The 70,760-nt window shown below is 42.5% G+C and overlaps 6 protein-coding genes across 11 annotated transcripts in view; 2 read left to right on the forward strand and 4 right to left on the reverse strand.

Annotated features, from left to right (window-relative positions):
• Positions 1-9,443: 9,443 nt before the first annotated feature.
• Positions 9,444-28,188, forward strand: LOC105191476 (uncharacterized). Its single transcript, XM_011154903.2, has 7 exons — positions 9,444-9,788; positions 9,899-10,667; positions 21,524-21,781; positions 22,516-22,652; positions 23,624-24,068; positions 26,366-26,546; positions 27,153-28,188. Exons 2-7 carry the CDS (start codon positions 10,635-10,637, stop codon positions 27,392-27,394), a joined length of 1,296 nt encoding a protein of 431 aa, XP_011153205.1. The 5' UTR covers positions 9,444-9,788; positions 9,899-10,634; the 3' UTR covers positions 27,395-28,188.
• A 1,251-nt stretch (positions 28,189-29,439) lies between these two features.
• Positions 29,440-38,267, reverse strand: Pect (phosphoethanolamine cytidylyltransferase). Of its 4 annotated transcripts, none has more exons than XM_025308227.1 (6): positions 38,041-38,267; positions 35,444-35,581; positions 33,787-33,966; positions 33,127-33,553; positions 32,628-32,848; positions 29,440-31,694 (listed from the first exon to the last, which is right to left on the reverse strand). In XM_025308227.1, exons 1-6 carry the CDS (start codon positions 38,085-38,087, stop codon positions 31,688-31,690), a joined length of 1,020 nt encoding a protein of 339 aa, XP_025164012.1. In that variant the 5' UTR covers positions 38,088-38,267; the 3' UTR covers positions 29,440-31,687. The 4 variants fall into 4 exon arrangements, with proteins under 4 accessions (XP_025164012.1, XP_011153206.1, XP_025164011.1 ...); XM_011154904.3 differs by having other exon boundaries at positions 29,440-31,681; positions 38,041-38,265; XM_025308226.1 differs by lacking the exon at positions 38,041-38,267 and adding an exon at positions 37,060-37,366 and having other exon boundaries at positions 31,516-31,681.
• A 1,940-nt stretch (positions 38,268-40,207) lies between these two features.
• On the reverse strand, positions 40,208-49,425 carry LOC105191478 (ATP-dependent RNA helicase dbp2). Of its 2 annotated transcripts, XM_011154905.3 has the most exons (7): positions 49,297-49,424; positions 49,047-49,224; positions 44,686-45,905; positions 44,281-44,340; positions 42,079-42,309; positions 41,632-41,802; positions 40,208-41,236 (listed from the first exon to the last, which is right to left on the reverse strand). In XM_011154905.3, coding segments are annotated over exons 2-7 (1,836 nt in total). In that variant the 5' UTR covers positions 49,049-49,224; positions 49,297-49,424; the 3' UTR covers positions 40,208-41,084. The 2 variants fall into 2 exon arrangements, 1 of the variants encoding a protein (XP_011153207.1); XR_003114445.1 differs by lacking the exons at positions 40,208-41,236; positions 41,632-41,802 and adding an exon at positions 42,754-43,616 and having other exon boundaries at positions 42,124-42,309; positions 49,297-49,425.
• A 3,956-nt stretch (positions 49,426-53,381) lies between these two features.
• On the reverse strand, positions 53,382-59,435 carry LOC105191480 (ATP-dependent RNA helicase dbp2). Its single transcript, XM_011154906.3, has 7 exons — positions 59,262-59,435; positions 58,296-58,556; positions 57,306-57,543; positions 56,744-57,024; positions 56,130-56,623; positions 54,420-54,662; positions 53,382-54,326 (listed from the first exon to the last, which is right to left on the reverse strand). Coding segments are annotated over exons 1-7 (1,851 nt in total). The 5' UTR covers positions 59,264-59,435; the 3' UTR covers positions 53,382-53,994.
• Positions 59,436-60,914: 1,479 nt separating this feature from the next.
• On the forward strand, positions 60,915-64,329 carry LOC105191497 (UDP-sugar transporter UST74c). The gene is made up of 6 exons (XM_025308224.1): positions 60,915-61,082; positions 61,166-61,326; positions 61,409-62,737; positions 63,300-63,683; positions 63,777-64,000; positions 64,096-64,329. The coding sequence occupies exons 3-6, from the start codon at positions 61,763-61,765 to the stop codon at positions 64,244-64,246; spliced, it is 1,734 nt and encodes a 577-aa protein (XP_025164009.1). The 5' UTR covers positions 60,915-61,082; positions 61,166-61,326; positions 61,409-61,762; the 3' UTR covers positions 64,247-64,329.
• Positions 64,330-64,758: 429 nt separating this feature from the next.
• The window catches only part of LOC105191481 (uncharacterized), an 8,063-nt gene continuing 2,061 nt past the window's right edge, over positions 64,759-70,760 (reverse strand). The window contains exons 6-14 of one of the 2 annotated variants that reach the window (XM_025308216.1): positions 70,482-70,710; positions 69,672-70,367; positions 68,485-68,633; positions 68,228-68,386; positions 67,837-67,946; positions 67,567-67,734; positions 67,401-67,493; positions 67,183-67,324; positions 64,759-66,301 (exon numbers count right to left, since the gene is read on the reverse strand). In XM_025308216.1, coding sequence (XP_025164001.1) covers positions 66,002-66,301; positions 67,183-67,324; positions 67,401-67,493; positions 67,567-67,734; positions 67,837-67,946; positions 68,228-68,386; positions 68,485-68,633; positions 69,672-70,367; positions 70,482-70,710 — 2,046 coding nt within the window. In that variant the 3' untranslated portion in view covers positions 64,759-66,001. Of the gene's footprint in view, positions 66,302-67,182; positions 67,325-67,400; positions 67,494-67,566; positions 67,735-67,836; positions 67,947-68,227; positions 68,387-68,484; positions 68,634-69,671; positions 70,374-70,481; positions 70,711-70,760 lie in introns of both variants that reach the window. The other variant, XM_011154907.3, reaches the window with a different exon arrangement.

Consider the following 70,760-nt stretch of genomic DNA (forward strand, 5'->3'; position numbering starts at 1 on the left):
GACCAAGCCAAACGTCGTCATGATATCCAGAAGGACCGAAATTTCATTTTGTTTTCAAGTATCATTTTATATTTGAGACGTATATTTTTGTTTCATCATGATCCGTAGAAATCTCTAACGTGACAGTGAACGCAGCAAACACTTTTCTCTGTCTCATAATTTCTGGTTATTATGAGCCAAATTCACTTCCAAGAGCCAGAAATTCTGGTTTCCTTCAGCCGGAACGCGTTGAATGAAGGTGACGATGGACAAATTAAAAGTCGTCATGACGCCCAAGAGGAACAAAATTTCATTTTATTTTCGAGTGTCGTTTTATATTTAAAACTTATCTTTTTGTTTTAACACGATCCGTAAAAATCTCAAGCGTGACAGTAAACGAAGCAAGCACTTTTCTCTGTCTCATAATTTCTGGTTATTATGAGCCAAATTCCACTTCTAAGAGCCAGAAATTCTGGTTTCCTTCAGCCGGAACGCGTTGAATGAAGGTGACGATGGACGAACTACATGTCGTCATGACGCCCAGGAGGAACAAAATTCCGTTTTATTTTCAAGTGTCATTTTATATTTAAGACGTATCTTTTTATTTCAACATGATCCGATAAAGAGAGAGAGAGAGAGAAATCTCTAACGTGACAGTGAACGAAGCAAACACTTTCCTTTGTCTCACAATTTCTGATTATTGGGGAGTTTTTGCAATATACCGTCTCTCAGGTACGGTAAACGTAAATCGTGAATGCTATTGGTCGCGTATATTGTAACGTTATTTCCGAGCGAATAACGCTCACGATTTACGCTTACCGCGTCTGAGAGACGGTACATTGCAAAAACTCCCTATTATGAGCCAAACTGACTTCTAAGAGCCAGAAACTCTGGTTTCCTTCAGCCGAAACGCGCGTTCGCGCGTATGTCGCACTGTATCAAGTTAATTCGAGCGATCTTTTTCCCTCCGTGCACGGAGAGCCAAACGATAAACTTCGGATTTTCATAACCGCTAATAGCTAATAACTTCGCCCTTCGCCAGGTGCTCCATTTCGTGCTCTCCTGCCCGTCGATTCAAGCTTCTCGCAACGTGAATCTCGCGAATATTCCATTAACGAGCACCGCCACGACGGGTAAAAAGTCTATTGAATCTCACAGGTCGAGTTTGCCACGGCTCGATTGACAAACTTGGACGACTCGTGGCCGCGACTGCCGCCACTAACGAAAATCGAAAGATTCCGCGGTTGTCTTTTTTCACCCCCGAGTAACGGGGCGATCTCTCTTGGCGCGCAAAGAAATCCACCCCGTAGCACACGGTGATCGAATCGATCCTACCCGCCATCAAGTATCGCCCCCGACGGAAGTCTCCCCGGGAAAGAGCTTTGTCGCATCCACCGGAAATCGGCGGCCGACCTGGCGAAGCGTGAAATGCCGACTTTTATCGTCGCCCTTCGATTCGCTCAACGGCTGAGCGAGCCGTAGTAATACACAATAATGATATAATAGCGGCGGGGCCGCTACCGGCAACAAAGCGCAACGCGAGAGCGCGGATTTCGCGGGCGATCCCGTATTGTGGCAGTTCCGTAAATCATACGTTGTTCAACGCGTCGCACTCGAGCCGCGCAGCGCTCGGTGCTCGGCCGCGAGCTCTGTAATAAGTCGTTCAATGCCACCTCCTCGTCTATGATCTTTCTGCCAATTCTGCCCGCAATTAGCGCTCGCTGCATCTCAAACGCTGCCCCGTCGACGCGGGAGAAAAGGCCCGCGGAAGAACAGTTAGCGGTAACGCACCGTGCCGTATAGCCGTATAGCCGAGCGCGCGCGTGTGTGCGTGTGTTTTGCGAGCTGGCGAGAAGCAACAGAGAGTTTGAAGCACGAAGGATTTTTCCCCGACTACGGGCCACCGGCGAATTACGACTACCGAGCGGAGCTCTCACCTCGACGAAGAGACGCGGCAGCCGCCGATCCTCCGCGTCGACTTTGCGACGCACGGCGAAACGAAATCAAACGGCCGCGCGATAACCGGCGGCGCGGAGCGCAAAGCGGCCGATTAATTGCGGATCGCGCGATTATGATCGTGCAATTTCACTACGCGCTCCGGCCGGGGCCGATTATTGATACAGACGTTACATTAATCGCCGCGCTTTAGGATTGATGCACTGGTATTAATAATTGCATTTATACGGTTAGAGCGGGAGGAGGAGGAGGAGGAGGAGGAAGCGCAGAAGGGGCGACGAAGAGAGGCGACGGGAGGCGGAGAGGAAAGGCAGCCGCGACGCGGCGGACTCGGCGCACCGCGAATTAACGAAGACCTGCAATTAACACGTGTTACACGCAGAGACAGATAATTATTAAGCGCCGAGAGGTCCGCGCGCGCGCGTATGCGCGTGCAACGCGTTATCTCAATTAACGATGATACCAATAATAATGGCGAGCAAGGACGGCGGCCAGGCAGAAGAGACAGGAGAATTATCGGGCGAGCGCGCGCGCGCGCTCGGTGACGCGCGACGCGAAGAGAAAATCCGCGTAATGACGGGCAAAGATTCAGCCACGGGAGCGCGCATAATCTCCCGATGCGCTGATTAGCATAGCACTGTGTTTTTCTTACGCTCATTTACTATGCGTCATTATTGCGCAATGCTTACGGCCGGCCGGCCTTCCTTCGTAATTTTGCACGCACTCGTGTGCAATTGTGCAGTCTAGGATGCAAATTTCTTTCGCGGAGCAAATTATATCGCACTCGGGTGATTATACGCATGCACTGGGTGTCTCCGGCGAACGGTGAGAGCGCCCCGCGACGTGCGTACGCGCCGCGCCGGCTTTTATTCAGCGACGCGTGCATAAAAGGATCGCGGCTGGACGCGCACGCGCGCTGTGATATCTCCGCGTTACGTCATTAATTACGTCGTTGATTCGAGTGATCGAGGCGCGAGAGGCAGCCGGAAGAGCGAACGCTCATGAGCGAAAGGCTCCTCTCGAGAGAAAGAGAGAGAGAGAGAGAGAGAGAGAGGGGGGGGGAGAACTCCGTTTCCTACGAGATTTCCTCTGCGAGCCCTTCGGGGACAATTGCAGCTGCATTGATAATTAATGCAATCTTGCGAGGACTTTCGGAGACGTTGCGCTCACGTCAGAGAAGTATTTTTAATTATTCATGTCGTGACTTCGCGACAAGGACGAGCACACCGCCATTAGTTTCAGTCTGCGATTCTCCGTATTATACGCCACCGGGCGAAATCTCCACTTCTTGCGAAATATAAATGTGAGAATCCCTCCTCGTGCGCGTCGTAGTCGACGGGCGATCGGTGCAGAAACGCGCTCTTTCCTGCGGATTCAATTGTTGTTATGAGAATTGGCAACTTGCGATTGTTATCGTTTGGATTTCTGTTCCTCTCATTCTCCTTCTTCTTCTTCTTCTTCTCTCTGTTTAATCTCGAATATAAGGCGATAATCGGCACCTTCTCTCTCTCTCTCTCTCTCTCTCTCTCTCTCTCTCTCTCTCTCTCTCTCTTTCTCTCGGGGAAAAACGGGAGAATACAATGAGCTTCCGGCAACGCGCGCGCACGCACCCAACGCTCGAGAACAAAGTGTCCGAGAGTACATCGATACATTGTCGATAATACGAGCCCGAATTAATCCGCTCGCGTGCGGACGCGATTATCGGGCGATCGCGCTCGTCCTGTTTAATTTCTTTTCGCGGACGTGGCCGAGCGTGGCGAGCAAAATAGCGCGTGCGGCGTATCGCGATCGCTGTAACAGGCGGCGCGAAGGAAATTGCCGCGTCCGAGGGGCTAGCTTAATTGATAATAACGCGAGCAACGCCGAAGCTATCGGGATAATTAATGACACGCTGGCTAACCGCAGTACCGGCCGAAGCGCCGCGCTTTCGTTAGATCGCCTCCGACGTCGCTTCGACTAATGAAGGAGGCCGAGAGGAAAGAGAGAGAGGGAGTGAGGGGGAGGGGAGAAAGGCCAAGGCGAGGTGATCGCAAATTCGTGTAGATGAATGTCTCCGTCGAACACCTCCTCTTCGCGCGTCGTTTAAATTGTTGTCGAATTACGGCGACCGCACGGGGGAATAATATTAATTGTGTGTAGCCGCGCGAGGAGAAAAGTCGAATGGACAAAAATCGCGGGACGCGGATTTATCGCGTTGTAATTAACATTTATTATTTGCCAGACGCATTATTTCCCGTTGATTACGCGGTAAGGTACAAATTGTTTACTTACCCGAATAAACACACGGTGTAGAGAAACGCGCGAGCGCGGGAGGCGGGGAAGTGAAGTCAATAAATATATTTATTTACGCTGCAAACTGAGGTATCCAAAGCGGTCGCGTTGTCTGTGCACAGAATCGCCACCACTGCACGCTTTTACGCTGATTAATCCAACAGTTGATAGGCACGTACGAGATTCCGATATTCGATTGTCGCTATCGATTGTCGCGTGGGTGGAAAGCGATATCAGTAAATTAAATGCTTTTTGCGCGCGAAGCGCGGAAAGTTTATTTTTCTTTTTAATAAATAAATAATCGGTCAATTAAAAAAATTAAAGCGAGCGGATAGGAGGATACCGCCGTGCTCCACGAACCCAACGAAATTCGCTTATGAGAAGTAACTGTTTCTCATGCGAATATTACATTTTAAATGTAAAACAAATTATTTTCGCGCACGACGGGTGTGCTTACTTTCGCGGCTGTGAAAGGTGATATTTCCGTAAATGCAAAATATTTTCGCCTCGATATTTTCGTCTTCTTATTTGACGGGCGAGTAAACAAGATCCATTACCGGATTATTTCCGCGTGTGTTTATAATAAACGCTTCGCGCGTTTCGCGCAAGCGGTATGCACACCTTTGGGAATCCGCGATTTGCAGTATTCGCCTATCTATCTGTGTATTTACGCATGTAAACTACATTATACGTATAACATTTATACCCATCACTTGGTTTCTCTCTGCGGCAAATCGTCGCGCGATTCATTCGCGCTGGGAGGATCCGCCGCGCGAACAGGCGCGAGATTCGACGGGCAAGCGTTCGCGAAAGTTCTCATTTCGAGACTCGCAGCCTTCGCGCACAAAATGACATGTGCACGCCGTCGCTCGACCAATGAGCATGTAGGAAAAAGTTCTGTTATGCTCCGCAAATCAATATGGCAACTTCTCCGCAAGATAGGTACTCATTGGGGTCGAGGCGTGCTTACGCTATGCACACGCAGCTGTAAGTCTCCGCTCGTTTTCGAACAACTTCCGAACTCGCGCGGTAAGTTGCAGCGAAACAAGCGGGTCTCCCTTTGCTCCAACTTATCGCGCTGGTGTGCATTAGCTCAGAAGTTCTTCGAGAACGAACAGACACCATCTCGCATCGTGATGGCGCCGCGTAAAGAGCAGCCAATGCGGTCCGATTCGCACTAAAATATCAGCGGAAAATACTCACATAGGAGGTCGCCATCGGGAAAACTTCGGCTAATGGCGATGGTCGCGATGTCTCGCGTTTCGCGGCTTAGCGTCGTCAGCAGAAGCCACCTTAAGTTAAGGAAGATTCATCGGCGGCACGCGCGCGCGCGCTCGCTCGCTCTCTCTCTCTCCTCTCTCTCTCTCTCTCTCTCTCTCTCTCGTCGGATTCGCCGGAGCGAACGAATCTTACCGTAATCCAACAGGCCGTGGAAAAAGTGCTCGAGCTCGCAAATGCAGTCGAGGTCAGCGGCGCGCGAGCGAGGCCGTTTTTGCGACGGCGCCGCGCCGCCTCCGACATCTTTTCCGCGATGCGCCTTCTTGCAGTTCCGCGCCGCGGCCGCCGCGCGCGCGGCTTCCGATCGCCTTTCGCTCGCTCGCAAGTTCACGATTAACGATGTAATCGCTAGCGCCTCGCCGCCGGTTACGCAGGCGTGATGTAACAGTGCGTGCAACGCGCGCCGCAACGAACGTCACGGGCCATAACGAGCGATGACGAGCGGCGGATCGCGAGCGACGATGAAGCGCGTGGACGATAACGATAATCGCGACGGTAAACATTTTTCTGTGCTTTCCAGCGTCGGCCGCTGAAAACGGGAGAGACTGGGCGCTTTAGCGCGAAAACCGACGAATTTTGCACACCAGTTGAGCCGGTCGCTCTTTAGGGTCTCCATGTACCATGAAGGGTTTGGAGTATCTTTACAAAGGACACTTGTGGATATTTTATTTTTGCTCCACAGTACTCCCCGCGTCGGCTTTTTTTTCCTCTTTCAACGCATGGCAGAGGGTTTCATTCATGTTACAGCTCACGGTCACGATGGAATTTAAATCCGCAACTAGAGCAGCAAGTTTCTGATCCAGAGATAAAGCGCGTGTATTATAAGAAAGAAAAAAATCTTCAACTTAATATCATAATTCAGTATAATTATTATAATCGTCTGATATTCGACTCGATGTGATAAGAAGACGACGCGCACGCGCGCGCGAATCGTATCCTTGTAAAAGGAAATATTCAAGGAATAGCTCTGTACATGCATCTTTCATTATATTTATATTACAGAATTATACATTCGGCTGCCCGTATATTTCGGCGCGTACATTCAGCGAAAATAAATGGAAGGAATTCGCTTTGCCAAAAAATTCGACTCCCCTTTTCGCTGAAATATGCTTCCCTACCGACACTGGGAGCGCGCTCGCTGCTCGGCGTATCTCTCTTTGAAACGCACAAGTGACGCGCAATGTGTATCAGTATGCAACGGGGATGAGGAATTTATTTCGGCGATAGTAAAGGCGCGCTCGCGCCGGCGTAGCCGCTCGCGAGAGAGTTAAACGACGACGGGGCAGGCATGCGCAGCGAAAAATAACGGGAGGGCAATTTCTTCGTTGCCGAGGAGCGTGCAATGCCACTATTACTACTGCTACGTGCGTTTCGAGACCGCGTGACACTGGCATCGAGCTCTATCAGTCACTCAGTCAATGACAAGTACAGTAAAGTCCGTGCGAATGTTGGACGCGCGCGCGCGCCGTCATTCTCACTTTTTTTTTACAGGAGCACATGACGCCGATAAGCACTTAATCCGCACCGTTCCGCGGCGCGGTATATATCGCAACTCGGACAGGGAAAACATCACAGCCTCGTGGAGGAGTCGGCGATTTTTGCAGACGACCAAGTCGCGCGGTTCGATTAAGCTTCTAGAGTGAAGACCGCTCTTTATCAGCGAGATTCGCCTCGTGGGAAATTCCGTCCGTAGCGCAAATTTTATTCACCACGCAACGATCAAGCAAAGAGCTGTGATGCGAGAAGAGAAGAGAGAAGACGACCTTTTTATCACAACATTCTTCAAAGAGATGTTGAACTCGTGAGATTGTTTCCTCCGACGAGAGCGCATCCAGTCGTTGCTCCAGAAATTTATTCGCGAGGGAAGCCAACAACCGGTTAAGCAATTCGCCTATTATGCGTGTCAGAATCGCGTAATATTTCGCGACTCGCTGACTTCGCTGGACTTCCTGGACCGAAGTGCATCCGTAATCGGACGCGACCGAAATTATACGAATTCTTCTGCAGCTACAAATCGGCTTCGTTGCTCGATTTTAACCAGCCATCCTCGTGGTTTCTCTTTGGCGAGAGAGAGAGAGAGAGAAAGAGAGGGAGAAAGGGGACAGATTTATTTGAAAAATCACAAATTCTCTCCGTACTCGCCGAAGAAGTCCTCGTTAGAACTTCATCCGCTCGTTCTCATACACCGCGCGCAAACGCAAGAAGATGTATCATCATCGCCGAGACGACAAGAAACGAGTCAACGCGGACATTATTAGCGGCAATACTCCATTCGCGCGGCAAAGTCTCAATTACGCAAAACCGCGCATCGAACACGATCTGTCTAATTTCTTAAGGGGGGAATCCTGTCTGTAGGCCAAAAAATAGACTACTTTTACGAATTTTTTTTCGGAAACTAAGCGGACGATTGATTTCAAACTTGATAAAAATAATAATATATATTTAACTCATAAGAATGAATTTTTATAGTGTTATATGAATAATGAAAATGTAGCAGATACACAAAAAATAACGCGACGTTTTTAGGCGCGCGCCGTTTCACAGCTCCCATGAGATCTCAAGATACGGTGGACTGGAATAATAATACTAGATGCGCAACTAAGTTTCCGGATTTTTTTGATCAATGAGAAATGGAAAATTTCAAGAGAAATACAAAAAATGGTTTATTCAAAGTATCGTTCCTCGCTAGCTACGCATTTTTGCCATCTCTCTGGCAACACATGAATACCGCGACGATAAAACGACGCGTCTTTGGACCGAAAGCATTCGTCCAACCAATTTTGCACTTCTTCGAAATTGGCCAAGTGTTGCCCAGCCAAGCCATGCGCCATCGACCAGAACAAGTGATAATCGGAAGGGACCAGGTCTGGCGAATACGGCGGGTGCGGTAGCAGATCCCATTTCAGCGTTTTGATGCAAGGCCGTTTTTCGAGCAATGCATGGTTCAAATTGATCAGTTGTTGTCGGTAGCGATGCCCATTGACAGTTTCGCCCGGCTTCTTTTCAGCAGCTCATTGTACACGATTCCTTTCTGGATTCCCACCAAACGCAGAGCATTGTCTTCTTTCCGAAGCGATTCGGCCGTGCCGTCGATATTGATGCTTCGCCAGGTGAAAGCCACGATTTTTTGCGTTTGGGATTCTCGAAATATATCCACTTCTCATCGCCAGTAACAGTTCGATGCAGGAAACTCTTTCTTTCATGCCGCAAAAGCAAAATTTCGGAAGTGGCTCTTCGATTTTCCATCTGTCTCTCAGTCAACCCATTTTCCTTCCTTTTGAGTTTTCCCATGGCATGTAAACGTTTGGAAATACCTTGGCGAGTCATGTTTAATGCCTCCGCAAGTTGATCTTGTGTTTGCGTATCATCTTCATCCAATAACGCTTGCAGATCGGCTTGTCCTCCGGCTTGTTTTTGGTCTTCCGGAGCTCTCCTTGTCCTCAGTGTCGAAATCGCCACTTCTTTTAGCGTTTAAACCAATCTTCACAGGTAGTTTTCGATGGTGCGTGCATTCGCCGTAGGCCTCCTCAAGCAAACGGACGTGCTTCAGCTGCACTTTTTTTCAAGTTAAAGCAGAAAAGCAAAGCTTCCCGCAAATGCTGTTTATTTGCCACAAAACTCGGCATCTTCGTTGTTAGAAAAAATATTTTTGCGTTGCGATATGCGTTGGTATTACGCTGGTTATTGTTAACAGATGTCCAAGATATAAAAAAAACACAACTTCAGACATGTATGTCGACTACATGTGTCGTTAGCGCCATCCATGTGTGAAACCCGGAAACTTAGTTGCGCACCTAGTATAATTAACCTACAAGCTCGCCGCTATCGTCTGAACTGAAGGAAAATAAAAAACGAACTACTTTTTCAATAATTTTAAGGCGTTTAAAAATTATATTTGAAAAATCGACAGTTTTACGTTAAAAATAAATATGAAAAATTAATATTTTTTTATTTCGCTAGTTCACACGATAGAGAGACATGTTTCGAATATGTAACTACATGCTGAAGTCGATCGGTTTATTGTTTTGGTCTCAAATTGTGGGAGCCAGTTAAAGCAAAGTCATCTCGAAAAAAACACGTTTAAAGTTTCATGTACTATTCAATCATATCTCTCTAATACTCACGTAAGTTTCAGCCTAATCGGCAATTTCAAGCCCATATAATGAATTCTTCTCGACTTCATGAAACTCTTTTTTACATTCCTAGGTTTCGTAGGATTGTTTCTACAGTGCAGTTGTATAACGAAACTTTGAAAGACCCAGTGAGCGCTCTGATTTGGACTTGTGCGCCGCTTCGAATAATAGGTTGTAACTTTCGTAATTTTCTAAATTTTTCGATACGGATTTTAGAACGGATTCTTACAACATGTATTTTCAGAAAATGTAATAAAAAATTAATTTTTTTTACCCTACAGACAGGATTCCCCTCTTAATTGCGTGTGCCAACCGCAAAACTGGAAGAACGAGACTCGGACCAAAGCTTCAGACCAAAGAGAAACACGAAGCTACGCTACAAGACGCCCAAAGCGACAAGCGTCATGGAAAGTCCGAAACGAAATCGCCCCCGCGAGGACGATCGCAGTGTTTCCTCGCGCGCGCGGAGAGGGCACGTCGGAAGACCGTCGGAGGAGTGCCGTATCCTCGGCGAACTGGGGCGATGTGTGGTCATCGTCGGGTCACACGGGTCCTCAGGACGTGGTCCAAGAGGACAGGATCCGCATCCGCGGCGCTCGCGCTTCGAGGCCGTCGCTGGGCGAGCGCGAGCGGGACGAACCGAGGAGGATGGTTGTTAGCGGAGGCAGCGAGCATGCATTAACAGTACTCCGGACGGGCCGGTGGTTCTCTGGTTCCCTGCTTTCTGCGACGTCCCCTTCTCAGCGGAGAAGGCACCGATGTGCCCGGCACACACCGGGGAGAAGGAGTCCTTCGCGTGGCCCGGCTCGATGCACGCGCCTCAGTCCGTCGGGGACCTTCGTCAAAATTGCATCCCTCCCGTCTCTGGCGCGTCCTCCAGTTCGGGAGAGTGTCTCGAGTGTTTGCTAAACGCGTCTCGGGTTAACGAGAGGAGAGAGCGACGGCGGAAGAGACTGGCAGAGGCAGAGAGAAAGGAGCGCGAGAGCGAGCGAGAGAAAGAGAGCGCTTAGCGAGATCATGTGGAGGGTCCTGATCGCGGGATTTTGCACGGTGAGTCTTTCATTCGGCAGGGGGTTCAAGCGCGGCCATGAGTCGCGCCGACGACGACGTCGCGCCCGATTCGCGATGGGCGAGGGGTATAACCGAGGATAACCGATTTTCCCCCCCGACGTCGCGACTCGAAGCCCGTCTCGAGCGATTTATAATCCGAGACGAAATTCCGGGCGGAGTTCTATTCGCGAGGGGAAGCGTCTGAAAGATCGGGATCGCGTTTCACGCGTTAAGGGGACGCGTGGAGAGTCAGATTGCTAAAAAAAACCGCTTGTTTTTGATAATATTTCGTGACGAACTGAATTAATGTGCAAGAATGAAAATTTTAGGTATATTTATATAACATATGAAGAGTAGAAAAATTTAGTTTATTAACAAATATTTATATATATAGCTGAAATATACTCTCCTTTCTTCTCAAGTTGTTTGTGCAGTAATATCTCGGCTCTCGGTGGTCCGATCAGAGCGAATTTTAGCTAGAAATCTTCAGGAGGCTTATCATTAACCACTACAAAAAAAAATCGAACAAAATTAACAAAATAGCAGCTATTATTAGAAAAAAATTTTAATTTTCCAATTCTTTTACAATGAAAAAAAAATTAATATCTCGAAATGAGATATTTTGACGGAGTTGTCCATGGTTCATCTGAGAGCCAAATGAACAAATATTATTGCTTTAAAATTTCAAATCGATACGAAGCTCAGTTTCGAAGAAATCGCTGCAAAAAATTGAACAATAAAATTTCGAGAAAAACGCGTTTAAAATTTAAGTGGACGTATATTTACATGAGTACTTGTTAATAAACAAAATTCTTCTACTCTTCACCTGTTGTACAAATATATCTAAAATTTTCATTCTTAGACATTTATTCAGTTCGTCACAAAATATTATCAAAAGCACGATTTTTCAGCAATCTGACCCTCCAGTCCCCTTAATCTACGGACCGTCTCTCGAATATTTTCCGGCACAGCTGCAAAATCGCACATGGAATATCATAGGGAATTCCAGCCTACGAGTCGCCCAAACTCGACTCGCAGGCGGCCGGCTGATTATCTGTCTGTCTCTCTCTCTCTCTCTCTCTCTCTCACAGCGGATGCTACGAAAGAGAGAGAGAGAGAGAGAGAGAGAGACTCATTCAAGGAAACGCATTGGTCCGCTGAAAATCCCGAGCGCGGCTCAAAGTCAGAGGTTTCCGACACACCTATATCGCTTTAATTGACGTGAAGGGCGCGACGACGGGCGACTCTGCCGGAATAAATCAGACCAATCGTGGATGATGGACGACCATTGAAGCTCCGTGTCGTCCACTCTTGGTGACTAATATTTGTCACGTGGCGTCAGGACTTTGTCTGATATTGTGTGCTGACAGTTTGTCATGCGATTGTAATGGATCCGCGCGATGGTTAGACGTTAGTTTTACCGCATCGTCGCTCGGATTGTCGCCTATTTCACCGCGTTAATACCCTCATTAGCGGAAAACGCAAGAGGGAAAGGCATACGGAAAGAGAAAGAGAGAGAGAGAGAGAGAGAGAGAGAGAGGGAAGGAGGAAGAAAAAGAGGAAAAACGCGTCGATCGCGCGAACTCGAGATCGCGCGCGCATTTACATCCGCGAAAGAGTTGTAAGAAATCGTCGCGATAAATCACGTCGCTTCTGCGACGATTACAAATTCATCCGCCGCGAGCGTTCGCCGAGCGAACGTTTCGAGTCGGCTATCGCCGAGCCGAAGGGAGGGAAATTGCGAATTTCAATAAAATCTGACACCGTCGCGAGCTGCCTTAACGAAATAAAAAGACATTGTTGCCACCGCAGGGCTCGCTATCGGTTTCTCGCCCTTGAACGTCACTTTGATACCGCGACATTTAATTACACTCATACTAAGCGACTGGCGACTTATCTTCTCTATTTATTCGCGCGTCCGTCGAGAGCCGGTCTCGTCGTTTTTCTCACACTGGGCGCCCGCCGCGAAATACCTGCCGATAATGACAACGTCAATTAATTTCCGGCAAGAGAGCCGCGAGAGAGCGCCGAGGAGATATCCCGCGGCGAGACAGAGAGTGTCGATCGGTTCTCATTTTAACTGGGCCGCGCGCTGACCTCTGTCGCGATGCTCTTATTGCGTAGAAGGAAAAAGAAAAGAAAGGGGAGGGAAAAAAGGAGAAGCCATAAGCACGATGTATTTTTATATTACATCCTTAAATCATGTCGAGGCGTGACCGCGTCGAAAATAATGTCCGTCTTCGTGGAGAAGCCCCTCGCGAGCGACTCGCTCGAATTTTCCAGGATCGCTTTCCGCGGTCGCGCGCAAAGAACAGAGAGAGGGAGAGAGAGAGAGAGAGAGAGAGAGAGAGAGAGAGAGAGAGAGAGAGAGCGCAACACACGTTGCGGCGGCGTAAGCGCGCCCCGTCGTGGCCTAAGGGTAATTTAAAATGCACACTATTATTAATACGTGACATTCGAGGCGACGAAACGCGATAACGGGCAATTTAAAGCGAGCCGCACGAGCGGGCCATTGATACGTTTGAAATATTAATGGCTCTTCCAAACGACGAAATAATTGAATTGTGTCGGACATATCTCCCCGCGGCCGTACGCCGTCGACTAATTTCGTCGTGAAACGCGATACATTGAAATATACTCTGACACTTGCGAGCGCGAAAGTATCAAACGAGAAGGGAGGCAACAGGACGAGAGAGAAAGAGAGAGAGAGAGAGAGAGAGAGGAGGGGGGAGAGGGCAGGAAAACGAAGATTATGTATGTACATCGTGATAGAGAGTCGCGATTACTTTGAATAAATAATCGACGTGTCGCTGCCTCGGTCGCGAGTCGCGCGAAATAACGTGACGTGTATAATACGCAACAATGGAGCGAGTCCGAAATTTCCAGACGCGCAATTTCGCCCCGAAATATGCTTCGGCGATGGAGGCGATTCTTATTAACGCGCCGTCGCGCGCAAGCGGGCGCGACCTCCCTCGCCCCGTTCCAGCTCCGTTCCAGCTCGCGCAGCTTGGCCGGAATCCCGTTGAAACACGCTCAATTTAAAGTTTAAATGAGAATTAAAATTAATCCGTTTACAGATGATTGAAGTTCTAATTATGCGTATGCAAACCGAGCGCGCGGCGGTCGGTTTCGGCGACGCGAAGGCGCCTCGCGCGTGCCGCCATTTTAAGCGGCGCTCGTGCGGCGGTGGGGAGCGTTTGTTAGCGCGAAAAATACACTTGGCACGAACGACAGGACGCGCGTGGCCGAATAATGAATAACGGGCCCGCTCGAATTCAATTGAGCGCACAATTCGAAGCGACAATTGCAATGTATGGCGCCGAACGCCTCATCTCGGATTATCTCCGTTTGTACTCTTCGCGCTCTCCGCGCAGGCCGCGTTATTATATTTCTCGAATGCCCGACCGCCCTCCTCCCCCGTCCCCCCCCCGTCCAACGGTCGTCGTTACCCGGGCTCGTCGAGTCTCGGCAAAATTCCTCAGCGTACCGAGCGTACACGGTGCGTTGCGCGCTTTACGGCCATCAATTAAACGTCCTTTTATGTCGTCGGCAAATTCCAAGGCAGCCTCGGCGCGGTTGATTCGGCGTCGAATAGGACGCGTGTCGCCGAGGATTTAACTGTACCGAATTGTGTCAGACCGGGCGAGACTGGATGTACCGCGGATAAGCGGAGTCGCGGCATTGAAAAAAGAAGACGCGATTTATGAAGTCATAAAGAGAGGAGGTTTGCGGTTCTTTCGAATGGGACCGAAGAAAAAAAGACCGCCAATCGCGGCGGCCTCGTCTCGCGTGGCAGATTTCGAGTCGTGCCCGCCTGTCCTTTCCCGTTACGCGCGTCCGCCGGTGAAAAACGAAATCCCGATCGCATATAAACCGAACGGCTTATTAGCCGCGCCTCCCTATCTCCGCGCGATAAATTACACGGTTTGCTCCAGGAGCCGCGACCTTAATTTCAACGGCGCTGCTGCTGCCCCGCTTTTCGACCGAATAAACGAGCCAGTGAACGAGGATGCTTCGTAGCGCGAGCATGGAGACTTTTTTCTTAACAACTTGTAGGCACTCGGAGACGTTCGATATCGAGTGATTTTTTTCCCACGGACGAGCGTTGATGGCATCAGCCCGAGTAGCTGTAAAATTCGAGCCCGCGTCGAGCGATATTTTTTTTTTTTCACAAGATATAGCTGTACTCGCAGGCGGTGCGAATTAATTAATGAAATTCGCACGAGTCGATTAACAAAATTTTCCCACAACAAGAGAACGACTCGCTGGAACACACACACACACACACACACACACTCACTCGATCTGTCTGCATTGTTGTGTCACATTCCAAGTCGCGGAATGTCTCGCAGCTTCTCCCGGGGGAGACGCGCGTGCGTATCCGGAAAAAAGTGTCAACACGAATCCGAGCCTCTCGTGTGTGTGTGTGTGTGTGTGTGTGTGTTTTCATTTATTGAGATTAATCTCCCGGCTCGATTCGAGCGAAACGTCTTTTTCCCCGGCCGCTCGTCGAGTCCTCGCACCATCCACGCGCCGGGATACGCGTAATCGCTCGACCGTCGCCGTTGCTCCGACGAGCCGTCATTTCTGCCGATCCGAGGCGGGCGGGTTTATCGGAAAAACATTAGTGAGAGAGTCGCTGAAAGTCGCACGACGAAAAACGTCGTACGCGCATAATCGCGTCTCGCCCGTCCTCCAAACGCCTGGATCTACCCGAAGCCGCGCGCGCGCGAGTCGTTCGCTTACGATGCCATTAAAAATATTAACTTCAGCCGGTGCCGCGTGCGATTCATCGTCGTCTCGTCGTCGAACTACTCCCCGAACGAAGTCGTCGATACAATGCTCGACAATTGTCAATCGCTGCCTCGTGCAATTCTACTCTCGCGCGCGGAACTCGCGCCGGAGATGCTCGCGATAATAAATCCACCGTCGGCTCGTTATCCAATTTGCAGAGATAATTGTTGCAGCAACGAAAGTGGCATAAAAGGAATCGCACACGTGCGCGTGTAGAACGAGTTTATCTCTCTCTCTCTCTCTCTCTCTCTCTCTCTCTCTCTCTCTCTCTCTCTCGTATTGGCGGTCTTCATTCTCAACATTTTCCCGAAATAATTATCATCTTCCGCTGCGCGCGCTCGTCTTCTTCGCGAGGAATCTTCTATTCATTCCCGACCAAGTATTGTACACGCCAACTACGAGATACAAAAAGGACGTGATTCTTCCTGAAGTCCAACTCTTCGCGCTAACCACGTGTCTCTCTTCGTTCGCCGCGTATTCTCCTCCTCCTCCCATTCGCTTCGAAGAAAAGCCCTTCCCTTCGAAGACAAAAATTGCACACCACCGCGTCGCCAGCCCGATGCGGCTGCTCCTGCGTAATTTGCGCGTGGCTTCTCGACTTTGATGAATTTTGTAGCAGACGCCCGCAACCGCGTCAAACGAAAAGGCGCGAAAGAGCGCGCACATTCAGCCCTTGAGTCTTCCTCGGTCGCATTGGCACCCCCGGAAGAGCGGCCACATGGCGGGGCCCCGAATGTCGATCGCGTCTCGCATGCGCTAAAAGCCGATGGCGACTCGAAGGCGACGCGAGGTACGGCTTTACACCTCGCAGAGGGAACTTTCCAGGACACGACAAAAGCGGGTCTTTATACGCGACGACGACACTCGCGTCCGCGGGAGGACTCATCGAGCGACCTGCTTCTGCGTCTGCGATCTCGGCTCCGAGACTCGTCAGTCTCGGAGCGATCCTGAGACTCGGCGGGACTCCTTCGATGCGATGTGCGAGAGCAATTCGCGCCTCAATGGAGCCGCGAATCAACGAATCTAACGGTGCACGCGCGCGAACGTGCCGATCTGCGATCTCGGCTCGAGCCGTCTACGCGTCTACGAATTTAACGATCTGCCCTACCTGCCTACGGGACCATGAATTTACGAACCGGTCGCTCTATGAACCTCGCGACCTGGCTCTATCGTCGAGCCCGAAACCTGTTCTCCACGTTAATGAGATGCGGCGGTAGCGCCGCTCGAACCGGAGATGTTTTTCGGTCCCGACGTGACACTTCACGTCGCATTATTTCGAATTTCCGTCTTCTAAGTGTATACGACGCTTTTCAAGCTACAAAACTCGTCTCGCGGTGCCGGTGGAAACCTAGCGATCGCTCGGGCGAGATGAAAAATCTACCGAAGGGAAATTTTTACACGATCTCAATTAGCAAGCCTTCGCTTGTACTACTCATACTTGATAATAATTCTCTCTCTCTCTCTCTCTCTCTCTCTCTCTCTCTCTCTCTCTCTCTCTCTCTCTGAGAACATATTCAAAGACAATTTCCTTGGAATAATTTTATATCCGAGAATATATTCTAAAAACAACTCGAGAATAATCCACGAGTTTCAATCTTCACGCGAGACTTGGAGAAGACTCGCAGAGAAGAAGCTCCCCCAGGGAGCGCTAGCGTCGCGAGATAAAGAGACCACGACTCGCTAATTTTCTTCTCATATTTTTTAATCAACAACGCGCACGCGCTCGCTCGCTCGCTCGCTCGCTCGCTCGCGTCGACGTGGTGGGCTCTCGTTGCCATCTCGCCCGGCGATCTTTTTACTCGGGCTGCGTCGGCAAGCGATCGCGGCGTGAAGGCAACACACCTGCCGCGGCAGTTACATATACGCATCCACTCGCGCGATCGGGCCTGATAGCCGCGATACCGCGCGATCGGGAGCGCAGCTATCTCGAAAAGCGAGAAAAAGGAAGAAACACACGGCCTACCCGGCGTGACCCACGGCGGTGAGCACGAGCGCGAACACGCGCTCGCTGCAAGCGTACGCTCGCTCGCGCGATATATAACGTGTATGGTACACATAAGGAATATCTTACGCGGCCAGCAGAGCGTTTCCTTACACCGTTATCCGTATCGAAGTGGGTTCTCGTTCTGGTCGCATGTTGGTCACCCTGTTCTTTACCAATGGCAACATAATGGCATTGTAAACGCCAGCGCCGAGGTCGTCCGCGAGTCACAGCGAGTAACTCGCAGGAGCACCAACACGCGCGTGCGCGCGTATGACGGTTCTTTCAAGCCGATAATTAATGCGAGTATCGCCGATGAAAAGCGGGCGCCTCGCGAATCATAACGTAAATTAATTGCAATCTTAATCGCTTTTATTGTAGCGCGCGAGCGGGCGAACGCGCCTACCTCGAGGGCCCGCGGCCGTATAAGGTACAATAAAGCGTACAATATATTCCATTCCATTCCATTCCGCGCGCGCGCCCATGTAAAGCAAATGACCGCGCGAGAGGGAAGCTCGCGTGACACGGCGCACAAAGTACTAATTAAGGGACGATTAAAGGGAAAACGATCGTATTCGCGTGCTCACGGTGCGCCGCACGTGCGGACGCGCCAAAGTCGCTACGAAATCATTTCGTGGCGCTCCCCCTTCCCCCTTCTCTCTCTCTCTCTCTCTCTCTCTCTCTCTCTCTCTCTCTGCATCGCGCGCGTAAATAAATATGACCCGCGACGATGAAATCAATAATCGGCTCTGTTTTGCGTGAGCGGGCTCGCTGCCCGATCGTGCGCGTGTTGGGCAGAACGAGAGACCGAACGCGACGCGATTACGTGCCGAGACGTCCTCCAAGTTTTGAAAGGACTAAGGCCCCTTGCACAATGCCAGGCAACAAGCGATAAGAATACAAATAGACCAATCACAATCGACTTTTACAAGAATAATTTATTGCGATCGGTCTATTTTTATTCTTATTGCCTGTTGCCTGGCATTGTGCAAGGGGCTTAAGGCTCGATCCACACTATCGATCCGCTCACGCTCAGATCGCGCTCCGGTCACGCTGCGATCAAATATTTTTCCACTGTTTATAACGTACGTAATCATATTATCGGTAACGCTCGAGTTTCGGCCAAATCTCGCTCCAATAACGATCCTTCGAAAGAATATTTTGCCGGAGCGTGATCGAAGTTGTCATACCGGAGTCATACCGATAATGTAAACAGACTTTCGATCAATCCACCGTCAGTTTTCGCAGACTCGCAGACTCGCAGTCTCGTGACTCTCAAGCAGTATCAAATAATAATAATAAGAATAAGAAAATATGAATAAAGAAAAACTGTGGTCATTTGAAAAATGTACGTATATATGTATATCGTGTTATAATTAAAAATTAATTATGAACATGTATAGAAAAATATGATAAAATATTAATATTATTAAAGTTTCTTACAAAAGATAAACCAACAAGAGCTGACGCCGATGTTCAAGGGAAATTAATGTTTAACCTAATAAACACAATTTTTTCTCAGATGTTTCAATCCTATTATTTGAATTTTCTTCGGTGAATTCGCTTCATACAAAATTTTCTTTAATTAACAATATGTTATAATTGTGCAAATAAAACCTTAAACTCCGTTCCTTATGTTGCTTTCAAGCATTTAAATAAAATTAAAATCAAATTAAATGAAAATTAGGAAAGAATCCAATAATAGAATTGTAGATTTTTAGGCAGAAACTACACTGATCGTCTGGGATAGAACCGAGAGGAGCGGATCAATGAGTGATTCAATAGTGTGAACATTTTAGGCATACGATCGGACCGTGAACGAACCGATAGTGTAGATCGAGCCTAAAGCGATAGTCGCCCTGCGACTAAACTTATAGGGTAAACGCTAAGGCCGGCTGCTTATTCACGTCTTGCACGCTAATCTCGATCCGCGACTCTCGCAACGCTCGCGTCGACCTCGATTCGTCGTCGAGGAGACGCGTCCGAGGAGATCGAAATCGTTCCGAGCAATTTACGCAATTTCCGGGGAAGCAGGGCAAACGGGCGCGTTTGTCATTTCGGAAGAAACGTAGAAAGTAAATCTGATCGGGTAGGTGCGGGGGGAGGAAGAGGAGGAGATTGGAAATAATGCGCGATCCGCTATGGCGCGCCGCGAGAGCGCGACTGAACGGTGGCAAATTACCGTGAAAGAAAAAAAAAGACTCTGGCTGCATAACAGTTACGGAACAATACGGTTGTTAGGTTTTAGTCACTATTTACGCGAGTTCACGGCGATGCGCGCAAGTCGAATCGAGTCGCGCGAGAGTCCCGCGGTATGTTCGTGCGTGTCGCTCGGTGCTGTGGCATGTAGAGTAACATTGTTTTAGCAGCGGCGACACGTAAAGAAGCACATCGCGGGAGCGATAGGTATTGACGTTCTTCGGAGCGCACCGCGGTGCGTGCTTCAATATTGCGTTCGGATGAAGGGAGAAAAAGAGGAGACATGTATCGCGAAAATCGCAAAAGCCTTCGCTCGTAGGCATGCATGTTGTTCCATGAAACGGCAAAGCACGTAATGCGCACATGCTGCGCTTTAATCGGATGAAATATTTTCGTTTAGAAACGCGAAATTAAACGGCCAGGAAATGCGTGGACTAATGGGTATCATTTTTTGGTTCTTTGAAGCACAGATTTTTTGCCTCTACAGGAAACACACGAACGGTCTGAGGGGATTATAGGAGGGAAGCGCTCTTCGTGCCTCTCTTTCTTTCTCTCTTTCTGTTTATCGATTATTTCTCGTCCTCTATACGAGGCAGCATAGATCGGTAAACTCGTGTACAACGTCCTGGTCGGATAGCTAAATAGTCACAGTTACGTAAATAATCGTAGAGACTAAAAAGTAAACACGGTAAGTTACTATCGCATGTAAGTTGCCGGGATACAAAGAAGATGAAAGGAAATATTGCTCGTTCTTCTCTTTACCGATCGTCCCTACACGATGTAACGTTTAATTAATTAACCCATAAACACCGTTCTGGTCGGATAGTCAAACGGTCATAATCACAGCATATAAAATGTCACAGAGATCAAATAAATAGAAAATAAATTGCTGCTCCAAATTACTACACGAGGGCTGCAAAGCTATTAATAAAACTCAAAATAGAGTCATATATGAAGAAAATAATTTGGTTATGGAATAAATTCAAAAAAACAATTTTCTGGTGAAATATGAACGATTCATAAATGTCAGTTGAAGTTATCAGAATTCAGTCTAGATCGTCAAAATTCCTGATAACTTAAGCAGAATTCTGATACTTTCAATCGAGATTTCTACATGAAAAAAAATGTTTGATTGAACAAACCAATTTTCTAGTGAAATATGAACAATACAAAAATTCCAGTTGAAGTTATCAGAATTCAGATCATCAAGATTCCTGGTTAACTCAAGCAGAATTCTGATATTTTCAATCGAAATTTTTACATGAAGAAAAATGTTTAGTTGAATAAACCAATTTTTTTCATGAAGTACGAACAATTTAGGGATTTCGGTTGAAGTTATCCAGAGTCCAAGATCATCAAAATTCCTAATTGACTTAAGCTGAATTCTGGTACTTTCGATCGAAATTTCTACACGGAGAAAAATATTTAGTTAAGTAAACCAATTTTCTAGCGAAATATAAACGATACAGAAATTCCGGTTAAAGTTATCAGAATTCAGTTTAGATCGTTAAAATTCCTGACTTAACTTAAGCAGAATTCTGATACTTTGAATCTGAAATTTCTGAATCGTTCATACTCACACACATACACACACAGAAAATCGGTTTGTCCAACTAAACATTTCTCTGCGTGTATAGAACGGCGATCGAAGACCGAGGACGCGATGTGCGCCTCGGTGTTGCTCAGAAGACGATCCGTGCAGGACGATCGTATTACGATCGTAATCGATAAACCGAAGGGACAGAAACGCTCGACGCGAAAGGTGGGTGGCAGAGAGGCGTTAATCGCTCGGCGCTGTGCGCACCCTGAAATCTTTCCTCGCCGCCACCGGCCTTTCGCATCAGCTCGCCGGGCTCGACATTAACATCGGCCGTCGTTTCAGGTTGCCGCCGCCGTTGCCCAGGATTACGAGGTCTCGGACATTCAGTGCAGCGGCGCAGGATCGGCGGCCGATCTGCTGACAGCGAAGATCAAAAGGCCGGTCGGCTTCAGAGGCGCGCCGCTCTTCGCCGACGACAGATCGGCGAATCCGCTCGCCGACATTCACTGCCAGATCAGGCCGGACCCGAGCGATCCGCAGGAGGATAACTACTTCCTGAAGGTGACTGACTTCTCCCGATGCGGCATCCTCAAGAGAAATGTGAGTCACCGCTCTCGCGAGTCCCGCGAGTTACGCGGAACCGATTTTTCCCTCTTTTCCTCTTTCTCTCTTTTTTCTTTTCCTTCCACGACGAAGGGGGAAGGGGGGACCCCCCGATGCCGATGATGCATTCGCTCGGGTCGCCGGGAGTGGGACTACTCTCCCGCGGGTCTGTGACGCTGCACAAACAGACCCTGACGGGACCATCAACCGCGGTAGAGCGGCAGCCAACTTGGTTCGCTATCAGATCGCTCGCGGTCGATCGCTCGTCGATAAGCGACTATTAATTCGCGATTCAATCCCTCTCCGAGGAGGCCAGGCGGCGATAAAACGCTTCCGCGCGCGCAATAGTATATCGTCCGATACCGCGCAGCGCCACGATATTTCGACAAAAAGAAATATTAATCGCCAACGTTCGCCGGACGTTCGTTGCTATGAGCTACGCGATAAGTCGTATCTGCTTAATCGCATCGTACCTCTCGAATCCCGTTTCTGCGCCGCGAGGAAAGAAGCAGCGGCCGTCCTCGCGAGCATCACGCATCATCGGGCGTCCCCGTCCCCGGGAGAGAAGAAGAAAGGAGAAAGAAGGAAGAAAGTGGTGAGGAGGGGGGGGGGGGGCATTTCCCGCGCCGAAAATGCCGAAATTGCGCGTTCGACGGCGGGCGTGTGCAACGACGACGCACGGCTCGCGCGGGCGCGCAATAGCGATAAATCACGATTAATCGTGCCACCAGGGATTCATCCACCTGCGGGTGTGGTTCCCGGCCTTCCCCGGCGTGGTGATGCTGGCCGACCAGGAGCTGATCCTGATGTGCCGGCCGCCCGAGCCGACGCTGCTGAGGCACAAGGCTGCCGGCTTCGCCGGCACTTTGTAAGTCATCACGCCCATTCCGTGCACGATATCTCGGCGAATCTCGAGTAATAAACGAGCATTATTTCCGTCATGCCGCGTACGCGTTCGCCGGAGCGCGCTCCTGCGCGAGCCGCGCCGAGCGAACGGTTATCCGCACCACATACGCGCTTATGTTCTACCTCGTAACAGCGACAGTAAAACACGGCGCGCGCCGCGGCCCCGAAGTTGGAGGGTCCTGGTACGTAAAACGATAACTTCTCTTGGCTCTTTGCTGTCTCGGACCCGCCGAGTTTGGCGAAGCTGAGAGCCTCGTCGCTGTAACGGACGCTCCTCTGACTCTGGCGATGTGCTTTCTCGCGTTTGCTGACGGCTGAGGGATTTTTCACTCGCTTTGCGTCCTCGTCCTCGAGGGAGTACCTGCAAAAATTGCTAAATCGAGATACTTGTGAAATAAAATTCGTGGAATTACGTGGAAGGACATTGATTGTATGTAGACATGCAGTTATCAGAATATCGGAGGAAGGATAAAGAGTTTTTTTATTAAATCTACCGGGTAGGGTAGGGTGAAATCTCGATGAAAAGTTTCGGCGAGGAAATCAAGACGCAAATTTCCTCTCGTCCGAGTCGAGGGGATCCTCGGGGAGTTACCCGCAACCTCCTGAAGTTCATGAACTCCAGACGTAGTTATCGAGATATTGGGGAGATTATTCAAGTAAAGTTCTGGAAATGTTGGCTGAAGGCTTTTTAATACAAAAATGAACACTCAATCTGCTCCCTAGCCGGACCCGCTGGCCTCGCAGATTCTTCGGAAGCCCGTGCGGGCGCTAGTTTAAGAATTTTTGCCTCTCGGGCGGGGGGGGGAGGGGAGACGTAAGCGCGAGCCCCCGTAAACTCACTCTCTCGCTCTTCTGCAAGCAGCTAACTCCGGAGACAAGTGCCAGGCGCTGAAGCGATGACGCGCCGTCTGCTTAAAGGGTTAATCGTTTCAGTCCGCACGGCGCCCGGGTGTCCGGCGTGGTGGAGGAGACGCCGGGCCGGCTCGAGTACGAGGTGGCTCTTTATCGCGAGGCCACCGGCAACGTGTCTGATAGCTCGCAGACGGTCGATCAGGCGGTACCAATCGGCACGAAGCTGCAGCTGCGCGCCCGCATCAGCCCGGACAGCGCTTGGGGCTACATCAAGCTGCTGGAGGTGACGGTCAGCCCTGACCCGGACCAGCCCCATGCTTCCGGCAGCGTCGTACTCGTAAAGGACGGCTGCAGGAACCGCGACTTTGCGTCCATCATCCCGCATCAGCCGGCGAGGTACCGCGAGCGCAAGAACGAAGTCTTCCTCGACTTCGAGGCCTTCCTGCTCAGCTCGATGAGGGAGCGCTCCACCCTCTGGATCCACTCGCAGATTAAGGCTTGCATGGAGCCGCAGGACTGTCAACCGGTAAGGCGACGAAGATCATCCAAGGTAGTGCGGCGTACGACGAGCGCCGGCGGTCAAGACAGGATATCCCAGTTCGTTCTTCTGTGTCTTAGAAAAACTGACTCGTCGCGCGAGATAGATGGCGGAATTATTTATTCTCGTCTTTAACACTGTAAATTTACCATTACGAGACCCCCCCTTTCTCTCTCTCTCTCTCTCTCTCTCTCTCTCTCTCTCTCTCTCTCTCGCCTCTCTCGGCTTGTGTCGCGCTTAGGCCGGCAACAGGTTTCAATCCGGTACTCGACGCCACTCGTGGCCGCTTTTTCCGTCAATTTTAGGTCGCTCTGCTCGCGCACCACAATCGCAGTCATACCTCGTGCACCTCCACGCCGTCGATTCCGGAGAGTTCATCCTCGCGACAGCACGAACTTTTGAAGCGCCGAGCGTTCTTTCGTTTATTAGTCGTGACGAATGAGCTACTCGCCGCGCGGAGTGAAGTTTCAAACTGTTATCGCGCGGTGTAGCACGCTTTTAAGCGCCATTCGTCGGAGAATTTTACTGTGTGCTACATTTCCAAACGCTGTCTCCCCCCCTCTCTCTCTCTCTCTCTTTCTCTCTCGCATCTCGCGGTACACGCTTCTGTGTTCAGCGCGTGTCATGCGGTCGAAAGTCATTCCGGCGGATTCGTACATTCGTGCATGAACATTCGATGACATCACAGACACACTATATGGCGTCAGTTGCAACTAGCGAGTCGCTGGAATTCACGCTGGAAAGAAAACGCGATAGTTTCGGGATATGGCGCGCGCGACCCACGGAGCATGCAAAATCCATTATCAGTAGCGGACATACCATGGGCACTCAACGTCAAAGATAATATATAATCGAGATATCTGTGCACGCGGATCTACCGGTGTTTGGCCTCACACATAAAGACAGGGAGGGAGAGAGAGAGAGAGAGAGAGAGAGAGAGAGAGAGAGAGAGAGAGAGAGAGAGAAAGGAAAGAGGTCCCCGTCTCTATCTGGATTCACCTGGGATTTCGAATATTTTTAAAACCTAAAATAAGTAAAAGAAACCGAAAGAAATCTAGGGTAATTATGCAGTATAGGGGATGCACCTTCAATGACTTTGACCTTGACATATGTTGTCAAGGTTATCACTCTGAGCAATATGCAAAAGGTTTCAGGTGGCGCTCGTTGTTTGTTAAAAAGTTATTATCAAAAGAAGTTTCATTAATCGAGCGTAATTCTTCGATACTATGTATTTAGGTAAGGTAAACTTTACACATATGTGAGCGGAGAAGAGGCTTAATTGCATAATTACCAAAAGTTATTACCATATCCAAAAATTCCTTTCATATATTCTAAAATTTTTCATTTAAGCAGCATAGCATACGATCATGTTGACAAGAGTTATAAGGAAATATACATATTTTCCATATATTTTGTCGTATAAATTTATTGTATGATTATAATTATTGAAAATACAAAACAACTTTCATGAATATGATCTTTCGCCTAAATTAACAAGTCTACGATATATTAAAATAACAGACTCTGAGAAGATTAGCAAAAACTCCTACGCAAGGTTTGGCACAAATAAATTACTTAAATGCAAACCTTGCTAATCATTTCGGAATCTACAATTTTAGTATACGATAAGATAGACTTATCAATTTAGAAAGGCGAAAGATTTAAGTGCCAAAATTTATGTATATAAAAACAAACGTATTGATAATTCGTTTTGATGGTTCCGAGTACTATTCAAAAAGTTTAAATTAGCGATCATTGTTTATTACAAACAACGGTGAATACAAATTACGTTCATTTTGCTGAACTTCTTTTTTGTTGATGAACTTTTTAACAAACAACCCCTTAGGAAAAATTACTTTAAGATGTTCAAATTAACTTAAAGTTACTTATAGTTACCTAAAGTTACTTACAGTTAACTATAAATTACTTACAGTTAACTATAGGTAATTTTAAGTTAATTTGAAAATTTAAAGTAATTTTTCCTAAGGGACGAGCGTCGCCTAAAATTTTTTGCACATTATTCAGGGTGATGGCCTTGACAACATATATCAAGGTCAAAGTCATTGAAGGTGCAACCCCCTGCATAATTATCCAGTCTAGAAAACTGGAAGAATCTAAAATAAGTAATCTAAAATCAAATCTCTCTAGAGAGAGAGAGAGAGAGAGAGAGAGAGAGAGAGAGAGAGAGAGAGAGAGAGAGAGAGAGAGAGCAAGCAAGCGGAGCTCCACTGCAGTCCGTCTTGTACTTGTACTTAGCGCTTCAGCTCTCTTATCTTTCTCCACAGGATTTCTGTCTCGATCTGTTCGAGCCGTCGGGTCACGGGAAGAAGAGGAAAAGAGCGGTCGAGATGGAAGCGTCGGGCGAGTTCCTCCCGAAAGTCGAGCGCTTGATCAAGAGGTACAACGATTCCACGCCATACACGAAGTTCAAGGAGAACATCGAGTACACGGTGATGATGCCAGATGGTGAGTTGCACTGGCGCGAGGAGAGCCGAAGCTGAAGCTGAACCCTCCTCGCGGTTGACACTTGAGCACCTTCACGTTGGCGCGGGGAAACGGTAGTTCAGCGCTCCAGCGCTGAAGTGGAGATATCGAAGTATCACGTATACCTCTTTACGTTTCTACTGGTCGCCTCATTTCAATATTGTGCTCAATACGCTCTTATCGACTCGATTGCTCCAAGTCGCTCGTTACGCGCGACTGTCAAAATTCAAGCGACGCGTCATGCGCGCGTTGAGCAGAAATCTCTTTCTTCGTCGGCGATCTGTCCCTGAAAGAATTTTCGTAACGCCCAGTTATTGCTGAAACAATGTCTTCTTGCTGCCGAGGAATTCAATTCACATTACGACTGTAATCTCACATAACTGAGATTAATCTCCCTAGCATCGATCCTCGGCGGGGGTCGCCGGACGATAAGATTCACGACAGACAGATTAATTTGTAACTCTCACATTCGGGCGAGTGTATCAAGATTAAGCGGCCGGACCGGAGCGGCTCTCCGGGCCCGCGGCCGAGATAACGGAACGTTACGCGATCGTTGTAATTCTGATTAATATTCTCTCATTATCATAGACCTGTACGACAAGGTGGCGGCCGGCCTTGAAGGCAGCTGCGGCAATTTCCTCTACGTGGCGACAGGATTGGGCGTTCTCCTCGTGTTATCGGCCTTCATCATGTGCTACTTGGCGTCGCGTCTCCACGGCCTGTCGTCGTCGATGCAGCAGAACAAGTCCATCGACGAGCTGGTCAGAGATCGCAGTAGAAAGTACTGCGACACCACGCCCGGTTATACCGGCCGTTCGACCGTGCAATAAAGGGAAGTGCACTTTTGAGAGGCGCGAAAGGACACTCGCGGACGGCGCGGGAGTACCCTTTCGCGATTACATCGCGGCGCGATGCGTAACGTATTGTATCAGTTGACGTTACACATCGCTTGCATGGACACACTTTTCCTCCATCGGAACTGGGACGACTGGTTCGGCTTGAGAATCGGGGAGATCGCCTCGAAGGGAGGCGATATCGCAGTTTACCGCTTGATCGAGCAGCCGCTTGATTCTCCATTTGCAAAACGCGGAACACGTTAACTGAAAACAAGGAAAGAGGACAAGGATAACGAGACGTATATGATTTTCCGCTGCAGTATCGTCCGTCCGACACGTTACACGCGCATCACCGTTACTAATTTATCGCCAAGTGATTCTCCGGGAAATTCTCCGAATAAGCGCTCGGACGAGGAGTGCGAACGAGGAATGCCCACTGTGTCGAATCGAAAATGGAATTCTCGTTGACGTAAGTTACGCCGCCGGCGACGGCGAAAGAGAGAAATAATAACCGCTTTTCCGCGAAATAATAATCGATCGAGCCGAACGATCAAACGCGTGTGACGAAGCGAAGATTGGTTGATTACTCATGAAGGAAAAAAGAGAATCTTGCGCGATCAGAGATACGCCGATAAAATGACGTTCGCTATTTTGCAATGTAGATACGATAATTCACAGTTATGACATACACGCATTTACGAGGCTGCACCGCTTAACGCACATTCTCTCAACAAAAACGTAGGCGCGACATGAAAAATCTTGTACGTTTCTCTCTCTCTCTCTCTCTCTCTCTCTCTCTCTCTCTCTCTCTCTCTCTCTCTCTCTCTCTCTCTCTCTCTCTCTCTCTCTCTCTCTCCATCTCTTCCCTCTTCTCTCATACCCAATTCCTCATTTTTAACTCTTTGATACCAGTGGACAAATACATAGATATAAAAATAATTTTAGATCGATTATATATCACACTGCCAATTGACTCAATTGTTGCTCAGCTGTTTGGTCCATTTTCTCCATTTTTTACCACCAAACAGCCGAATCCACAAGTGGGAAAGGTGTTTTTTCAGAAAAATTAACGAGTTTTTCAACTCGAGTGCTTTTGCTCCTCTGGATCAGGGAAAATATTAGACTTAATATTAAATAATATTTACACACATGGTCTCTCGAACGTCGCACACATGATGCAATGTTTCTGGAAAAATCGCCTCACGATCTATCGATATTGCTCAAACGAAGAGAACAGTCTCACCATACGATGAGTAGTCTCTCAAGCGTGCAATGCTATCACGTGACCTGATATCAAGCGAGCTGATCCATCGATCGTTCGCGTAATCGTAGGATAAGTACCTCGCCGAAAACGCGAAGGAACTCGCGACGGATTTATATTCTGGGTGGTTGCACCAATTTATGTCACCTTGTAAATAAACACGCGCAGCAAAGCGCTCGCAATTTATGGCGTACCCCTTAACAGCGAACGGTTTACGAACGATTACGTACATTATGCACGTACAGAGCGCTGTACGTGTGTCCCGATTGTATCAAAAGATATCGTAGAGAGTCTTTGATAAATTATGAATTAATTTATTTTTAGTGATATTATTTTTCACCGTGATAACTCACATAAAGCCCGGCGCAAATTCATAAGATCTCTAAATTTAGATCGCACATACGATAAATTCTAATGCATAATATAATAATTTAATTATGGAAATTATTGAAAATTCACGACTGATCTTAGAATGTATTCGTCTGCGTTGTTTACGGTGTTTAAATTTTACATTCCTGGAAACGGAATGCAGCTAATTAATTCCTACGCAAGAGTTTTGAACCAAAATCCTTTCTAGAAAAAGAAGAAAGAGAACAAGATCCGCTGTGAAAGGGCCAAAGTATTATGTATTTAATAATAATATTAATAATGATAATAATAATCGTGCGAGACGAAACACAAGCAGTTGCGCGAGATGGCGCAATTCGATTCTAAGGACATACCGATCCTGATCGATGCGTAAAGGTAATTAGAAGGCGTAATTACATTAAACGATTACTGTAGAACGAACGTGTACAATGATTATTTATTATAAAATAAAAGACAAAACAGAATTTTCTCTCTGCGCGTTACAATTCGTTTCAGAGTCAACTCTCTCTCTCTCTCTCTCTCTCTCTCTCTCTCTCTCTCTCTCTCTCTCTCTCTCTCTCTCTCTCTCTCTCTCTCTCTCTTTCTCTCTTGTAGAAAATCACAAACTGTACAATTTTCTTCCTGCGTCATATACTTCATTTGTCGTTGTGTCATGCACGGAGGAACTTGTTGTTGTGTGATGTCTATCAAGCTCAACGAATGGTCGGCTACAATTACTCGTCGAGTTACGTCGTAAGATTTCCTCGTGACGGAAAATCAACGGACGATGTGGCGATTTTTTTACTATTTAACAAGATACAGATAGAAAACTCATGACAATTAATGACGTCAAATTTTAATCGAGGCGAACGATTCGAGAATTACCTCGGATGTTTTCTCGTCTTGTCTGCATTGTACAACGAAGTTTGCGAATAAAGTAAAAGATTGCACAATTTCCTCGTCCTCCGGATACAGACAGCTAAAATTTGAAGACAGGCGATAACTTGAGCTCATTCAATCTATGATGGGCTCCTTAAATCTAGCGAATCTTTGGCTCCGTTGACATTTTCTTATAATATTTTAATACGGCGGTTGTACAATATCCTGCATTTAATCCTGCATTAAAAAACCTAATATCTAAGTTACACGTTGTAACTCTTTCGACAAGCGTGCTTGTCGTAACGTTAATCGTCTAATCTAACCGGTCTAAGACTTCTTGCGAACTCGCAGAATTTGGCCATAAACACTGCAGGCATCAGTGACGATCAAAATGCATCACTGAAAGACACGCGATGAGCGTACGTAAATGCTCAGGAACTTCCGATTAGTTAGACCGAGTCGAGTGTATCCCTCAACGATATCTCCGAATAAATTAACTCCCAATAAATCTCCGAATTATTCAACGGAGAATCACGTGGAGAATATTCAAATACAATTCCGTTTAGATATACTTTTAACTAATATCAGGATACAAAGTGTCCGTTAATTGTGGAAAAGCCTACATTTCGTATTGCATGACAGCGTTAATCCCTGAAGACCTAACGTCAATACAACTCAAGCTATACTCACATTCGTTTCTATCACTGATCGAGTTAGATAATGAACAACTTGCGCACACACGTGTAGTCGAAAGCGTAAGAAAGAATACAACGACGGAGCGAAGTGATAAGAATATTAAAGCGAATTCTAAATGAGAATAACGTGCAAGCGTGAGGATGGCCGAAATTCAGCAATTCGAGTTTAGGGATATTTGATATTTCGTCTCCTACGGCGCATCTTGTGTGATCACTTATGATCACTTACGGTTAATCTCAGTATAACTTGCATTAAGCAACGGCATCACAATGTTCACATCGTGTGACAGTACGATAATTACTAAGCGTATCTACATCCAAAAACTTTGCGAAATATTGCGATGTATCTTTCATCTTGATGTTATCCTTAAGAGATATATCGAGAAATGCGATGTAGAATGTCCTAGGACTATCGTCTGAGGACTCGATCGGAGAAATGGAATTTTCAACATTGAACACCTGGCCACGGTCTCTAGTTGAAATTTGTTACAAATAAATAGCTAGGCGGCGTATATTGTTCTCCAATTGCGACTTCCTAAATAAAGATGTATCTGTTTATTGAGGAAAAATCGACTTGGAAATCAGTACAAGTCCGTGGATAGGAGGAATGACGTTAGTTCTGAGACACTTTGCATACAGAATGTCGTCCGACTGTACAGTTGTCGTCGTCGTCGTCGTTGTGCACCTTTTTTCTCGTTGCAACGCGTTGCAACGAATTGAACTCAATAATGATAATCACGCCGCTAATCTCGGCGTAATATCCGATTTCAACTACGTAAGGCATTTCGAAACAATAAATTAAGTATCAGTATATGATATCATATTTACATATATTGACTATAAAATTTAATCATGTCATACACGTAACACCTACACTTGTGTACATGCGTACACATGTACACACACACACACACACACACACACACACACACACACACACACACACACACACACGCACGCGCACACGCTGTAACAGTCACGAGAAGAAGCGAAACGAATAATTATTCAGTCCTGTTATTTTTCTTAGACTTCATGAGGGCTTCGTAAGCGGCAAGCTCTTTTTTCTCCTTCCTTATATTTCTATTCTCGTATTCCAACCTGCAATTAGACGCTAGATCAACACTTCATAGGTATGTTCACATTTCTTGAAGATATATATGTTTTAAGATAACACCATCTAAATAACACTAAAATAAATTTATCACGACGAATGAAGGAATAACACAAAAAATGTTTCTTTCGAAGTGTAACACTACAGGAGCAACGTGTGAAACTCGAAAAAAAAATGTATCTTGGGTGGATGAAACTGTGTATTTCGCTAAAAACGGCAGATGAATGAATGACAACAAATTATAATACGAAGTAGGAAACACATGAGTTTATTGCAGACTGAATGAGAAGTACAAAATAGCCAGATTGTCCCGTCAACGATTGTTGAAATTCATAATAATCGTACGAAGCTCGTTCGGCCTGGGGGGATAAAACAAGAAGAATGTAATTCCGATCTTCGTGTGTGCAACGTTAAATTTATGTATAGTATAGTTGGGATGCTGGATAGGAAGAAACATATCTAGATGTAGTTAACTTAATTCATTGCCAAATGCAAATGCACACATATCAATGCAAATATATAATATTTCCGTGAATAACTAATCGTGCAAAATATCATCAAATCGCGATAATGTCTCAGCAGTCATGAAACGCGATATGCTATTATAACATGATTTCAGATAATTATAATAAATCGTAGTGTGCGAGAAGTATAATGAAGAACCTTACATAATTTTTACGAACGTGTTTTATCCTCTATCTAGCAAAATTAAAGACATTCGTAAAATAAGATCGTAAAATAAGGTGCGTAAATTTGATGCAAGTACCTTGAAATCACGGACTTTGTAAGTGATTAAAAAATATACCATATAAATATATACTGTGACATTAGGGAGATTTATAGAATTGCGCATGTACACACACTGCTGTGTTCCGTCTGATTGGAAAGTATTTGGAAAGAAAGAAACCGTAAAGTAATAACAACGGAACATACCTGTGCAGAATGATCCTTTCGACAATTTTTTCGGTCGTCATGTCGTTACCACTATCTAACAACTTAAACTTATTTTGACGCTTAGGCTCTGCGTATGGATCCGAGCCATCCTCGCAGGGCATTATAGGCGTTTGTCCGTGACACACAACGGAGACATTAAAATGTTCCATCAGATTTCTTGTCACTTCGTACGGTGCGCCGATTACAACTTCATTTACGTACTGCAAATAGAAAGAAACAAACGCGGTGTAAAAAAGAGCGCACGTTCACAGGTAACAATGTAGCTCGTTTCCATATTATCTGCCGGCAACAATAGCGTAAAAATTTCTATCTCGTAGCCGTCGGTGCGAGTCCATCTGCATTCGAATACGGAAACGACTCTACTTGTACGTCCGAACGCAAAATGCGTGTGCGAGAAGAAATAGTCTGCATTGCGCTAGTTTTCGTCCTCGCACTTTATAGATACCAGACAATATCAGACGCCGAATGTAAGGCTCACCTTACACGCCAACACACTGAGAACCCGTTCGTGCAGGTTCATAATGGGATGATTGCCGCACTTGTATCGGTTAACGGCGGGATCCGTGTGCAGGCCAACTATAAGGTAGTCGCCCTCCTTCTTAGCGACTTCCAGGAAGTCCAAGTGCCCCACGTGGAAAAGGTCGAACGCCCCCGCCACGTACACGATCTTGTCACCGGGCTGCGGCGCCTTACCGTCGCTGAACTGTATAATTTTCTGCGTGGTCGGCAAGAATTGTGAGCAGCCGGTCCAAGGGTTTCGCGCGGTTCGGTCCTGACCCATGCGCTTGCTCGGCTCTCTATCGACGCTGTATTCACTGTCACCTTGTCGGAAGTGCTGCCGCGTCATTAGAAGCATGCGACCTACGAGATCGGTCGTTGAGACGCCGGCTGTGCGTTGAACTTCTCTGGAAACACGAAAGGAGACGACTCTCTCTCTCTCTCTCAGCGAATAGTTGCGTAATTTCAATGAAAGTCTTCAATGAAACACAAATAATCGAGTCAGTGTGTCGTGCGACTCACCCACGCAACACGCAAGTCTCAAAGGCGTCTTAAAGACGCTCAAGAGATATCTTTAAGACGTCCTTCAGATATGCGTGCCGCGTGACTCTTAACATTTGCCGCGAAACCTGTAACGTACCTGTAACGACCGGCTGCCTTGACTAAGTGATACGTGTCCACACCGTCCGCTGTGGTAGTGATATCGTCGCCGTGAACACAGAAATCACAGTTGTACTTGTCTAGTGTCTCCAATGTGGTCACGTAAGGAGCAGCTTCGACCACTTCATCCACCCACTTGATGCCGCGGACCATTTTATACCTGAGTGAAACAGAGATTCCGCACATTTCCATTAATGCACACAGTCATAACGACATTGTATATTTCGTTTAGAATTTCGCGCGACATCGACATGTTCGTCACGATTTTGCATTATCGCGTAATCTTTAATTGAGTCAGGAAACAGTGTATCGTATGATGTAGGAACTAAAGCTAACAAGGCAAAACTCTTGCGTTTATGCAACATTACATATCGTTGCGTTCATTGTATGTAGTTATGTTTTGTTTTTCTTACGTGTATAAAGATATTGACCTAAAATGTCAAGGTTGCAATCCAACAACCTGTCAGCTTTGATGAGATTATATAGCCTCGAGTATATTCATTTTTTATTATTTCCAAGCAATAATGAATACAGAAGTCGGATAAGCATTTCTCACCTTGAGTAAGACATTCACCGATATGTCAGCGCGCAGTGTCAATTATTCATAAGTATTAATCATTTACGAGTCCAGCGCATAATGAATTAATAATTAGATGCGCATTTTTGATCGATGAAGACAATCAATGTGTCAAATTATTATAATTAATAATTAATTTATAATACAGAATTAATAAATAATAATTAATTAGCACGTAATTAATATTTCGTCTGGAAATAATAATTAATTTTAATCAAATTTTAATAAATTTTATAAATCATGAATTTTTAATGGCATTAAACGTTAATGTTGCTCGAATATGGCGGTGGTTCCTTCCTCAATTTTCCTTTCTTGCCGATATTTATCCAAATATCACGATTAACATGAAATATTACGTTAGGACTCAATATCACGATATTCCACAAATCCTGCCATATGTCGATACGGCGCGAAGCTATGTAGCTATTTATAGTGCGCGAATGATTGGTCATAATTTAATGAATTAGCACGTCGATAGATCAAAGATACCTTTTTGCTGCAAGATAACCCATGAAAAAAGAGTTAAATATGTTTTAAATATGGTTCATGTTTGTCCTTTATGTGGGCCAAGTTGAACCCAAATAAGAAGCAAATATTAAATTAAAAGGTAGTTTTAATTCAAATATGTTCTCAATACGCATCCAAATTAAATTTAAATATGGTCCTGTTATTAGATTAACTTTGTCATTAATATTTAATATGCGTCTGACCATTAAATTAAGTCTAAATTTGATTTTACATTTGAAGGTACAAGTAAGATTTTAATTAACACTTAATTTGGTTTTTATTTGAGTTTAACTTGATATAAAGGACGAATATATGATGCCACATTTGAAACATGTTGAACTGTTTTTCACGGGAAAATGCAAGAACAGGAGATTGCAGGAGGATCCTTCGTCGATCCATCACGCTGGGCATCGCGTGTTTCGGAAATATAAGTGTATGAAATTCGAGAGGCCGATTAACACACAATAACCGAGTTCAGAATAAGTAATCAAGCGTGAGTCGCCATTATGTCGTCTTGCATAATTTCCTTCCATGAAACAACAGAATGACGTACCTTTCTTGCTCGGTGAAGACCGGAGGTCCTTTGTGCTTCGCGATTTCTTCATCCTTGTGGACACCCACCACCAAATAATCCCCCAGGGCCTTGGCTTGTCTCAGGGAATTGGCGTGTCCGAAGTGCACCATATCGTAGCTGCAATTATTGATATTATTGCACCTCCCATATATCGATCCGCATATAATGAATTTTAAAATCGTTAAATTCATACATTTATCTATATTCTATCTATATTTAGTCTATATTCTGATTGCAAATTTGACGCTAAATAAATACGGCCGTCAGATTCTAGATTATATTCGTCTTGTGCAAGAGCTGCACGTAACGTTATCTAAGTTGGAAAATGAGGAAAACGCGTTTTATCATGCGCTGATCATGCGATTAAATTACGGAGTATAATTTACAGCTTCCGCTTAACACTTACGCAACACATGTACGCGTTATAAGTTAGAATTAGAAACATAAATTAGAATCTAGAGCTGACGATATAATTAATAAACAAACACCCCGAAACTGATAAATAGCGATAAACATTGTCGGAATTGCATTGAATTGTACACGTACAATATCCCCCATACGTGAATTTATGAATACAAACACACGCTCCGCAGATCGTTTATCTGCTGGGTCAATGTTTAATTGGCGTAAAATGGATATTTATAAATGCAGCACACCGCAGAAACAACAGCGGCGCGATCGCGATCGCGATCTGTAATTAAGATCAAGCTCAATTTCGTCGCGGTAAATACCAATTGAAATCCACCCCATATGCGCTTTGAGATAATCGTGACTCGAAATAGGCCTTCGCAATGAACCTTGAACGTAATTGCTTTATTATCAATACCATCCTATTGTATCGCTCAAGAGTTTCGAGATAACACATGGAATTGCTACGGCGCGAAACTGATAACGTACCGTATTATCCGTGCGAGTCAACTTTCTGTCTTGACTCTATGAAGAATCATACGATATTGCGCCAAACTGATCGGCGGAAACTTTACTGCTAGGAAAACTACTACTACTAGGAAAATACTAAATAAATAATAGGTTGCGCGCGAGGCCGATATCTCCGGTTCGATTTGCTGAAACCGCAACTCGTGATTTTCTGCAACCTATACTTGGTGAGTGATAAGTAAGTTTTTCTTCGTAAAGATATGGGGAACACGCTATACGCCGGGTCGACACCGTGCGAAATCGACTCGTGTATTTTCGACCATCGATCGATCATAAATGAACGATTCCCGCCTACCGACGCACGACGCTAATCGGACGATTTATTTTCATTCTGTATATTTTTAGCGCGCTATATTCCCCGCGGCGATAGGCGGCCGAGAGAATCGTTGCTCTTTGTTGCGGCTGAAGCTCGAGTGGGCTAAAACGCGAGTTTAAATTCGGCGCTATCGGGGGGAAGGACGTCCGTTGCGCGTGGCCGACCCGGACGATGTGCCGTCTCACGCCGACGCCGACGCTGACGACGGCGAGGACACACGGAGAGCCGAGGACCTCCTCGAATTGTGTCACGGCGAGCCAGCGGCTTCAATCGTGCCTCGCCGATTAACCCTTTGAGGCCAATCGCGCAGGGGAGTCGGTCGTCCGAGTATTTTTCACCTCACCATAACGACACCTCCGCGTCTCCTTCCCCGTTCGGGCTTCTTTCTCATAACGGTCGCGTCATACGAACGTGTCACGCTCATTCCACGAGCGATTTCGTTTAAATTCACTCAGCCCACGTTCGCAACGAAACTCGCCGGGACGAAGCTGGGGGCTCGCGGTCGGCTGAGATCTACCAGGACCGCCGCGATTTCGCTCGTCAGGCGCGCGCGCGCTTGCGTCAGCTTCGGACGTGTCCGTGGCGCGATCTTATCGATTACTCGCGTTCTCGCACGACGGAAATCCACGCGCCAAACGGCGACGGACTCCACCGTTGCGAACGACACACGTGTTACACGTGTCTCGCACAGCCGGCCGCCGCGCTCGTCGACGCGTCTCCCAGTGTCAGATGTCAGATACAACATATTGCGACGCTACAGCGCATGCGTGAGATGATGTGCTCTATGCCAATGACGGCAATAAAGCGCATCGCAGGGTCCATGAAGGGGCCCGCGCTATTCGATCAGCTGTCTTCCAGGCTCCAGCGTAGTTTTCCTGCATTTCTTGCGCGAGTGCCTTAGGTTATATCTTAGGTTATATTGTTCAGTTACATTAACATTATAATTCCAGTGGATGCTAAGTAACAGTTACGTTACATTAACATTATAATTTTTCACTCAACTATGTAACTGTTACATAATATTTGTATTAGACTCATATTAGACTATAGATTGAGAATTACTATCGGACCAATTAAAATAACCACGATTTAGATTATCTAATTTGCTCGCAATTGCAATTCTCAATACATAATATAATACGGGCGCTATAATACCTTAAAAAAGATACGATATTGGGGCTTTTACTCAAGCAGTGAGCTCCTACGTCTCTCACGCATGCGCTGTAGCATCGCAATATATTGCATCTGACATTACTGGCGTCTCCTCGACGTTTCTCAGGAAACGTCGCGCGCTGCGTTGCGCTCGCTCGCACACGATACTCACCAGCCGTCGCACCAAACGCGAACCTCCTTGCGAGTCCCTTCTGTCATCGTGACCTTCGCGCGCGCGCCTCTCGATGAACGGACTGACGCGTTTCTCCAAGTGGCGTCCGGCTGTCGGGCGGTTAACCTCCAAGAGAGGGAACGAGGAAGAGAAGGGAGAGAGAGAGACACAACGACCACCACCGTCCGCTTCCTCGGAGCTACTGCGCGCGTCGACGTGTCGGCGCGTCGCCTTTAAAATCCGCCGCATAGCGCGCCCCACCCACGTGCTGACTAATGTCGTCATTAGACGAGCTGGGACTGAGAGCGACGTCGTTCGAATCTGCTCCCGATTGCTTCGCGAATGTCGTTGGAAAAAAATTCCATTTCTATTGTGCTCAAAGCGCGACGGTGCGGCGTGGAGTCGACATTCCTTTCAGCACTTTACGTCGTCCAGGTGCCGACGTCTTCTCTCATCGTAGTTTTCTTTTTTGTCGAAAAAGGGAAGCGAAAGGCGAATATCGGCGAGATGACTCTGAGATTTGGTTTACAAAGTGCTGAATCAATCGCGACCTTGTGATTGCAGCGTGTTCGAGAAAGGCGAAGATGCCGCATTTCCGTGACGAGTTCTACCGCATTGGCATATATGTGTGACGTGTGCCTGACATTTCTACGTATCGATTTATCCGTAGAGATCTCAAATCTGCTTCTCTGAACACCCGATATATTAAATTATTTTGCGAATCTATCTGAAATTCTAATGTACGCAAATTACATGGGGCGCGATACGAAGGGGATCAATTATGTACGTCCAATACGTTTCAAGCATACAGAATTTATCGAGTTGCTCATTTAAAAAAGAGAAACATATTTATGCGTGAAAAGCAGACTTTAAACCCAGCCGTTCGTATAGAAATGATAAAGTAACACGCCACATTAGCATTCGATATTAACTCACCGAATATTCTCAGTGTGTAACGTGAAAAAGAAACAAAAGTTTTCGGGACTATTTTCTTTTAAACGGTTCAGACAAATACATGATATAATATGATATAATACATTGCACATTAAGCAATGTCACACTTGTTCCATAGAGAAAAATGATTGGGAGAAAAATAAAAAAATACACTAATCAATTTATAAAGTTACAATAAATAAAGCTACTAAAGCTAATAAAGTTACAATTACAAAGCTCAATGTTTGGCTCAATATTCGAAGAGTGTAGGGATTTTCGTAGAGTACAAAAGGCCTATACTTTTATATCGGAACATCATTCAATAATATATTCCGACTGTATTTTCGATGGCAAGTTAAAAAAGAAATACGGAAAAAATTAAGCTATATCAAATTATGGGGATATCAGTTTTAAGTTTTTCGTCAAAATCTCTACAAACTTATATCGAATATTAAATATCATACTACTAAATACATGTATATATATATGTATGTGTGTGTGTGTGTATATATATATATATATATATTATATATAATAATTTTCTAAATATAATAAGATAATCATTTCTCCTCGACTGATTATTTTATTATATCCATTAAATGTTACTGTACACGAAAAAGGAACACCGGTTAACATTTTGCACATTTTAATATCTCGTAATAGCGCCACAATGTATATATTCATGAGATAATATTGATGATTCAACTAAAAACCCACTTATCTAAAAAAAGTAGGGAATGTTATCAGCAGACATTACGTTGATGTCTCGAATACAGCGGATGTCGCAGTGAAACATACACAAGGGCAACTGTTTTTATCCAGATCGGAAGGCAAACTCTGACCGGATCGTACGATTCGTGATAAATGAAACAGCCAATGAATAAAGCCGAGCCTCTCCTCGGCTTGAATTGCGATAACTGTTATCAGTAGCGTGGCATAGTGGGATTCTCTCAATATCTGACTTTCTCCGATAACGAACATTTCTCGTTGTAGTAAGTCATAACAATGTGTTGCCACAATTTGTAACATTACTCGCTCACATTATACACACAACGTATAATGTGTTCTCCGGATACGTGGTAATCACGTATGCATAACGTCGAGATGCCAATTGTGGATTTAGACGTCTATAAAAATCCATGCACTTTCTAGAGAAGAATCTATATTTGTATGTGACTAAAATATTATATATACTGATGACCATTAATAACGGTGAATAATGCGAAAGACTTCATATATTAATACGCAATGTTTGTGATATATTTATTTCGCTTTTGTTCACAGGATAAGTCTTCAACATCCCGAATGATGTCTATGGACATTGCATATGCAAATCGTTTCCCAGGTGATGTCTGTAGCGAGAGATTTCTGTGTTCAAACTATTAAATACAAATTTAACACAATCTAGAGATCTGCAAAAACATTGTTGGAATATCAACACTCATCTCAGAAATACATCGACTCTTCATTGATTATTTTGTTTCATTCGATTCGTTCGAACTGAAAGAATTAAAATGTTACAAATTACAATTTACTCTTAAGATTTAAAGCGGAAACGAGAAATACACACGTATTATTTGACGCCGAAGGAAGATCGAAGCAGGGAAGAAACGCAGGGAAAAACACGCAGTTTCGGTCTTTTCCTGCTTCTTACGCTTTTTATTCCACTGTAATACTATTACATCGTTAAAAGCTCGTCTAAATTTAATACCGTGCAATAATTTGCAATTATTCTAGCTAATACACAGTCCTTATGCTTATTGGAAAAAAAAGATGAGAAAAAGCTAATGCTTTTGAGAATGTAAATGACACAACGCGATCGGACGTGCAATCAATAGGAACTGCGCTCCTAAACACTTGAACACGATCACGCTAAGAGACAGGAAACAATGAACAGCTATCATAGACATCGTGAATATCTTCTTTCTCCTGTCTTCGTTCCTCCGTGGTACTATCAGCCGTACCTTCTAACATTTTTCACTCTCTTTCGCACTTCGAGTAAAAAATGTAAAATATTCATTAAATTAAGAGAAAAAAGAAAACAAAGGAGTTCGGTGCAGAAGATGGTGCTAAAATAAACAGGTCTAATGTCCATATTTGAGATCACGAAGTCAATAGCCATTTTGTTGTCTGTAACTGCCACCGCTACTCCCGTATCCACCGCTGTTCTGATTGTAGCTACTCGAACCACCACCGGAGCCGCCACCACCAAAACTATTTTGGGGGAAGGATTTGGCGCCGTATCCTCCACCGGTTATCCCACCTGCATGAATAAAAATATTTTCTACTTATTTACGTTTACGTCAATGTCGTTTGTGGCATATCTCCTTAAATCGTCACTACTTATTTTAAACGAATCCCAAATTTTCACCTTGGCTGATAATATTCTATCACTATAAATTATTTAATTTGCTTTCAATAGTCTCTTCTCTCTTTTATATGTGAACACATGAGCGCAAACATACGCGTAGACGCGTCTTTACATTTAAATATAGATTAAAGATGAAATAACATTCACATTCTATCGTTTCCATCTTTTTCAATGGATTAGATAGACCCGATAACGTCACTAATCGCTGTCCAATTAGTAATGAAATTAACTTCAGTAAAAAATGTTGCAAGATGCCAAGGAGGTATATTTAATTGAAAAAAACTAACCGCTGCTACTTCCGCCCCACTTGTTCCGGTCACTGGCTCCACCTCCACCACCAGAACGGTCGAATCTGCTTCTATCTGATGCATCCCGGCCACCACGAGATCCACGCGAACCACCACGGCCGCCGGATCCTCGTCCGCCGCCACCTCCACTGCGACCTCCATATCGACCTCCTAATCATCACATGTACAGAAAAAATGTAATAAAACAATTTGTGCGAGATAACGAAATGTCACAAATAGAAAGTGTGACGGGAATCTCTTATCATTACTTCCGTACTGGAATAAAACGGGAAAGTAAATTTTATGATCCGTTGAAAAGAATGTGAGTGAATGTAGACGCGCGCGCGCGCGCGTGTGTGTGTGTGTGTAAAATGTATAAATATATGTATATAAATAAATATATATATATATATATATATATACAAGTAAAAAATGAGCGAAACTTACTCTTGTAAATGCCGGGATTCCTCGACAGCTCGTACAGTTTCGGATTGACAACTTGCTTAGCCTCTTCGAGAACTTGAATTAAGTCACTAGCCTTGTGCGCATTGCCAGGAGTGAAAAAGGCGTACGCTGTTCCCGTACGCTGCGAGCGGCCCGTACGTCCGATACGGTGCACATAGTCCTCAGAGTTGGACGGATAGTCCAAGTTAATCACAAATTTGACATCCTCGACATCTGCGTAATGCACGGAGTCACAATCGCGGCACGGGAAGAATACTTGTTCTTTTGTGGTTCAATTAACTTATAAAGCGAATCGATCGAAGCATTTACCAAAGACGCTGTCTCCTTGCTAATGGAATTAAAGAACGAGAGAGAAAGAGAGAAAAAGAGAATTCGCTTGGAGATTTTGTCATTTTACATCGACGACATTGATGTTCGTCATTGGTCTTTCTACCCTTGCCGCTCTCCACATCGTCTCTACCGTGTCCGATGCTTCGAGAGGAAAGAGAGATCTTCTTCAGTCGGGAGAGACAAACGTTAAAGATTACCTACCTACCTTTAACGTAATCAATGATTTTAATTTGAGGATTAACCAAACAACTTTAGTTCCATTTGCAATTCGCACATTAACACTCAAGGTATGTTGACCACAAAGAGCAAGTCTTGCATATTAATTACCTGTTTGCGACTAGAGCTGGAAATGTAAATACATTTGTTTTGGAAATGTAGAGGAATCAGAGCTCAGATGGTTCTCATGGAATTCTCGCTTCACGTATTTAGCGAGCTCTATAGTATTATTCTTATGCAAACGTTACACCCTTCTCTACCGCACCAAAGTATGGATCTCGGCTGGTATTTCAAAATTTGGTCCTTGTACACTGCTCCGGTTGGAATGGTTGGAACACCAAGCGTGCGTCTTGCGTGTGTTCTCCACTCAACCCCACGCGCGTACTCCATTGAACAATTAGCATCAAGAATTACGCACTGCAATATTGTGAACAACTCCCTTCATACACTTTGATGCTGAAATTATTGTCGACAATCACTGTGTGGTTATTCCTCGTCCAATTGTCCGGCCGAAGTTATAAAATGTGCGGCGCGAAGTTCACGCTCATCAGTGTACTGTTGGTAATTTCAGCATAAAAAAAAGAAAAAAAAAAGAAAAAAAGAAACGATGGTCGATAATCGCCCGGGTCCAGGGCATCACGATTATTGCAATGCAACTTGATGTAATTTGTTACGATCTACTATTGCAACGAATGGAACCGGCAATAATCTCTATCCCTTCGCATATCATTTTTTTTGTTTTGTTTTGGTTGTCCTGGCATGCTAGACGCCCTAACATTACGATATCTCCATACTTTGGACCGTCGCAGGTACAGAGTGAGAGGGTTTTTCGAGTGGCACGGTGGGCCGAGGCACAGCGTTACAATAGCTTGTTGCGAGGGGGCGGAGACCAGCAGTCACGCCCCATTCAAATATATTTTCCAAGCAAGCTCTCCAGAGTTCTTATCATTGATAAAACTCCGTCGCATGTGCCTCTGAAAACACATAGAACAGCACGTTAATACCAGACTGACAGGACTTGTCTCGAGATCTGAGATCAAAATTGAAAGAGATAAGCCTGGCTAAAACCTTTGCTTACCTGACTCCCTCACCTTCAAAGCTGAAATATTTCGACGTTCTTTCTGTGTCATTACTATATTAGCGCGCAATGTTTCGAATTCAACGCGAGATGCATAATCGCGTTTGTATGCGCGACAAAATCAAAAGAACGTCAAAATCTGCCTATGTTAGCTTATAATAAAACAGAAGAAGTTAAAACTTATCCCTGCGTTAATCGTATATCGCTAAAGGTATAATGGCGATGTTAAGCGTTCTGATAAGAAGCGCGAGCGTGCGCTACCGCGTTTCCCGCATTAATAATCAGCCGGCGAAAAGAAATCAGCATGAAAAGAACAACAAAACTAAAGAGTGCCAACGGCGAAATTAAAACGGAAAAAATTATTGTTTGTACGCTCCTGGTATTCCTAAGAGTTCATGGAATTATCTCCAGCCACACTGGTAAAGGAGTAACGTCAATCAGTCTGGCACATGCCGTTATCCGTTGCCACATCATAATACCACGACTCTCACAAATGTGAGATAACCATCGCAGCCTGACCCTTACATCACACCCATCTGCAATTATCTGCAAATTCTTACCTAGACCTCTCGCCGCCACGTCAGTAGCCACTAGGATCGCTGATCTGCTATTCCGGAACTCTGGAAACAACATTACAGAGCTTTGAGGAAAAAGAACACGTCAGAAGTTTCGCGAAGATCTTTTTTCCGAGAAATATTGAGGCATATTCTATGACGCAAGATAGTAAAAAGGACTTTCAATACGATGTAATTCCTTCTTGTAGTTCTTTTTGTATCGTAAATTTTAGGTCCCTTGAAGTTCCACGAAATAAACGAAATTGTTTAAATATAAATAGCGTATAATTCAAGATGTTACAAATGTTATTCTGGACGTTGTTATAAATTTGATAACTTAATAGCAAAATTTAATACCGATATTAAACAATTTTGCTTTTTGTATATTGTATATTGAGTAATGGTACTTACGGTTTAGTACATAGTCTCTCTCTTGTTGGCTTTTGTCTCCATGGATGCCAATTGCCTGCCATCCGTATCTATTAATAGCTCTTGTTATATCATCCACTTTCCTCTTAGTCTCCACAAATATTATAGTCTTATTTTCCGGTTCATTGGAGATCTCCTCCAATAGTTTCATGAGTTTACCCTCCTTCTCATATTCTTCGCACACATCCACGATCTGGAGGATATTGTGATTGGCAGCCAGTTGCAGCGAACCAATATTGATCTGTATGTAGTCCGTTAAAAATTCCTCCGCGAGATTACGCACTTCCTTCGGCCATGTAGCGGACCACATGAGTGTCTGACGGTCGGGTCGAATTTGTTCTACAATTTTCCTAATTTGCGGCTCAAAGCCCATATCAAGCATCCTATCAGCTTCGTCCAGCACTAGATACGTACACCTACGTAAATTTGTAGTGCCACGTTCCAAAAAATCTATCAAACGTCCAGGAGTAGCGATGCAAATCTCTACTCCACGCTCGAGATCACGTGCTTGTGGTCCTTTTGGAGCACCGCCAAAGATACACGTGTTTCGCACTTGCGAGGACATACCGAAGTCTGATGCCACTTGCTGAATTTGCTGCGCCAATTCCCGAGTCGGCGCAAGAATCAACGCGATCGGACCGTCGTTTCTGCTCAATCGGGGCTGATGATTGATGTGTACGATCGCAGGTAGAATATACGCCAATGTCTTTCCCGAGCCAGTTTGCGCTATACCGACCATGTCGCGACCGGACAAGGCAATGGGCCAACCTTGCGCTTGAATCGCGGTTGGTTCACCGAAACCTTGCCTGCGGATCTCATTGAGAACATAATCCGGGAAACCACCTTCTTCGAAATAAATATTGGGACCTGGGACGTTAGTTCCCTTCACCGTAATCTCCTTATTCACACGGTATGCCTCCACTGCGTGAAGACTCCTTGTCATTACATTTGGATGTGGTTGGTAGAAGTCTTTTCTGAATGGTTGCAACGTGCTCATATCCCATCGCGGTTTACGAAGACGTTCGCCAGGCTGACGGTTCTTGAAGCTACTGTTGCCGAAACCGTTGTCTCTGCTTCCACCGCTGCTGCCGAATCTACTGCCGCCACCTCCGCCTCCTCCGCCGCTATCTCGTCCGCCAAATCGACCACCTCCACGTGCACCACCACCTCGTCTGTCATTGCGTTCGCGATCGCGATATGCCCTTTTCAAAAAGCGAAACAATGAAACATCTATTATATCTATAGGTACGTAAAACTGTCTTACTGTCTAATGTTTCTCTCTCGGTGAAAACTGTGTATATCTCGTAAATATAGTTAAAAAATAATATATCATTAGGTCAGAGATTTGACTATAATATTATGCACTACAAGGATACAATAATGAATGGTAAACATCGAGATTTTCTTATTTATACTACAATAAAATTCGCAATCTAAATGATTTCCAACGAATCATTGTAATTCCGTGTAATTTCGCTCCACGAATGAAACAAAGTAGAAAGTTAGAAAGTCTGTGAATCGGCAGACGTATTGACGCTTACGTATATGCGCAGTTCTTTTATCCCAAGACTTTTTAAATCGCTTGTACATATATATCTCTATACAAATCAATGCGTTCTATTGATTCGACAGCTCTTGCCATTGCGGTCGAGTAACTACCTGGCGAGAAAGCCGACCACAGTGTATTGGATGTCATGTTTCAAGAATATAGTTTAAATTATAAATAGAACTTATAAATGGAATATAACTTGATACAAATCTTCATATTAATGTAATTAATATCTATATGAATATCAATATAATTATTTAATATAATTAATAATTATAATTAATATTTGCGTGAAAATAAATGAAGGAAAAGTACAGAGAAACAAAGCAAACAAAGAAAACACTTTATTTTAATCATGTGAAACATATGTAGATATTACGCTAAGAAATACATGAAATGCTAAAAATACTTTACAACTCTCAAATAAAAACATGTGTGTTGTGTGTGTGTGTGTGTGTGTTGTATACTTATGTAAGATAAAATTTTTTTGAAAGCTTTTCTTTTGTAATTCAATTAGTTGAGTTTGTTTCTTTTTTTTTTCAATGTTTAGTATTTCTTTTACTCTAAAGACATAAAGCACAACTTTACTAACTAAAAGAAATAGGTTCTTAGTCAGTTCTAGATCCATATGTCATGCATGTCTTAATACTTATTTATTAAAATTTCCTACGAATTAATTTTTTAATTAATTTTATATATTATACATTATTATACAACAATCAATTTTATGTGTGCAAGATTAAAAATCATGAAAATAACTTCAGCTATAACATTGATATTAATATATGCACACACACACACACACACACACACACACACACACACACACATATTCTTTAATTTTTTAAACCTTCCATACATATGTATAAGACCATAAAATTCATAAGAAATTTTGGATAATAAAGGTTAAAGCATCCATAACATATAGATATAAAACAGTTAAAAGCTTATACTTTTCAGCTAAACTAAATTCTGTTTTCTATCTTTAAAACTAGATAAATATATGTATGTGTTGTAGCTTGTTCCTCTTTTATGTTTTACCAAACATAAAGATCTTCACATTTGGTAGAATATAAAAACCTGAAGATTTTTTATATAAAAATAGTATCACAATATAAGATTTTAATTTGTTCTATAAAACAAAACAGAGCATTAAAGTACCAAAAGAAATAAAACATTTCATAGATCTTGTAGGTACATAGGCAGTCTGAAAAGTTTTCAACCTGACATATACATGACATTAGAAACTGTCAAACTATAATTGTATTGGAAAGTGACATCCCTGATATAAACCCATGTAAAATTTTATTTGATCTGTCAAAGTCATTCGAGTAGTAGCACCAGTTGAAAAAGCTTTATGCAAGATAAATGCCGCATTTGCTAACAATTGACCAAAAACGTATTCGAATACGTATTTCTCAAGCGTGTTTGGCACATTTTTATCATTTTAAGCAAAATAAAATGAATTTCAAGTGTCATTTCATAACTGTTGATGAAACTTGAATCCACCACTATACACCAGAGCAAAAAGAACCTTCCGGAATCACACTTTAATGATGGTATTGGATTATTGGAAAGACTTTGGAATAAATGTATTGAAGTTTCAGGAGAGATTATATTGAAAAATAAAACATATTTCATGGCAAAAAAATTTTTCTTTTATTGTTAGGCCGAGAACTTTTCAGATTGCCCTCGTAGTTGTAGGCATCCAAAAATATTCTAAAGTTCTATTTAAAACTGAAAAATATTTAATCTTCTCCACTATTTATTAATCATTTATGTATATTTTCATATATGATAATCATATATATATTTCATTTCATTTATAATTTTATACATGTATATATAATCTAATATTGGTTATATATATGTATATATGAACAATACACACATATATATCCAGACTGCACATGACTCCTGGAGACATCCTATGGACATCCTGAGGATGAAGAAATGTCCCTAGGATGTCCTTAAGATGTACTCTGAACGTCCTCTGACATTTGTAGGGTATATACATGTATATATGTATATATAAATATATGTGTATATACAGATACATGTGTATATACAGAATACATGTATATATACAGAATACAGATATATATATATATATATATATATATATTCAATAGAGAACAAAAATTAAATATTTTTCAGTTTTAAGTATATTTTTTAAACATTTTGATCCCTAAACTTTTTAATTTGGCATATTCTAGAACAAATAAAAAACACAGTCCTCATAACTCTTTTTTGTTGGATAATAAAGAAATAAGTTACAACCTTCTTTCCTGTTTTTTGCCATGACACAGGATGATGTATATATGCCAAGATCTATCTACAAAGTCTATAAGATGTTTTATTTCCTTGGTACTTTGATGCTAAATAAATGAAACACAGATATAAGTGATATATCAAAGTGCATTTATATAAAAGGAGGTCACAAACAGGGCAACTAAATGTTGAATGTATGTGTGATGTATACATGTAGCATAGTATGTCATAAGCGTGTGTAAAAGGATTACGTGTACTCTGAAGAATGTCGTCATGGGAAATCCCGCTTTATCTGAGCCGACTGGCTTCTTTTTTCCGAAAATCAATCTCCGTGAAGCTTGTGATCTCTATTTCTACACTCGCGTTCGATAGTTGCGAAAACCGAAATTCGCTTTTAGCAAGCAACATGGAGGGCAACATCGAAATCGCATGCATCAGCAACGACATTAAAACGTGTGGAATGATCGCGAGGATAATTGCGTAGAATTCTCGTAACGATTTCTTCGATAGAAACTGTACTTACATTGAAGATTGTAGTGTTGACGAATTACAAGAATCTACTGATCACTGGTACGCTGGAGTTTCTTCCACAGGATGCCGATCACCTCGATTACTATTTCTCGCGATCAGACGTACAGGATGTTCGTAATGAATGTGAATGGAACGGCGTGGCCGGCGTCATACGCTGGCGCCAAATAGTCCTGAAGAGAATCGAGATTATAAAATCGATTAACTATTTGTACGGCTATGAAAAACCTCATATGAGCGATTACCTTTTGAAGTTGATTTATAGAACGTCAAAATATGGTATATTCGTCTATAAAATTCTTAAAAATATTCGTGTCTCTCGCCCGAAGTGACAATGTTGAGCGCAACGGCGGAAGTGTAACGAAAGATATGTCGCATCGTTGTCGATTTGCGCGAGGTCTGTTCTTTTTGGGCGTTTTCCAACTGAGGAACACTGTGTTCCACATCAGTGTTTTATTGGCTACATATTATCTACAACATCTTTTTAGATAATTCATAGCCAATAAAATGTTTTTATGTAATATAGCGTTTCTTGCTGAAAATGGCCTTTAGCTGTCTAGTGCGTTTAGTCTAAAGGCCCATCTACAGTGGCTGGAAGAATAAGGTTGAAAACGTAAGCGGTAAGAAACGAACCAACCACAGTCGATTACACGTATAAATCACATATAAATGTATAACAGAATCGTAATTATCGTAATGCAGCTTAATTCTCTTAATTAAGTTCGTATTGTTTTAAAAACATAAACATGTTTATTTATCTCTACCTTTTTCGGATATCCCCCGGAGTATAAGACTTACATCGGATGATTCTTGTCTGTTCTGTGTTCCCTCATTTTCATTTAATGCTGGAGTATTCATTTCATCTGAATCTGTATTATTATAAAATGTCTCACCGCGTATATTTCATTTCTCGCCTTTCGTTATGAGTCACTGCGCAGGCGTGCTCCGCAGGTGGAGCAGTGACTCTCATTCTCCTCGAATCGGGATGCGTTCCGAAAGTTGCAAAAAAACGGGCACATACTATTATGTCCGCGATCATACAGTTTAAAATGCTTAGAATAATTTATATGAATTACTGTAAAATAAGTTTATTGTGTGTGCCTTAGAGTAAGTAATCTATCACAGATGTATATATCAGATGAAAATAACCTCAAAAATTAATATAAAATTTACTCATATCTTATCCATAATAAGATTTTCATCCATAATAAGATTTTCATGTTAATTTGAATTATATACTTGTGAGATATCTCGACATTATATGTACATATTATATCTTTTAAACTGGTTTAAATTGTATTTACTGGTATTTGGATTTCCAATCCAAAATAAAAAAGTGTACACTCTGTATAATTAATATTAAAGATAGAGTATAATATATATCGCATTATTTTAATAAAAAGGTTATTTTCCATTAAAGTACTTGTTTTATTATCAAATCCCATTCCTATCATGTCACATCATGTATATATAAAATTAAAATATATAAATTGCAGTATCCTAATCTAAAAATTTATTAAAAATTGCATCTTTAATTTATAATGACATGCACTAATGACATAATGAAATTGCTAAATATATAATTTTATATACTTTATTTGCTTTCTTTCTGCTGTTATCTTTTTCTTTAAATACAATATATGCATTTATTTAAAATAATTTATAATAAACATGATTTATTATATATTTGTATTCAGTATTTCCAACAGTAATGTAATATTTTCTTTGTCACAACTATAATATTTCTTATAATCAATAGATACAAACGCTATATGTGTTACTAACATTTCTTGTTAGAATTTATGATTATGCATACAATAATACTTGCATGTGTGTATACAATGGGTGCATTCAGTACTACACCGCTCACTGAGCACTAAATGAGCTCTTGCATCTGATTGGTGTATATTTTTAAATCTAAAGATATATACCAATCAGATGCAAGAGCTCACTTAGCGCTCAGTGAGCGTTATAGTACTGAATGCACCCAATATATATTACTTTTACTGTAACCAATCAGACGTCACTATCTTTCCACATGCGTGACGCATGCGCATAAGTTTAGTACATAACTTTCGGAACCATTTACTTTACCCAAATTAGCAGTCTAGTTATAGAAGAGAATCAACCAATCAGAGTTCTTCATTTCTATCTTGAGGAGGGAAATGAAGAAAACTAATTGGTTTATTCTCTTATGCGTTATGTATTATGTGTTATGCAGAAATCTGTGCTCTTGTCCATAATATAAAAGTCTCTGGTAGAGAGCCTCATAAGAAGAAAGGGGTAAACTGATCACGTGACCAGGTCTCTGCTGATTCGATGGAAGCACAAAGCCTTCTTGACCAATCAGAATATCGATATAGCAAGACGACAGGTTGGTTTTACAATAAGTTTTTAAAGCAGTCTGACGTACATCTGTCAATCATTAGAGGAGGTTATGACGAGTCACACAAGATATTCGCCTACGAATTAATAACAGCAATAAGAGTCAAATATCCGTAAGTAATAAGTATTCAATTGTGAAAGGATATTTGTCGCTTCGATTTACATAGAATTAGAATAGTAATATGTTATTTACATAATTTTGTGTCTTGTGCATAATATAAAATGCCTAGACTACTTTAAAACTCACTGTAAAACCAACCTGTCGTCTTGCTATATCGATATTCTAACTGGTCAAGAAGACTTTTGTGCCTCCATCGAATCAGCAGAGACCTGATCACGCGATAAATTTGCCTTCTCTTCCTTCCTATGAAGGCTCTAGTTAAATTAATCACGTTGGTAAATCAGTTGGTAAAAATGGACATTACTGTTATAAAGCAGAAAATAAAGCAGAAAGAAGCTTGAGATCAATTATTGGGCCGAATTCCAAGGGATGCATAAAGATTCTTTAATAAAAGATAATAAACCTAGCTTATACCGCACCACTTTTTAATTAACCTTCTAGATATCGCATGTTGTATATCATATGTTGGACCCTGAGTGAATCCTCTATTAAATTTACTTTAATTAATATTACATTGTATATATGTTGTACAAACTTATCGGACGTTCCGATTAGCTGAATTTCTAGGGCACCTAACTTTTTCTCTAGATATCCTAAAAATTCTTTATCTGACAGCCAATCGAAACATTTAATAAACTTTTGTACGACGCACGTAATATTAATTAAAAATATAATAGTTTTCATTGATTCAACTTATAATTTATCTTGAATTTTAAACAATTCGATACGATCTCAAATGGTTCGTTTTAAATTAATATAATAACATTATTTTGTATTTTGAACATTTATAACTTATACATATACATTTATATGCATTTTATATAAATTTATACTGATAATACTTCAGGAAAGTTTGGGAAACCAATTCCGAGCAGAAGAAGCGTAAAAGTTAATTTTATTAATTCTATGGCATAAAACTATATAACAACGAAACAACATAGACAAAATTTAATGTAGTCAAAACATAATGTAGCCAAAGAATGTACAAAGACTTGTAGTTACAAAAAATTAAGAGACCATTTTTACGATTATAACACTCCGTCCTTTCTCCCACATATGAAGGTCCAAGTTTCTATTATATCTTAACGTTGGGCTACAAGCTTGACATATCACAGCTATTACAAAAAGAAACAACAATTGACCTAAATTATCAACTTATTTGATAGTATCACAATTAACGAAAACAGTTAACGAATTATTTAGTCGATTGTCTAAAATCACATAGTTGTGAAAAGTATAATTTGCGCCAGTCTTATAAATATAACATAAAAATTTATAGAAATAATATTAAAATATAATTCGTTATATATATATATTACAATTAACATTAATTGTGATACTAATAACTAATATTAATACATTTATGTATAGGTCATCACACCACATATAATCGCATTTTCTATCCATAATTTCATTGACAAACTTCGCGAACCCGTCGCAATTTAACAGAATGTTTAACTCTGAAATAGCTACATACATTGACGTGAAAATATTTGAACAAGTAAAATCTTAGAGTCCATATAAATTATAAAAATATGAACACAGCTCTTTTAATAACATTGCTAATACATAAAAATTAAATAACATGTAATAATCGTCAGTCTTCCCTTTAAAAACAAAAATTCTTTGCAAATTTTGCAGGCCACTGCAAAAAAATATTTTTGGTTTCGAGCATGTAATTTGAACAGCATATGTCATGTCATGTCTTTTTCATAAAACTAATATTGTAATACTGATCACGAACATACATGCATGTAAAACATTTGTCAAACGCTACATATAAAATATAAAATTTTAAATTATTTAGAAACAAACTATAAATAAATACTTTGGCTTCTAGTGATTGCACTTTGAGGCTTGTATTAATAGTCGAGATACTTGAGAAATTCATTTCATGTATGATATCCATATTTAAGTTTAGAATTAGATAAGAATCCTTCAGATGAATCGCGATTACAAATGCAATGTCACATGTATCGCATAATTCGACTGAAAAATCCATCTAACTCTATATTCAGATCAAAATATCTCCAGGAAGATATTGTTTCAATTAACGATTACTAGTACAAACCTGATGTCGCACCATAGGAACTTATATATTATCTCTGCAAGGTTAGTTACGAACGTATTAAAACTGCATCAAAGCTCCTTCAGCTTTGTTTGATGCGTCAAATTCGATACACGCAAATCACTTGACATTATATTTAACAAATGTTAATTGTATGTGTAACTGTCGATTTAAAATTGATAATACTCATTGGGTAATACAATATGGTATACTATCGCCCGTCGAACGCGTCGATACCTTCCTTCATATCCACCTCTTCCCCTTTTAATCTATTATAAATATTACCACAGAGTCGGACTAACTAAATATGGACACATTACACACCATCGAGTGATTACGTGTTATCAATTGGAAACATTAAAAACGCGATTAATAAGTTGCACCCCTGTATGGATAACTGCTTCCATAATTATCGCCACCTCCATAATTCTGTGGCATACTGCCTTGTCCGTAGTTTCTCTGTGTACTGTATCCGTACGCCGCGTTTTGACCTATAGCGGACCCACTTGATTTCATGCTAGTATAACTACTGTAATCTGGTCCCGAATAAATACTCGAAGAAGATTGGTAAGAATTCCCAGCGCGAGATGCACCTCTTCCTCTTCCCAGAATACTTCCTCTTCCTCTACCGTCACTACTGCCTCTCCGAATATTACCTCTCTCTCCACCAATGCCGGAAGAAGCGCCAAAACGTTTCCCGTCTTGTAGAGATGAAATAATATTAACATATGCTCATTACTGTGAGCACTGCAAAATTTTCACGGTGGTGAGTATACACTCACTGCTAGACTCACTTCTGCCGCCAAAATTCCCTGCTTTCGCCATCTCTGCCATTTCGCTGAGGCGCGGATTCACATTTTGACCCGCTTCCCGCAATACTTCTATAAGATCTCCGGCGTGCTTCATATTGTGGCTCGTGAAAAACGCGTATGCCGTGCCGGTTTGTCGTCTGCGTCCAGTTCGACCGATTCTATGTATGTAGTCTTCCGATGAGGATGGATAATCGAAATTTATCACATATTTCACATCATCCACATCTGCAAAATAGCAGTCATGGCAGATGTCAAAAGATTGATTATCGTGTTCCTTAGCCTGTACATGTACGTCAAGTATTATTTCAAAAGATTATAGTATCCTTTCTAAATAATAAAATCAATTAGTATTATCCTGATGTGATCGAACACATTTTCATATCCATACTAAGTCATCTATAATCGTTACTTATATAAAACTTGTCTCACTCAGATTTGAATTCACCCTAATATTTCCAAATAAGTTCAATCAATAAAACAAATTGCAACACCCACCTTTCGCTTGGAAATTCCGACGTGAAATCAGCGAGAACGACCCCATTTGCTTTTAAAGTGGGGCAATTTCGGTTGCTTTCTTATGGAAATATACCAGCGGCCTAGAGATTAGACAGACACAGCGGTTGTGTCTGGTTTGGGATAGAGGCAGCATTTTAGGGTTTAAGCCTGAGTGCATTAGTTTTAATAGGCACCGTACGATACTAATTCTTAAAGTTAGAGGCACTGGATAGAGAAAATTCAACAGCTGTACTTAATGTGCTTTTCGTAAGTCGTTCGTAAATCACGTTTGTAAATCACGTTCAGATATCTATAGTCACTATGCAAATGCAAGTCTTGACTAGGAGAACCATTTGTTGATTATTTGTATATCACGACGAGATATAACTGTGTCATTAAATGCATCCAGTCGTTTTAAAATCTATTTTGCTATTCTGTAATACTGAGAAATTTAAAACGCAAGTTAAACCGCTTACGAATCGATCTGTCCGTCTAAAAAAACAGTATATTATAAGATATAAGCAAAGGAAAATAAAATAGTCACTGTGTCTGCCCAATACTGGCAGTACACCGCGTTGAGTTAGGGTACTCTGTGCCTCTGAAAAAGAAAAGCAGACAGACTTAGTGGTAGCTTGTGTGCATTTTCAGAACCCTGTTATTATACATATCATTACCATAATTAATAAAACTCTTTGTCTTAACATTCAAGCTGACATATGTGAATAAAAAAGATACAATGTACAGTTATAAATTAAATATGAAAATGGAGCGAAACGTTGCTGTTTGTTTTCTCTTTTAGTTTCATAAAAGCTTAAGAAATACATAAGTTTCAAATAAATATGATTGGAATGTAAACAATGAGGATAAAGAACGAAAAATCAGAAACATAAAAATCATCGAATGATAACGCAATTGCGAAATGAAAGCTCCATTTATATAAAAAAAAGAAAGAGGCCACAAACATACAAAAACGTAGTCGAGTTTGCATGGCTCTACGATACGATCAAGAACGAGAATGATAATAGTTCCAATGCATCACACACTGCTACGTACACAGCTGTCGGCTGGCCTTGCTCTAACAACGCATCACCGGCTAATCCAATAAGTGTTGCCAATACCCAGTTTAACCGTGAAATTGTTCTAGTGCCTACGAAGCACGGCCGAAAAAAAAAGAAACGAACAGTCGTTACCACTTACCTAAACCCCTAGCAGCCACATCGGTTGCGACTAAAATTGGCGCTCTTCCGCTACGAAACTCCTGTAACACGTGATCCCTCTCCTGCTGATTCTTGTCGCCGTGTATACTTAGTGCTTGCCAGCCATCGCGTCTAATGTTTCTCGTGATATCATCCACTTTGCGCTTAGTTTCCACGAATATGATAGTCTTGTTCTCTTTTTCATTGCCGATCTCCTGTAGCAACCTGAATAGCTTCGAGTCTTTCTCAAATTCTTGACAGACGTCGATAATCTGTGTGATATTGTGATTGGCCGACAGAGTGAGTGAGCCGATATTTAAATGAGTGTAGTCCGTCAAGAAATCCTCCGCGAGCGCGCGGACTTCCTTAGGCCATGTCGCCGACCACATTAACACTTGTCTGTCCGGACGTATCTGCTCGATTATCTTTCGTATCTGAGGTTCGAAGCCCATGTCCAGCATTCGGTCAGCTTCGTCAAGTACTAGATATGTACACCTAGTATAATACATTTTAAACATTACTCATATTACTCATATTGTGCATTTATTCGGTATCCTCGAATATATGTGTAACTAATGTGTTTATCTTGGAAATTTATAGTTACCACAAACATACCTACGTAAATTTGTAGTGCCTTTTTCTAAGAAATCTATAAGTCTACCCGGAGTAGCGATGCATATCTCAACACCTCTATCCAAGTCGTGCGCTTGTGGTCCTTTCGGAGCGCCGCCGAAAATACATGTGTTTCTCACAGCCGCTGATTCGCCAAAGCAATTGGCTACTTCTTGAATTTGTTGAGCCAACTCTCTGGTAGGAGCTAAGATTAAAGCGATCGGACCGTCTCCATTGCTTAGGCGCGGTTGATGTATGATATGCACGATCGCAGGCAAAATATACTGAAAAGAAAATGTAAAATATCTTGATATACACACGCGTACACATTAAATATCTTGTAATGTCCGTTGTATGTTTTCATTATCCCATTTAAATGATAGAAAGCGCATGATGCTATTAATCACAAATAATCAGGCAGGTGGAAATAAAATCTTTACGGAAAAAAACATTCAAATAATTGAGTGTAGATACTCAATATTTGAGTGTTTTTTCTATAAGGGAACGAACATAAAAATATTAATTGTTTCCATATTTTAAAGTGATATGTTTCTAATTTGCTCACTCCAAGAGTCTTCCCGGAGCCAGTCTGAGCAATCGCGACAAGATCTCTGCCACTGAGGGCAATAGGCCATCCTTGAGCTTGAATTGGAGTAGGTTGTGAATATCCTTGTCTACGAATGCCTTCCATTACATAAGGAGGAAAATTTCCCTCCTCGAAATATTGTATAGGGTTAGGAACATTTTCACCCTTCACAGTTATCTCTGTATTCTCCCGGAATTGGCTTACTTCTTCTTTAGATCTAATTCCAAATGAAATTCATATTAAACACATTCCTTATTGTTCATCATATGCGCTTTTTAACCCTTTGTGGTCAATCATCACAAAGTGTGAATATACCGAGGATATTGTATAAAACAGATATTTTTTTAACCATAAGCTGTCTACAAGCTTTTATTCATTTTTTTTATTTTATCACTTTTATTTTATTTTATTCATTTAACCCCTTGCATTGAGCATATTTCAAGCATGTTGTCGATCATACAACTTACCTTTATTATCTTGTACTAATTAAACTTAATATAGATGAAAATACAATGTTTCTTTTTGAAAAATAATTATCATATACTTTCAATTTTACGGAATATTAACTACAATTCATATTCTGTATAACTATTCTGTATAACTATTTAATTAAATGCTGTTAGTTATCAACACAAGGAATTAAAAGCAATACTCTGAGAAAGGATCTGTAAGTTTCGCCAGTCTACCAAAGCTCAACAATTATGGATTTCTCAACAGAAATCAATTTAAATTACGATCGCAAAGGGTCAAACTTGATATTTAAAATTTGAAGCTACCAGCTCATTATGGTTTTTTATAGCCAACCTCCCTACTTAAACACGAGTTAGCAATTACTGACAAGTTAAACACTAAAAATCTAGCCTATAAGTTTAATGCTTGGGACTAGGCAAGAGATAATGGGTTCGTGCTGAGTAGAGAGGCTAACTGTAAAAGAAATTTTATTGGCTTTTAAATTAAATTTTCAGATACCTATTTCTAACTGCAGGATGCTCAACATAAAAGTCCTTGCGCAGTGGTTCTAAGCTACGTAGATCCCAATTTACTCTTCTTAAGCCACCACCAGGTTGTTTCCCTTTTAAGCTACCTCTTACATTACTGACACTTCCCCTACCACGTGTGCTAAATCTGCTGACAATGTGTCCACGTCCATTATCACTGCCACCTCTGCTAATGCCGCCTCTAACAGCACTACCACGACGGCTTCTACCCTGATCTCGGTCACGGTTAAACCTATAGTATGAAAATTTATCTTAATTTAATATAACTCAATCTTAATAAAGATTATACAATTTTAAACACAACATATGATTTGTTACTATTGATAAAGAAAATATGACTAAAATCTGATGAACTTTTGCAAATTTCTAATATCTACAATAAAGACCTGAGCTAAAATTAACATATCTGGTTTTGAATCTTCATTTATATGCATCATTTTCAATTAATTATTTTATATATTTTTATCTTTATTTTAGACCCTCATTGATATATTTTTATAAGACTGAACATTTTGGCAATCATTGTATGATATCAATTTTTCCACTAATTTTTATTATTGTTTGCTAATTTTTATTTTTTGGATTAAATATATCTATTTCTACAAAGCAGGTGGTTTCTTTTTTCTATATATAGGAGTAACAGTACATCTCATACTACTTTTTATGAAGAAAGTTAAATAATAAGGATGTTTTTGCAAGGAAGTTAGCATTAGACAAGCTTTACATAATATCGTGGTCAAACAAAAGAAAAAAAATATCAATTGCCGGCTGGATACTTTTCCATTATCGATTGATGTCTGTGCATACATAACGAGTCTATTTTCCATGTATATTTCTATACGAAAAATTTTTCAGATATCACACATATTTCAGGAAGAAACTTGTCTCCGAAAAGAGAGATTTTGCGCCTGCTACGATATAATCATTGCGTACTTACATTTAGAAATACGAATATGTACTGACGGTGTGGAAGTCCACGAATGATTTTCGACGTTGCGAATAGTTTCGGCGAGGCTGAATAGCTAATCGATACTCTTTGATAGATATAGTTAAACTTCCAAAGAAAAAAAATTCTCGAACAGAGACCTTGACAAACTCGCGTCGAAGAAACGATTTAAAATAATTTATTGTGGAAATATGTTATAAATCGGAATAACGAGAAAAAACTATTTCTGTTAACAGACGGACGGGTCGAATTGTAACAGGAGGGTTTCCGTAAAGTAGTTCCCGATAAACCGTTTCCATAGCAACGAGGCGGAGTGATATCGAAATTCCCGAACCCTAAAATCCATATCCGTAAGGGATACCACCCTTTTATTACAATAAGATCAAAATGTGAATGTTGCCTTTAGTTTGATATAAACTTTTTTAGTTGTTTGAAAAATACTCCTTTTTACGTGCTCTATGAATAAAGAATTCAAAAAGATTTAAAGAATCGTTTCTTTGAATTGCAGTTTAAAGTCGTAATGGGGAATTTTTGCAACACCGTCTCTCAGATACGATAAACGTAAGTCGTGAATATTATTAGGCCTAGTTCCACAACTTGCTTTAAACGGGGTTCGAAGCTAATCCAATGGTTAAAAGCAATAGTATATGTGCATATACTATTGCTTTTAACCATTGATTTAACTTTAAACTCCGTTTAAAGCAACTTGTGGAACTGGGTCTTAGTCGTATAGATTACGACGTTATTTCTGAGCGAATAACATTCACGATTTACATTTACCGTATCTGAGAGACGGTATTGCAAAAACTTTCTGTTTTAAATTGAGTGGTATCGCGATGCTTATCTGCATATGTTGGGTCTGTTCTTTTCAGCTGAACTAGGTCCAGTTCCACAACTTGCTTTAAACTGAGTTTAAAGCTAAACCGATGGTTAAAAGCAATAGTATATGCGCATATACTATTGCTTTTAACCATCGGTTTAGCTTTAAACTCCGTTTAAAGCAAGTTGTGGAACTGTGTCCTAGTGCTGCTCTAGAACTGCACCGGTCCAAAACTAGGGATCTATTCTTTTAAGCAGCACTGGTGACTGGTGCATAAGTTAGAATGAGATAACTATATTTTTTCTCATTCTAACTTATTACACCAGTTCAGCAGTGCAGCTAAAAAGAACAGACTAGTTATTGCAGCCATTAGTGATTTTTCAGATGAAGAAAATTTTAGGAAGGATTCAGGGAGAATTCACACGCAAAAAAGCAGCATCCAATCAGAACTCGCGTTGATACTCTGTCTCCCTCTCAAGAGAGAGATAGAAGAGAAAGACGGACTATCAGCGCGACTTCTGATTGGTTTATGACATTCTGCTTTCTGCTTCTTTCCAGGGTACCTATTATGGAACTCGTCGGAATCGATTCCGATCGGAATAATTCCGTTTCCCCTAGAAAAGAAAATAGAAATCTAGGAAATAACGGAATAAATTCGATCGGAATCGATTCCGACGAGTTCCATAATAGGTACCCTGGTGTGAATCTCCCTTGAATTCTTCCTCATCCATTTTTTAATGATTTACTTTTTTTTTAAAGGGCGCGTCAATAAAAAGCTCTTAAGAATCTTTATGGCATGGCCACTCTCACGTTTTTCTATGCTGTAAGCATGACTCACGAAAAAGATGGCGATGACGATTGTTGCAAATTTGAACCGGTAAATTTGTAATGAAAGAGTAGGTTAGGTTGGTGGGATTTAAGATTAGGTTAGATTTAAAACACTACTTACTCCGTTGTTATCATTTTTGTGCGCCATTGAAACTTTTGCTCTAGTAAGTCTGTTATAATGTATATATATATATATATATATATATATATAACATATCAATCAAGCGTATATACACTTATGTTAAAGGTGCAATTTAACGTGAGTTCCAGAAGATAGTTTCATCTCTCAGTCGAATAAGGTTAATTTAACGTTGCGCAGAGAGATTCGTAGGAAAAAGAAAAGAAGCAAAATCAGGCCATTGACATTATCTCGCTTCACACATTTCTGTGGGAAAAATATTCGAGGAGGTACGTTCCAGTAAGACTTATCGTCGCGAGCGTAATACGTTGCTGTTTTATTTGTTTGTTTGACATGTCCGCTGTGTGATAGGTTACGCACGGATACTGTGTCGACTACGAAGCGAACTAGCGGAAATACGTACAAGGCCAGAGCAAATAGCCGCACTAGTAACTACACTATGCCTGATGCTTGATAATTTACGTGACCTTACGAGCTATCGCAAGACACCTTTATCGCTTCAAGACTGATTAGCTATTGTAAAATTGTCGGAGCAGCGTGACGCAGACGGGAGAAGCATGATAAGATTATCAAAGTGTAGGTTCCTTTACGTGTGTTACCGTTTGTCGTAACGCGTCGTATTCCTGTAAGCCGGTCTGTGAGCGACGGATTTGAGCGAGAGAGAAAAAGAGAGAAGGACAGAGATCGGCAAGGCTTCGACACACGATGACGGAACACGAGCAGAATGCGATGTTTGTGCGCGTGGCATCGGCGTTCTTTTATGGGCTGTCGTCATTCATGATAACCGTCGTCAACAAAACTGTGCTCACGTCGTTTGGCTTCCCATCCTTCCAAGTGTTGGGCATCGGCCAGATGTTGGCGACGATACTGGTGCTGTTCGTGGCCAAGAGACTACATTACGTGGAGTACCCGAATCTGGAAACGACAACGTTCACGAAGATATGGCCGTTGCCGTTCATCTACATCGGCAATATGATATTCGGACTGGGTGGCACGAAGCAACTGAGCCTGCCTATGTTCACTGCGCTCAGACGGTTTAGTATACTCATGACGATGATCGCCGAGTACTATATTCTGGGCATCAAGGCGCGACTGTCCATACAGTTGAGCGTCTACACAATGATTCTGGGTGCAGTAGTGGCTGCGCTCAACGATCTGGCCTTCAACCTGGAGGGTTACATATTCATCTTGTTGAATGACTTCTTCACCGCCGCTAATGGCGTGTTCATGAAGAAGAAACTAGATTCCAAGGAGTTAGGGAAGTACGGATTAATGTACTACAATTCTCTCTTCATGCTCGGGCCGACGCTCCTGTTGGCCTGGTGGATGGGTGACCTTGCTCAAGCTCTAGACTTTCCCGACTGGACGAATCTAATGTTCGTCCTGCAGTTCATTTTGTCGTGTGTGATGGGCTTCATACTGTCGTATAGTATGATCCTCTGTACTTTGTACAATTCTGCGCTGACCACCACTATAATCGGCTGCCTGAAGAACATATGCGTGACATATCTCGGCATGGTGATCGGCGGCGATTACATATTCTCGTGGTTGAACTTTGTAGGTTTAAACTTGAGCGTGGTTGGTAGCTTAGTGTACACCTGGGTGACATTCCGTAAGAGAGACACTCTGTCACCAAAGTTCACTCTGCTGACGGAGTCTCAGGCCGGCAAGATACAAGCCGTATGATTGTAATCAGGAAGGCCACCGATTGTAACTCTCGCATCATAGACGCCGGTTGCGAGAGCGTAGTGTGTTCATGATACTATGACGCACTTGTGCGAAGGATTCGTTTGTATACTTGCGAGAGACATGTGGCGGTCAGTAAGAAGTCTTTAGCCGTAAGTCGGATACTCGTCGTTGCACGTTGCGCGTTTCTTTTCGCCTCGGCGGCACTGTCGAGCGACATCGTGTTGTCTCTCTCTCTGTTGTCTCTTAGTCGTAGCGTCTTCTTTCGCAAGCATTTCTGTTCCTGCTTTAGCAATATGCTCTCTAACTTCTCAATCAAGTTGTAGAGTGTCGTGATGTCGCCGGCAAATTGACTGTCAAATGTACCAAAGTATAAAATTATCGTTACCAGATAAGTATTACACGTTAGAAGTAAAACGTGAGACGCGGGTCAATTAAGGAATAGCATCGCCATAAAAAATTAGTTGTAATTTGTTTAATACGTGTACATATATATATATATATACTGCGAACACACTTCAAGATGGAAATAAATTTTATTTATTAATAAACATCACGCGTGTGTGTACGATCAAACGTGTTCATCTCGCTCGGTTTTTCAGGCCGTTTCGCGACAACCTCGACTAGCAAGGCATTCCTGGAAGATTATGCCAAACATCATGTATCCCTATCCCCTCTGCAGCGTGTGCTGCTCACGGTGGGCTCGGCGGCGGTTTCGTTGGCGAACCCGTATCGAGGAGACATGATAGCGTGTCTCGGGGAAGTGACCGGCACGAACGCCCTTGTACATTGTCATCGAATGCTCAAGAGCACGGCCGAGGGTCAGCGTATACTCGAGCAAAAGCCACGCGTAAACACGTCCACTGTCAATCTGTCTTACCTCAAAGACTTGCCGCCAGGAACCGTCGGCAGAACGTATCGCGATTTCTTGGATAACAATGTAAGGATGTGCTTTACTGCGTAAGCCCTTCGATTCTCTGTAGATATGATTGAAGCGCGAGTCTTTTTCTGAGTGGACAATGCACCCTTGCAGAATGTATCACCCGACGATCGAATAGCGGTGCAATACGTCGACGATGTCGAGCTGGCGTACGTGATGCAACGGTATCGTGAGGTACACGATATCTTTCACGCTGTCCTCTTAATGCCGACGACGATGCTGGGAGAGGTGTCGGTTAAGTGGGTGGAGGCCTTGCAGACGCGCTTGCCGATGTGCGTGACCGGCGCGATATTCGGTGCCATTCGACTACGTTCTAGGTAATTCTGTGCTTGAATCGCTTCACGACACACTGTCCGCTGTTGTCCACTATCTCGTGTACACTTCTTCTATATCGTCATATGATGCATTTCAGGCAGAGGCAATTGTACGTGAAACATTACCTGCCATGGTCTGTAAACACGGGTAAAAATGCAAAGTTTCTATTGGGAGTCTATTACGAAGAACGCTGGGAACAGTCGCTCGAAGATTTTCACAAAGAAATGAACATTGCGCGTCTAGTATGATAAAAATGGCACTTAATTTTGAATATTAATAATTGTTGTTATACATAGTCAAGTAAAATAATGATGATTATTGTTGAGGATAACACGTGTTAGTTTCTGTCACTGAAAGATAAAGCTACTTGTCCGTCTAAAGCTTTGTTCGTTGAAGCTTTTCAATTTGTATCGATTAAGTTTGCATAAATAAGTTTGCGTCGTGTGTATCTGCGTAACGTCTTCCCTAAATTTTAAGGGGAATCTAAATAAGTCCAGAGAGAAGTGTGCGCAACGCTCTGCACAGTCTTCAAAGCAACATACGTTATTGATATTACAAATTTGATTTAATTAAACGTTACATCTGTCAAATATGTTATAAACATATATAATCTAAAATTGTACGCGTTTACCATAATCGTTATTATCGTCGTTGTTTATACTCCAATTATCGTAATTGTGATCCTCGTATTTTGCTCTCTTGCTCCTTTCATTGTTCTCTTAGTGTTAGTATCGTTATCGGTACAGAATGCATCTTAAAACGGAGGCCTCAGAGACCTCGTAATCATCTTGAAATGCGTTCTTTCGAGTTTTGGTTATTCCTTTGGCACAGGTCGCTTCAATTGGCACAAATTCCCCCTCTTAAATTGGAAAAATTTACGACGAGTAATAACACGATCCGCAAAGAACGCCCACGTTTTAAAATACATCCCGCGAGAATTACTATATATATATATATATATATATCTTTGAATAAAAATGGATGACTTAGTTTAAGAGATATATATATATAAGAAAGGATATATGGAAGAGTATTTCTATTTGAATCTTGCGTCATTGCGAAATTTGATTGAAGATCAAACGATCCGCTTTCCCCTAAGATAGATAAGCTGAATCCGTCGCAACGAACGGATTCAATACGAGTATATATCATGATATTATTTCGTAAAATAAGTACATACGAGTAAGTGAGCAAAACTGATTGTCATCCTTCATTAATCGCGATGCGTCTTCAAGTTACACATATCGACGTAATCGAGTTTTTGACGCTCGCTCTATGCCGATTTTATGTATAATACTTCGCTTCAGCTACATGCAACGAATTCTCACGATGATACAAAGTATCCAGCCTCGGCAAAGTGGCTAAACTCAGCACAAGATCCGCATTAAGTGGGATCGGCCCGGGTAATGGGCGTTGGAACGAATAGAGAGAACGATCTTCTTAACGATAACTGATAAATAAGTATCACATATATATATAAGCGTAGGAAGGATATGTAAATCAATAAATCTAGATGAATCATTTCTTCGCTCGAAATCACACGCGTGTTTCGAGTGCGGAAATAATCGTCGAGAGATCATCCTCGGGTTATTCCTGGGCGTACGCGTATAGAGTAATTACGAGAAATCTGTATGCGATTATCCGTCGCGTTTGAAACTCCTTTTCTTCTTCTTTTTTTCTTTTTTTTTTCTTTCTTTTTTATCATTAAGTCATTAACTTACGCTTATTCGTATAATCAAATTAGATAAATCTAGTTGAGCAGTAAGATTAGTGGCCAGAGAGCATCCCACGTTGATGTATTTTAGGCATCATTAACGACTGCGACGATTTGCGATATTCGAATTCGTGGCCGTTCGTGCGCAAAAGCGATAAGAAAGCAATCTCAGGATGCTTCTTAGCTGATTGTAATCGATTTGGTCCGCGCCGCTGCTGGAGCATGCATGGTGTCGTCCCCTCTGTCGGCCCGCCGCCGGATTGCGCTCGGAAGCGGCGAGTCCGCGTTCTTAGTCCAAAGTCAGCTTCTTGAGGTAGCAGTGAATCTCCTGGAAATTGGGTCGATCATCCGCGCGTTTGCACCAACACCTCAGCATCAGCCGGTACAGATCGTCTGTGCAGAACATCGGCTGCTCGAGAAGTCGTGGGTGCTTGCTCTTGCTGCCGTCCGACGAATGATACCACAGACCGCAGTTCTCCAGCACTTGTTCTGAGGTCAAGTCAGCGTACGGCACGTCCTCGCAGCGCGTCAACACCTCCCAAACTGTTACGCCATATGACCAAACGTCGGACTGGCAGCTTCGTTTTCCCTGTGTGAAAGCAGACACAAGTATAAGAAGATATTAATCCTGATGATATATATATCGTAAGATATTATCTTCTTGATTTATATCTCTCGCAAAAGTTACTAATAGACTGGCTAGGAAAAACTTGATTTTAAAACAAAATGATCCATTCGTGCCAAGAACAACCCTTACAGAAAAGTATCACTAGCTGTAATAAATTGATCAGTGATAAATTATTGTTGTTCAGTAATGTTATTATTCATATGAGTACTAAAATTATTATGCAACAATAATTTATCACTGACTAATTTATTAGTTATAATAGCTAGTATTATTTCTTTTTATAACAGAAGCATTTGAGATTATCTGTGAGAGGTACAACAGAAAATTATAATCAAAATGATATTAAAATAACGACAAAATGATCGAACCATAATTAAAACCCCGATAAGAAATAATTATATAGTATATGCTTGTGCATGAATTTTATCTCCATATGACCATATATAAATATACGTAATTATATATATACTGAAAAAATGTACAAACATAATTAAATATAATTAAATATAATTAAAATAACTATTCATGTTTATGGTGTGACGTAGACAAATAATTGAAAGAAACAATTTCTTCTTCTCCTAATTTAACACTCTTTGTGACCATAAAAATGACATTAAATATAATAATATATAATTTATATATAATTATATATGAGGGTTTATATAATTATATATAATCTTTAGCCGAAAAGTGAATTTACATAATCGTCCTCTCGTCATTCTAACGTCATTGTAATTTTCTGTTTTGCCTAGACATCCCATTCTTGTTAATTAAAGACATCAGTACATAGTATGTTTTCTTCTTGATCTGATCATGTCCGGTTGATTATAAAACGAAATTACCGATATGACTGCTTCCCAAGCCATCCAACGTAACGGTATTTTGGCGTAACAGTCATCAACGTAGTATTCGCCATCGTATTTGCTGCAGTACATGGCTTGGTCGGACACTTTGATCAGTAGGTCTTTGCAGACGATGCAATTCCTGTGACAAGGAGTACGTCATGTTAAAAGTGTACAAACTATCGCGAAATAAAATAAAATGAGGAACGCGTTGTTACCTGGCTGCCAGATCGCAATGCGGTACGTTCAAGCTCTCGAGGTACTTCATGCCCGAAGCGATTTGCGCGACTAGATTTAACGAACACTCGTAACTGAAAAAGCCATTATTTATTACAAAAAACAGAAAAATAGATAAAAACCGAACGAATCGTTACGCTAGCGTACCTTATAGGCGTGTCGCAGTCGCGGCTCTTCAGGAAGCTTGACAAATCCCCGAGCTCTCCGTATTCAAAGATGGCACTAAAGGGTTCTTCTTCGACGATCGCGATTATTCTGGCGATATTGATGTCACGAATCTCAGCCAAAATGTGCATGTCGCTCATAAAGTCCTCTCTAAATCGATTTATTTCCATACAAATCAAAACTTTCGCAGACAGATATGCATCAGACAAGATATATATTGTATCCTTATTGTATCCTTTCATCTTGTTTTACCTTAGAGCATCGACGACACCGCGCCACAAGGACCGCACTATCACTATCTGACGGTTTTGCAGAATGCCTAGATCTGGATTTTGTATGCCTTTCGCTTCGCACAGGTGGACCTGAAAATACGACCAATTTTTCCACATTAAATTTTTCCAAATACAAACAAAAAATACAATGCAGAAATATAAAAACGACGTGTGGAAAAGTCAGAATATGTGAATATTTGAGAAAGTAGAATATTTTCTTATATCTTGCAAATATCAAAACATTTCTTCCAACGTTTGAGGAATTCAAAGATTCTTTAAAATTTTGGGAAATGAGCTCGTTTCTCACAGAGAAAACGAATCTTATACATCCTTGTGATCCGGGAAAATGAATGGAGACGGACGACATTTACCAGGCCAAAATTTCCCTCGCCGAGCTTATCGAGGATTCTTAATCTATGCCGAGAGACACGCTGAACGTCGTGGGTCCCACATTTGTACGATAACACCGAGTCCCGAATGAGCAGAGGGGTGAAGAGGCTTGCAGCGGAATGCTGTTCGCGTCTCTTAATCTACAACATATCGTAATACTGTACCGAGTATTGCATTAACGATCGCACTGAGTCATATAGACCATCGCCATCCTCGGACGTGCTGCGAATTTTCTTACCGTCAGGATGTCCGTAGCCGCGTAGTAACTCTCGTACACTCTCTGATTAATCTTCCCCGCCTGCGAGTGGTTCAGTTTTTTCGCCGTCGTCGGAATTATTCCACATTCCGCTCGCGTCTCGTCGGCGAAGTTCTCGCTGTTTTTGATATCTAAAACACATGCGAATCGAGGGCAATGTTAAATAGAACATGACGGGGTTCGCGTGGCATAAAAATGGGATAGTGATAGAGTGGACGCATATATACATCATCCCCTTTTTAGAGATGTGCGAATCAAGAATTTTTATGTCGAATCGAATCGAATCGAATCTCATTTTTTTTTAAATTCGAATTCGAATCGAATCGAATCTATGAAATTTCATTCGAATTCGAATCAAATCGAATCGAATCATTGAAAAATTTAACATGACTATTAAACATGCAAATAACAATGGAAGATTTTAATATGAAAGGGAATATTGATATTGTAATATCATCTTAAAGTAAAATATATATTTAAATATTTAAAGTAATTTATAATTAAGTTATTAATTATAAGTTAAGTTAATTACAAGTTAAGGGTTCAAACATACAGGCCCAGATGTCCCATTTTGTAGCTGATGCACGCAAACGCTAGTATATTTGATTTGTCGTATTCGAATCTTCGCGATTCGAAATTTTCGAATTATTCGGATTCGAATCATAGGGATTCGAATTCGAATAATTCGTACATCTCTACCCCCTTTTCGCTCTCTCTCCTGTCTATTATTTAATAAATACACACTCGTGCTACACACATTCTATGAATGATTCTTTAATTTCATTCATTAATTTGCACTATCGAATTTAATATCATCTACGAATTAAATTTTAGAATGAAGAGTGCGTAGAGGAAAATCAAGATGAGTGTAACAATGTCAGCGGGCGTTGATACAACATTAAAAACGCGAGTCGAGTGAATTGTCATGTAAACAACAATTGCAAAACGACCGCTACATTGCAATTAATATACATGCCGTATATACATGTGATTCTTCATATCATACTATATTATAAAAATAAAGTAAAACTTTCCGAGGGACACTGCTTCTCGCTAAGTATTTCTCGCGCGTACTGGGATACGATAGATGTATCAATAGGTAGTGTTAGGTAGTGTTAATTATATCAATAACATCAAAACTGCAATTAGCAACATGATCATCTACATACCGAAATGCTCCGTTTTGTAACTCGACCTGGCTTCGCACTTGACGTATTGTTCCGACGGCATTTTATTGATCTTCTCACAGGTGCTGTGCTGCTCAGTCGCGTCGACGTCGAATTTGTAATCGCAATTCGAGGTGATCTTGCTCTTCAGGGACAATCTGGACTGCGACAGACTGTTCACGACGATCGGTGTGGGTAGTTTCATGTCCTTGGTATTGATCGTGATGCCTGGTGCCGGCGAGCCGCACAGCAGCGCGGTGTGTTTCTGCAGTAATGCCACTTTATTGCGTCCCCTTTGCTTCATCAAGAAGATCGTGCAGCTTGAGAAGAAGGCGATCACGGTTAAGGCCGCGCTGATCAGCCCGATGTAAGTCTGCGAATTGTTCACGGGAAAGGCGTCCGGCGTCAGATTCGAGTCGTTCAACAAAGGTATCGTATCGTTGAAATCAGCCCTCGGCTTTCCCGATGTTGCACGACCATGTTGAATGTTAGTCTTTGCCTCGTCGTCAGCTTCATTTTTTATTTTGTTTACGTCCTGAACTACGTCCATTTGATCGACCTCATCCTTATCCTCTTTGTCTTCAATGCGTTTTACCTTCGCCAGCTGATCCTGATTAATCATTTGGGATATGTTATCGTTGTTGTTCGAGTATATCCACGATAATCGCTCCAAAGCTCCGTCAGTGTTGTTCTTCACATCTGGAACTTCAGTTTGTGCGAGAAATGAAGGAATTGTTCAAACGGTTTACATTCGAATAGTATTCACGCGGTTTCTTCGATTGAATATATTAATGAGGTGTTTAGATTATATACCTATTATAAACGTGACCTCGCTTAGCAACAACCACCCCGCTTTAGGCTTCAATTCCATCTTGACAAACTTGCCGATTCTCGGCTGCAGCGGGATAGTTACCGAGACGCTACCATCTTTCTCGCTGCTGCCATCAATGATGATATTGGTTTTAAGGTCATTGAACGTTTCCGGCATTCCCGGATATTCCTTGCCGTCCGAGGAAAACCAGAAGTTCACTGTCGAGAACATCTAAAAATTGCCGAAGTTAGAAGAAGTATTTGCCATTACGAGAAAGAGAG

The sequence above is a fragment of the Harpegnathos saltator genome, unplaced genomic scaffold, assembly GCF_003227715.2.
Source record: "Harpegnathos saltator strain DR-91 unplaced genomic scaffold, Hsal_v8.6 scaffold144, whole genome shotgun sequence".
Taxonomy (NCBI): domain Eukaryota; kingdom Metazoa; phylum Arthropoda; class Insecta; order Hymenoptera; family Formicidae; genus Harpegnathos; species Harpegnathos saltator.

Excerpts from the sequence above, each read along its gene's own strand:
- LOC105191476 (XM_011154903.2), top strand. The coding sequence starts at position 10,635 with ATGTGGAGGGTCCTGATCGCGGGATTTTGCACG. Across the intron at positions 24,069-26,365 it reads AGCCGCAGGACTGTCAACCG|GATTTCTGTCTCGATCTGTT; the intron begins GTAAGGCGACGA and ends CTTTCTCCACAG. Across the intron at positions 26,547-27,152 it reads CACGGTGATGATGCCAGATG|ACCTGTACGACAAGGTGGCG; the intron begins GTGAGTTGCACT and ends TCATTATCATAG.
- Pect (XM_011154904.3), bottom strand. The coding sequence starts at position 38,087 with ATGACAGAAGGGACTCGCAAGGAGGTTCGCGTTTGGTGCGACGGCTG. Across the intron at positions 33,554-33,786 it reads AAGGCAGCCGGTCGTTACAG|AGAAGTTCAACGCACAGCCG; the intron begins GTACGTTACAGG and ends TCGTGTTTCCAG. Across the intron at positions 32,849-33,126 it reads TCAGTGTGTTGGCGTGTAAG|TACGTAAATGAAGTTGTAAT; the intron begins GTGAGCCTTACA and ends TTCTATTTGCAG.
- LOC105191478 (XM_011154905.3), bottom strand. Across the intron at positions 44,341-44,685 it reads GAGAGACTATGTACTAAACC|AGTTCCGGAATAGCAGATCA; the intron begins GTAAGTACCATT and ends TGTTGTTTCCAG. Across the intron at positions 41,237-41,631 it reads GTGGGGCGGAAGTAGCAGCG|GTGGGATAACCGGTGGAGGA; the intron begins GTTAGTTTTTTT and ends TTATTCATGCAG.
- LOC105191480 (XM_011154906.3), bottom strand. Across the intron at positions 57,544-58,295 it reads CATCCTGCAGTTAGAAATAG|ATCTAAAGAAGAAGTAAGCC; the intron begins GTATCTGAAAAT and ends ATTTGGAATTAG. Across the intron at positions 54,663-56,129 it reads TGTGGCTGCTAGGGGTTTAG|ATGTGGATGATGTGAAATAT; the intron begins GTAAGTGGTAAC and ends GCTATTTTGCAG.
- LOC105191497 (XM_025308224.1), top strand. The coding sequence starts at position 61,763 with ATGACGGAACACGAGCAGAATGCGATGTTTGTGCGCGTGGCATCGGCG. Across the intron at positions 62,738-63,299 it reads AGGCCGGCAAGATACAAGCC|CGCGTGTGTGTACGATCAAA; the intron begins GTATGATTGTAA and ends TAATAAACATCA. Across the intron at positions 63,684-63,776 it reads GCGATTTCTTGGATAACAAT|AATGTATCACCCGACGATCG; the intron begins GTAAGGATGTGC and ends GCACCCTTGCAG.